This window comes from Trachemys scripta, chromosome 11 (assembly GCF_013100865.1).
Source record: "Trachemys scripta elegans isolate TJP31775 chromosome 11, CAS_Tse_1.0, whole genome shotgun sequence".
NCBI lineage: Eukaryota > Metazoa > Chordata > Testudines > Emydidae > Trachemys > Trachemys scripta.
Window position 1 is genome coordinate 50,619,541 of NC_048308.1, and position 69,933 is coordinate 50,689,473.

The 69,933-nt window shown below is 43.4% G+C and overlaps 1 protein-coding gene and 1 long non-coding RNA gene across 11 annotated transcripts; one reads left to right on the forward strand and one right to left on the reverse strand.

The window, feature by feature from the left end:
* Positions 1–12,588: 12,588 nt before the first annotated feature.
* On the reverse strand, positions 12,589–26,389 carry CAVIN2 (caveolae associated protein 2). Its single transcript, XM_034785328.1, has 2 exons — positions 25,663–26,389; positions 12,589–15,189 (listed from the first exon to the last, which is right to left on the reverse strand). The coding sequence occupies exons 1-2, from the start codon at positions 26,140–26,142 to the stop codon at positions 14,398–14,400; spliced, it is 1,272 nt and encodes a 423-aa protein (XP_034641219.1). The 5' UTR covers positions 26,143–26,389; the 3' UTR covers positions 12,589–14,397.
* A 9,550-nt stretch (positions 26,390–35,939) lies between these two features.
* On the forward strand, positions 35,940–60,579 carry LOC117884704. Of its 10 annotated transcripts, none has more exons than XR_004647634.1 (6): positions 35,940–36,216; positions 39,603–39,651; positions 44,385–44,521; positions 52,614–53,698; positions 53,930–54,016; positions 60,199–60,579. It is a non-coding gene; the product is annotated as an uncharacterized LOC117884704 (long non-coding RNA). The 10 variants fall into 10 exon arrangements; XR_004647635.1 differs by having other exon boundaries at positions 35,940–36,212; positions 39,557–39,635; XR_004647630.1 differs by having other exon boundaries at positions 35,940–36,212.
* Positions 60,580–69,933: the final 9,354 nt, after the last annotated feature.

A 69,933-nucleotide genomic window follows, 5' to 3' on the forward strand; every position in this document is an offset into this window, starting at 1 on the left:
CCAAACTCCAAAAGGCTCATTGCATAGACAGTGCACTTGTATGGGAGTCCGAGAGTTTTACTTTGTGATTTACAGTTTAGAAAGTATTGAGGTAAAACTAACCAAATGTGTTTGGTTAAATGGGAAAGACAATAATCCTTTGAGGGAAACTTCTTCCCATAAGTTGGAGTGTCAGGTAAGAGTTTCTGAGTAAATATGTGCTTTGGACCTGAATAAGGAAGGCAGCAAGTGGCTATGAAAATATTCAACTATCTTTGTATCCATTATCCGTAGGGACCTTCACTCCTCTTGTTAGTTCTCGTTATCAACAATCATCATCACTATAGAATCTGAAATTAGAAAATGTTCCTTTGGAAATTTGCAGATCTACTTTTGAAATATTCTGAACACTTGGGTTTTTTTTAATTATTATTATTATTATTATTATTATTTGGCCATCCTTATTCCTGCTGAGTAGTACCTTACTCCATGGGCAGTTCCATTAATTTCAACTACTCAGTGTGAGTAAGAATAGCAGAAGGGGGGTCCTTAGTAAAATGAATGCACTTACACTTATTTTGGAAAATGTCTTGACATCAGATACCGCTGCATTTTACTCCTTTTATTACTGATGCACAAACTGTTTCTGAGCAATGTCCTCCTGGTTTAAAATGGTAACTGAAAAGGGAAATATGTATGCATATTGGTCCTATTTAATTGTCTTCCATCAGACTACAGTTATCCCAGTTTTAAAATGGGAATAATATTTATTTACTTTGCAGGTAACTAAATAAGTATTTTATTGTAAAAATTAATTAAAGGGCTGTTTCATCACTAAGTTACACTGCTTTAAATCTGGAGTAACAAAATGGTGAATCATACCTAAAGGTTGTACAGAGTTTTCAAGAGGGAAAGAAATGCTATACAACTATGAAATACTGTAATAAATCCTATCTGATAGTTTAGCCATATAATAATAATTATTCCTAGCTCTTATATGGCACTTTTCATTGGTTGATCTCAAAGTGCTTTACAAAGGAGGTAAGTATCATTATCCCCATTTTATAGATAGTGAAACTGAGACACAAAGTGCTTTGCTGGGGCTTACCCAGCACATCAGTGTTAGAGTTGGGAAGAGAACCCAGGTCTCCTGAGTCTAAATCCAGAGCTCCATCCACTAGGACACCCTGCCTTGATCACTGAAATCTCCCTTAAACTGCTCTATTAGGTAGTCCTATGGCTTTCTGAAAGAGTCGCAGCCTATAGAAAAACTGTCAAAGCTACTGAAGACTAAATAATAGTGGCTAACTTGTGGAATACCGCCCAAAATCAGTGCCTGGCTAATCTTTTGGAGAATTAGATCTTTTGTGATAAAGGAGTTAGAGTTTGCTCTAATGGTGCCCTTATGAAACCCAAAAGTAATTTTGGGGTTAGTCAAAATAATCTAGAGGAGGCAGTGAAGCAATGAGAGAGGGGCATTTAAATTAGATAGTCCCCATAGATATATTTGGACTGCCAGATTCCTGGACCCAAAATAAAAAGTCTTGTTTAGGTATGCTTTGCCGTAAGGCAAGATGTGGTAGAAAGGGCCTAGAATACTTTCTACTCAAACTATCTGGCATGTACTCTCAATTTAAATAATGAAACAGATGGTGATGTTCCTCCATGGAAGACTAACTGTAAGCATTTGAAGAAGAAGGGCAAGGAATGCACTATAAATACTTTCATAGTATTAGTGCCTTATTGTAAATGCAAACAGGCAGTCTCTTTGCTGATCTAGAATTCTATATTCTCTCCCTCCTTTGTGTGTACAAGAAGAGCTCTTTTAAAGCGAGTTTACACAGCAAATGTATTCTGGGACAGAGAAACAGAGTATGTGCTCTCATTCTGAGCCTGACCCAAAGCTCACTAAAGTCAGTGGGAGTCTTTCCATTGACTTCAAAGGACTTTGGATCAGGCCTTTCGTTCTAAAGGCAGACTGACTTGAGGTCATTCTTAACTTCTGCTGGAAGGAGTTCTGCCATCACTGGCTGTCTGGCAAAAGGGCTCTGGACCAAATTTTGCTCTCATTTACACAAAATGTCAAGCTGGGTCAACTCCATTAGCTTAAATGGATTTATTCCAGATTTACACCTGTATATCTGAGAGCAGAATCTTGTCTTCCTTCTCTGGCTCCCACTAATTTGAGCCTTGGTGATGAGTGTCATTATTTTGAAAAAGGCAGCTTGAGAGTCTTGCAGGAAAAACTAGCAGTGTTAGTAAATGATGGAGCGCATGACCTCGCTGGCATAACTCAAAGTGCATGGGATGATTCTCTCAGCTGGAATGCCAGTGTTGATACATACAAGAGAAGAAAATGGAAGAAGAGATGAATGGGTGGCTCTGCATGTCAAAAATGCTTACAAAGCCAGTGAAATACAGTGTATAAGAAGCAGAATGGTGATGGTGGTGAAATATGTTTGGTAACAATACAAGGAATGGAAAACAAGCAAGAAACAGCTACCCAGTACTACAAGTGAAACTTTTGTGAGGCATGAAACTACAGTATATGGTGGATTTTCATTAACCAGACAGCTTTTGATCCACTTCTTACCAATAGGAAACATTTAATTAGGCAGCTGAGAACAATAGGGAAGCTTAGTGCAAGTGACCACAAGCACTTTAATCAAAGCTTTTTTTTTCCTGGTTAGCTTTTTGCAGAATCTTGTCCAGCCCACCATCTACGTGGCCAGATCACAGCTACTGGTAAGAGTGTTCAAACCGCTAAAGCTATTGGAAAATGTTGCCAAGAAATGTATTCCATTTTTTGATAAATATTTTATTCAATTTTCCAGTATTTGACCAGCTCTACAGCAAGTTGAATACGTTCTGTGGAGAATAATAGCAAAATGCATTGAATGATTTATAATGAGCTCTAATACTAACAAATAGAAATGCCTCATTTACTCTGGGAATACTGAAGCAGCCTAAGGTCCCTATTTTCCCCATACAAGTAATTACTTGCCAAACTTCCAATACTTTCCTAAATCCAAGGATCCCAGGGCATATGATAGGCCCTTTGCCTCTGCACTGATGCCATCCAGGTCCTTGCATCCTCTCTACAGCATAGCTATCACAGGAGTCATGCTGCCGGGGGCTAGCTCCACTGACAGCTTTGCCAGAAACCTCCTTAGGTGGGCCTTCCAAATGGTGGAGGGGAAGCCACATAATTTCTTGCTGATTCTGTGTGCAGTAACTTACATTGCCGTAGTGCCCCCCCCCGTCCCCTGGGGGTGGGTGGGTTTGGGATTGGAGAAGAACCCAGTGGCGCTTGGGTGATCCCTCCTCAGCCCACTCCTTCTCTGCCCACCCAGTGCAACCCCAAGGAGAACAGACTATGTCCCTAAAGGATGTGGTCTTTCCACTGAAAACTACATTCCATGAGGAAGACCAAGTTGCATAAGGCCCAAATCATCCCTAGTGTTGCTCTAGCAGCTTCACTGGAGTGCCTTCAGGATTAATTTGACCCTTTCTATAGTAGATAGACTTCTCTGATTTGAAATCAGATGTAATTTAGTGCTTTTTGTGTATCTCAAACTTTGTTTTCTAAAATTTCTCAGTTGTTTTGGAGGCTAAAGCCAATTTTCCACAAGGGGCATAAGGCCTATCTGAAACTTTTCTTTCATTTTGTCAGGTTTTCTGTTAGATCTAGCAACACAAGGAGATCACTAGAAAAGTTAAGCAAAGGTAACAGTTTTTGTTTCCCCAATTTCACAAGTATTTACTAAAGGTAAAACAATTCCCTCCCCTTAAAAATCTAGGTCTGATTCTGGTCTGTTACATCGGGCTATATCAAGAGTATCTCCACACAGTTAATGGAATTATATTGGTGTAAAACCAACATGAAATCCTGCAATCTAAACACAGGAAAAATTCTCATTGAGATTAATTTGGAGGACTTGGCCCTGTATTTTCTGTGAAATTTTCACAATGTGAAACTCAATAGTTTTGCCCAAATCTAAGACCTTTGTCACTAAAGTTATAAGAGAACTGATTATACAATGTAGGTAGCCACGTATCCAAATCTATATTCACCTTGGCCTGAAGGGGTGATGTTTTAATGAAGCGAGAGCCGTTAGAGATCTATATTCTTTTGATCTTGATTTTGATAAATGCTTTTGGATTTTGCTGTAGGGGCTACAATCACCTAGCAGAATATCACACTGCCAGTATCCAATTTGGCTTTTTAACCTTGTCAGGAAATGGGGATTGCCTATTGTTTTCTATGTTGGGAAGAACAATGAGGTACTGTGGTGATGTAGGCAGAATAAGAAAAGATATACACACAAAAATGTTTGTTTTACTTGTGTCAGTAGGAGTGGCTGCTAAGCACATTTGAGGAACTTAGTCCTTATAACAATGAGGACACATATGTATCCTTAGAGGTCTACAGTGAAGGTCAGCATATGAGTAAACGTATCTCCTTCCTCTGTCCTCCACCATAATCTCTCTTTGCACTCTCCCATTCCTTTCTGTGGTACAATGAGATCCCTCCCCCATAAGTGCTGAAAGAAAATTTCCTCCGGTTGGATGGGCTTCATGCCGATCATCTTTCTCATTAGTCATGGTTTCAGCATGAATATTCTTTTGGACACTATGCCAGGAGTCTCTAGCTTCCCCATATAAGGAAGGGGCTGGGACTTGACAGCACAGGGCAGGCTGGTAAGGAGCTGGTTTCCTTTCCAAGAGTCCAACCCTAACTTTTCCTCCCAGTGGCTACAGAACTTCCCTCCTCTTGATGAAATGCCACCTACCGAGCCCACCCTTACACAGAAAAAAATGGCCAGCACTGTATGTGTAATAAAGCCTTATTATTAGCCAGCATCCTAGGAGCTGTTTTTAAAATTAGAGAAATGCACTACCCGCCTTCATTTCAGGAGAGAGCTATGTTGAACCAAAGGGCTTAAGGAAAAGCACAGTAAATTCCAGGGATAAACTAGGAAATATTAAAAATGGGGGTGGAGGGGCTGGAGTGGGGGAGGGGGTTTTTCTGATCCCATGTGTTCCAGGAGTGACTTCACAAGTGAATGGAGCTATGCCAGTGTCACAGCAAGAGCAGAATCAGGATTTATTCTGTATAAACCGAAGTGTCCTCTATATACTTCAGTAGGGAAAGGAGCAACTAAAAACAGCAACTGAGAGAAGCCAGAACAAACAGAATGTTTTCCAGCAAATATGTGAGAGCACAACAGCTCCCGAGGGAGGCCAGACATGGGAGGGAAATGGTTTCAGCAGGCATGGATGCTTCATAGTCTCATCCAGCAGATTTCTTAGGGAAGGTGGGTGTCAAAGGTGCTGAGAAAGGAAGAAAATTAAGACTCTCTGGATTTTTGGTTTTACATTTTTATTTACTGTACTTATTTTTATTTGCAATTAAATCCCTTTGGCTCCATTTCAGTGACCTGATGGGACCATGGCACCGCTCAGCAACCCAGTGGCAATTTCCAGCAATTTGGGGCATGACTTCCTTCCCCATGCTTTTTGGGGATCTCTCACTTTCCCATTGGAGTTCTTCTGTACTCAGTGTGTGGAATAAGTTTAAATGTCTCAAATATAGGAAGCCAAATTAGCAGCAGATGAAGTAAACGTTCTTGAAAACTCAGTGGGGTTGCGTGGGTATATAACTGAGGGCAGAGTCCTTTTTCTCCCTCTGTGCTGCACCATCAGTTACCCTGTGTTGAGGCTTTCTTTATTCTGGGTCACGGAAGGATCAGATTAAAATGTTTTGATGCCCTTGGTAAGTGAGAAGTGTGTGTGACTAATATTCCACAATTTAAAAAAGTAGTTTGCAGACCCATTTCCTAAGAATTACCTCTAAAATACAGCTTACCATGCCGGGGTAGGCATAAATAAACAAATACAATTCTTACCGCATACTAGCTTTTTACCTTACAGTTGCTCCCACATCCCTTTTCAGCTGCTTTATTTCCTTTATTCTCAAGTTCCCAGTTCCATCTTTTTATTTTTCTAATCTAGCTCCTACTGTCTCGTCTCTTCTTTTGTGTTCTGTTTTTATTGTCATCTCAATCTATTTTCTAGTCTCTCTCTCTCTCTCTCTCTCTCTCTCTCTCTCTCTGCTCCTTTTAGGTCTCCGTATTGTTTTCCTTCCCTACACCCTGTCTCAATTTTGTGCTCCATTCCCTATTCAGTGACCTCTGTGGTGTTTCCTTCCCAACAATGCCCCCTGTTCTCTCTGCCACAGGCAAACACACACTTCCATATCTCAAGCACACGTCCCCACTCTGACATACACACACACACACACACACACACACACATCCATTCTCTCATAAGGGCTTTTCTTACTATCCTATTTTCTCTCTCACATACTTCTCCCTGTCTCTCCCTCTCTCCCTTCCCCCCCAATCTGTGCTGTCATAAATTTGAGAAGTAATGAGAACACACAAAAACATCTAGCAGATTTATAAGATCTCACAAGTCTCTCCAGTATTGTTTTATGGGGACTTTTGTGACTCTACAGAAAACCCCAAACATTTTTCCAGGAGCTCCCCCTACTTTAAAATGGATGGCACATATATGGGATATATTAAAACTATGACATAGCTCATGATTTTATTTTAGATATTAATCACAACATGAGGATATCCACTAAAACAAAAACTTAGCCTTCCCCCCCCCCTCATGTAGCATGTTTAGCTGTTATTTTAAGGACACGTACAGCAGCATTCATGAATACTCCACACACACATTCTAAACCTCAGGGCAGTCATTCTTTGAAAAAGTATGCTGCAAGGCATGGGAACAGAAAATCCCTTCTTTAAAATTTACATAGGAATAATATGCACAAAGGTCTTAGGTGACCTATCATCTCTTAAGGCTTTCAGTCAGCACGGTAACCTCCTTTCTGACTCACGGCTTTGTATCTCCATCACTCCATCCGAGTGCTGAAGTCACCTTCCTATAAAATTAGTTCAAAATGTTCAAATCTGGATGCCTTAAACTTAGGCTCCCAAATCCAGGTAGTTTGTAGGTACCCAAGTAGAAAGACCCTGATCTTCAGAAATTCACAGCAACCCGAGCTGCCACTGAACTCTATGGAAGCTGCCATTGCTTAGCACCTCTGGAAATCAGGCCATGTCTCTCTAGGTGCCTTCAGATGGATTTAGGAACCTGGATTTAGGCACCCCAATTTGAAATGTTTGGTCTTAGAATGTTTCTTACATTTAAGAAGTGATCTAGAAATAGCAGGGGTATTTATTAGACACCACACCACCTTAACTCTGCCCCTGTGGAGATGGCAATAAGCACTGTGAATAAAGAAGAGTTGTATGTGCTTGCCACAAATCCACTTCATCACCCCAGTCAGACATTTCTACTATGCCTCACTGTGCTAGTAATGATTTGGGGAGTCCTTGATGCTGGCTATCATAGCCCGCATTAGCACCTCAAGAACCATCCCATGAGAGATGTCAAGAGGGACGGACAATATAGGAATACTTTACCCTGTCCTAACAATCCCTTGCATATTCTCAGTGCCCACAACTCCAGATCTGCACTGCTATCCACACTCCCACATACCCTCCTGTCCTCTGTGCTGCACCATTGCTCTGGAGCAGTGGTTCCCAAACTGGGGTTCGCAAATGTTACACGGGGTTCTCGGGAAAACATTCCCTAATGGCGGACAGAGTTGTCCCTAGGGACCCCGGGCAGCACAGGCCAGCAACCCAGAGCCCCTGGACTTCCAAGAGCTAAGCAGATCAAAGCAAGCATCTCTATCACACTGAGGAGATTTAAACTTCAAGCCTCCTTATAAGAAATGGAAAGGGAGGTAAATATTTTTTGCTGTTTTTAAAATTAAATAGGCAGCTAGTATTGTTTTTAAAATTATGATGAAGAACAAGTTTAAGCTTTGTTGTAATGTGCGTTGTTTGCCTGGACTGTTTAAGACCTGAATGCTTGTGTTGGAGGAACTCTTTGAGTTGGCTTCTTCATGCTGTTTCACATCTGATACTCCTTGATGAAACATAGGAGCCTTGTCTTATAACAGGCTTATTCCAAGTGATACAAGCTATGACAGTGAGATCTTGCAAGTGTGTTGCCATTTTCATAATGTAATAAAAATACTGTAATGATTAATAATAGTGTGTAATAAGCATGTCATTAAAAACAAAATTTATATTTCCAATATCACTGCTTTTATAATTTAAACTCAGGTAAAGGAGAAAATCCCTGGAAATATTCATTTTTAAGAGGGAGTTCGCGAGACTTGACATTTTAGTGAAAGGGGTTCACAGGTTGTTAAAGTTTGGGAACCACTACTCTGGAGAGAACTAACGTTTGTTTACACATCGCTGGACCACCAGGGTCATTGAGGGATAAGCTAAGGTGATGTTTTAGGGACAACTTCTTATAAGAATGAAATGGCTTGGACAACTTTGAAGTCCTTACGGGTTCCCCAAAGTACTCTTCTTCACTCTTCTCCATATCTTTGGCATGGTTACGGTCCTGTGATCTCCCTTCCAGGCCTCCATCAAAGGGGGCAGTGTGAAGGTTATGTGGAGGTGTGGTGTGGGAGGTATTATCTTGACCCCCTATTTCCTGTTTTGCAGAGTTCTGAGTTTAGCCTAAAGGGGGGGGGAGTGAAGGGTGTGTGGTGCAGTTGGCATTACATTGACTGTGCCATTCTGGTTTTCTAACCTAGCTATGTATTTAGTTGTGGCTGGGTGTTGCCCGTTTGTGACAGGTCTGAGTTGATGGGTGCTTCCATATTCTGGAAAGGTATGAGGCAGAACTGGGTAATCTTAACTCCATGTTAATGAAGTCTTTTTGGTAATGAATACATTGTAAATGTTGGTGCTAGGATTTTGGCGTGACAAGAAAGCTCTGGTTTACACTTCATTTGAGGTTATGGCAGTTAATGAATTTTGTTTTTCTGTTACCAATCCGCTTTCCTGGTAGGCCCCCAGTCCTACCGCAGGGTGTCTTGAATCCTTCACTCCAGGCAATAGCAGATTACGCTGGAAGAGGAATGTAGCTGGCAGTTAGACTCCCTCAAACACAGTCGTATCACCTGTTTGATACCTCCACTCCACAGAGGTGCTTCAAGGAGTGTACTATTTACAGTAGGTTGTTCCTAAACTAGATCCCCACTTGTGGAAGCACAGAGCACTCTACTCCTGTTGCACTGAGACAGATATACTTTATTTCAGGCTGTATTTTGCCACCGTTACATGTGAGCAGAAATGTGGGAGGATTTAAAGCTACTTACTGACAGCACAGCATGCCTACAAGTTAACAGCCATGAAGTATGATATGTAGTGGTTTTCAGATGGGATCCAATCCAGCTGTCAGAACCCAATTTACAAAGCACGTTGAGAGTCACATGTTTTTTTTTTTGCAGATCAGTATCATTTAAAATTATTAAAACTAAGGCGAACGACTATCTTTTTGTAGGAAAACTGAATGCCATTGGAGCTTAAAGACCCAGAGAATTACAATTAGGGTCAAATATATTGTTTAATGTCTAGCTCAGTCTTGTCACAATCACACAGCAAAAAAGAGTAATGGAGACCTCTTCTTTCTGTATGTTCAGGCAAAACAGAATCAAAAGCTGGTATGCCAGAGCTATAAATCAGCTAATATATTTTAGGAACTATAAAATGACCAAAATTACCCCCCTCCGTCCCCCCCCAAAATCTCCTACAGAGAAATTATGACTCATAGTTTGTTCCCTTTTGTGTTGCTATGGAAAAGGAGGTTAGTGCCAAAGGTCATACAGTAGATGCTAATCCCTGATTTGAAAGAAAGATAAATAGCAAATTCTAGCAGATTCATTTTGTGTTAGAGCAATGCACTTCAGTACGTGGGATGCCCACACAAGAGACACTGAAGGTTAAACTGATGGTTAAATCAAAACATACACAATTAGAAAAGTTAGTTGAGTGAATTTAGTGTATACCTCGAACAGCAGCATGTATGTTTGAGTGGGAGGGGAAAAGGAAAGGGACATGGTTGAAAAAAGGGCAGAGAAAGCAGAAAGAGGCATAAATGTCTTAAGGATTCTACATACATACAGCTAGATTCCGCCTGGGGTTGGTGCTGGCACAGGACTCCAGCAATAGAAACTCCAAAGCAGCAGAAAGAAGCTACAGCCTCTCTTCCACTAGCTTGGGAATGAGAGGGGCCGGACCAGAAGCAGGGTGTAGCCCTGTAGATTCAGCATTTGCAGTCTCCTAAGGAGCTCCAGCTATGAACGTAAGCCAAGACTAACAAAGGTAGGTGGTAGTACAACTGCCTGCCCTTCTTTGAGATTAATCTTCCCACTAGCAAGCAGGGGATTGAGGTGGCACAGAGAAGTGCAATCTTTACACCCCTGAATCTAGCCCATCTTATCTTACTCACCTTTAGGGGGAAAAATAATTAGAAGGGATGGGTTTGCAAACCACAGTTGCCCTCCAGCACTTTCAATGATGAGGTATGGTAAGAAAATTGGCTGTGAAAATGACAGCTTGACATTTCATGTTCATGCTCCATCAGTGGCTTCTGCAGCATGTTTGCTCAGGTTATAGGTTCAAAACAAGATTTTTTTTTCCCCAACTGCAACCTCAATTTATCTGAAAATCGAGCTGTGTTCTCTCCTTTGTATGTAATTACCAACGGTAAAGACCCTGGAATCAGAACTTAGCTGGAAATTTTGCTAATGATGCACCATTCAAAGCAGAATAGAGCTTGCTTTTCTGCAGCTGTGTTGGCTCTGTGCTGCTGACAGCAGTAAAACTTTTTATTCTGTCGATGAACTAAGCGAATAGGATTAGGGAGATACAGAGCCATATCATGTCCTCATATCAATGGGAATTGTATGTATGGCTCTGGGGCATAATGTGACTCAGAGCCCAATCTAAACCCACTGAAGTCAACGGGAGACTTTCCACTGACATTAGTGGCTATTGGACTGGTTCCCTTGTCAGCAGGTATGTTCACTAACCAGGTGTCATTTTTGCACTAGCTTTACTGAGCATACCCAACACTATAACTTGTATGGCCATCAATTAATGTTCGCATTATAGAGGTTACCAGGCCAGATGGAAAACTGTATTTTAATTTCTTCAACGTAAACAGTGTAAAAATACTGTAACTTCTGGCATGTATATCTTCTTTCTTTTTGATCAACAAAGCTTTTGTAGTGCAAGCCATCAATCCAGCTCTCCTTATTTGATAATAAAGGGATAGAGAAGGCCCATATCACCATGTCTTTTCACAGAAGTGTCTTCTTATAGTGTTCAGTGCCAGAGATAACGAATGAAGGTCAAAGGGATGCTCCTTGCCTTTTCACCCAGAAGTGGATAGGAATGTCAGCAGTTTTTATGGCACTGGAAATAGAAGCACTAGCTGCTATAGGCTGCCACTAATGTAAGTATTTCAACCATATGGTCCTTACTGAACTTAATCCTTGCACAAAACTCACGTTAAGAGACCTACATTTTTTAACATGATATCAAGGGTGTCCAGAGAAGTATGTTTAAATATATAAATACCTGTCATCACAAAAAAGAATAATCATGCCCCTGGGTGAAATGTCAGGTTGACAATCGCATATTTTAATATTTTTTTGGGGGGGGAATATCACTGCAGACATTTGCCCATGAAAGTATATTATAGGGACTAATATTCATTTTCAGGAGTCAAGGAAATCAAAGACAGAAAGGGACTTTAAGATAGAGAGAGAAATTCCTTTGTTCCAAGCTGAGTTATGGGATGCAATAAAGCAGATAGCAGACAACAGAATAAACGTATGAATTTTATACAAAGATAATTTTATGTTGCTAGGATTATAGACCTGTTGGTCCTTGTAAATGTATAAATATATAATCTTAGAAAAAAGTTTAATTCTGGCCCTACGACTAATCCCGGTGTATACGATGTTTCTTCAAGTAATTATTTGTACTAATTATCTATTGGGCTGATTTTTTAAAGGTGCTGAACACCTGGAGTTCTTACTGTATGGGGTTTTAAAACTCTTAAAACACCGAGCATGTAATTAAGTCCAGTGTCTGTAAAACATAACAAAAAGTGTCCGTCTGCCATTTTTTTCAGTAGTACTGTTTGAATTAAAGCTTATGAGAAACAAAACAGACATTGTTAGGTTCCCTAGCTAGCATTTCATGACTACAAGAAGTTGACAATTGTTCCATAAAGGTTAAACATGTATGCTTTGGCCTGTCAGTAAAATTAAGTCTACTAAGGCTATGTGGCACTCTAGAAGACACAAATTTATCTGTGTGACTAAACAAAATGTACAGTTCAATACAATTATGTTTGTAGGAGTATTTAAAGTATTAAAAGTCTAGTACAATGCAATAAAAATGCAGATGGAACTATCAAATTTACCAAGCTGTCTGAAAATATTCAGATGCTTTAGCAAGCTGGCAAGGTGATGTTTGAAAAGTTAAATTTGAGAAATGGTGCTTGGATTTCTAAATAAGAACAAGGGAACAAGAAATAAATGTTATTGGGTCAATTGGGACATAAACCAAGTAGTAAATGTTTAGTCTTTAATTTTGTTTTTACCAACCTCTCACATTTCTTTGCCCAAACACTGACATGGTTGTATTAGTTTGATTTTTTTATTTTTATTTACTTCATCACATCTGTAGTTAGTTACAAGTATTGAATAACTGAGTTACATTTTGGTTAATACAAAATAATGTAGCTGCATGGATTATGTCATCATTCTTCTTACAGATGATAGTTCTTGTATGATACTATATAATAAAGAGCTTAACTTTTAACAGTGCCTGTTTAAAATCCGCTATGCTTATAGGCTAATTTCCAGTGCGATTTACTGGTTCAAGAGACTGCTTCCCTCCATGGTGTGATCTCTGGTAAGCATTCTGTAATGTGTATTTTTTTCTTAGAAAACTTTAAATCATTTGTAATTTTAATACAAGGAAGGAAGCAACATGTTAGTGCAATGTTATGTAACAAGAATTCAGTATTCAGGAAACAACAGAAAACAAACAAACAATGCATAAAAATAACATGGATGTAAGGCAACTAAGGGTTTTTTTTTTTTTTTTTTTTCATTTATAAGTAGCTGGAATGAAAATTCAAAGGGAATGAAATTTCTTTAACCCCTCATTTTTAATGCCTTTTCAAAATTTGCAACCTGTAATTTGAGAATATATAGGATTTTTTGTGTGTGAAAGTTGTAACATTAGTGGAGAATCCAACCCCACGGATTGTATAAATTGGCCTCTTTGCTAAACAGTTAAAACCACAACATACTGTTATCCTTTAACATCTTGACCAGAAACATGAAACTTTACCACGTCCTTACATCCCTGTGACTATGTAACTATTCTGTAGGTATAGCATTACATATATGAAAATCTTTATATAGATAAGTTATGCTATTTTCAAAATATTCTTAAGTACAGGTGCAAAGATGGAAAATATACTGCTCTAAGGAATAAACAGAAATTTAATTGTGTTATTTGAGTGTATAGTCTTTATACTGGCAGTAGAGATTTTTTTCCGTTTCTTTTTCACATTCTCCCCTTCTGCTCTTTCATCATATTGCCTCTAAGTTTCTATCATATCATCCCTTGTTTCTATCTCTGTCACTGTTTTTGCCAAGAATTACCTAAGATCTCATGGTAAGTACTGTAGCTAGTTACACATTCATCCTTGTCAGTCATCTATTTCTATAAACTGCTGTAAATTACAAAATCCTGTCTCCCTTTGCCATATAAACACAGTTGTTTCTATTAAGTGACTAACAAAAGACTCTGGGTGAAATCCCGGCCCCACTGACTCAATGGCAAAACTCCCCTGATTTCAGGAGGCAGGATTTCACCCTTTGCATATTCTGCTCTTTTAGTCAGAATGTAAAATGGAGCCATGCCCAAAATAAAATATACATGTATATACAACAATTACTGAATCCATTAGCATATCCAGGACATGGCAAGGTAAGCTAAGCTAGAGTGTTCAGTGACATTAAGTTTATATAAAAAACTACTACACAGCTACAAAATACTGCAATAAGAAGGAAAAAAATATTTCTTGACTACTATCCAAGCACGTCCCTGATCGAACTTAAAAATCCAGTTGACCAGCCTGCCTCCACTGGTCAAGTTCTTTTCCTGATCTCTCCAATTGCAACTGACTGCAGCAACTCTAAATTAATATTACCAGCTGTTTGACCAAGTATAGGAGTGGAGCACCTTGTAGGTTGCCTGCATAGTAGACCTTGTTCACTCTGCATCTCAATACTATGCAATACATTAGCACTGCACAGAAAACAACAAACTTAATCACTGTCACCCGATACATTGTATGTGTAACAGAAATATACACTGCTTCTTTGCTTAACTAAACCTGTTTGCATTTCTGAACACAAAGGAAGGCTCAGATTTATTATGCAGTTTGGTCTATCTGGAGAACAGCTGCTTGAGTTGATTCTTCATCAGATTGTTCTGTTTCCCCACTGGTTGGCTTGTTTCTTTCATCATACAGTCTCTGGCTAGAAACTTCTAGTGCTGTCCCATATTTTTCATCATCTTCAACAATTGAGAGCTCAATGTTGCTGTTGATCGTCACGTCCCCTTCTCTGCTTTCTTTCTCCAGAGAATCAGCTATTGCTTTGTCTTCTTCAATTAGAGAAGTTGGAGGTGTGATATCCGAGAGCCCCTCAGTAAATGAGGTCTCCTCCTCATTCGCTGCCTGCTCACTGCTTGTCGTTTCTGTTGGTTTGTCCTCGTTTTCAGCAGGGGTCTCTCCTTCATGGACTTTCTTCACGTTCAATGGGAGGGGAGACGCTTTGAAAGAGGAGCTTTTTGAGGAGGAGGATTTCTGATGATGTGGAGTGAGCGATTTCTTAATCTTCTCCCGTCGTTCAACTGAGACGATTTTTGTGCTGATCTTGTTCATCTTTTTCTCAATATTTTGGCGAGAAAATGCTTTCTTGAGGCTGTCCACTTTCTTGAGGCTTGATCTTTTTATCTTCTCAGCTCTTGATTCTCCCATTTTTTCCTCTACGCTGTCATCCAGACCATCTTCGTCATGAGGCATTTCATCATCGGAAGACAGCTCCACCGTATGCAAGGTTTCTTCCAGAGTTTTGTTCTCATCCACAGACTCTTCCTTTCCTTCTGTAATACTGGGAATGGGTTCTTTCACAAACACGTTGGCAGGAATCTCATTTTCCTCCTGAAAGAGTTGACAATATTTGAGTTTCATAGTTCACAGGACACAAATTTGATAAACAAAGCATAACCCTGGACAGTGTTACATTGTTTTTTACAATGAGATGAAGGAAGCTGAGCATTTTTTATGTTTTGTTATATTTAGCCAGCAAGAAACCACTCAAAACCCTCTCAACCATTCTGTTGTACAGCTTAAGGCAAATGAGCTGCCAACTGTGAGATTTCAGTTTCAGAGGGCTCAGAATATATAGATATAGAATATGAATCAATCCTATTCTGTCATTTAAATTAGATATTACTAATAAGGGTTTAACCACAAAACTGTAAATCTAACGCTAGAGGAAAAGGCTGGGTTTTGGTTTAGGCATGAGACTGAGCACTGGGAAGTTTGGGTTCAATTCTTGGTTGTCAGACTCACCACATGACCTCAGGCAAGTCATATATAAACCTCTCTGTGCTTCAGTTTCCTTATCTGTAAAATAGGGATATACTGCTGACCTATGACACAGGTACAGCAAGTCTTATTTCCTTAAAATATGATGCGTTTTGAGATCCTCCGATGGAAAGTGCAATATGCCTGGCAAGTAGGATTAATTGTGTTTGAGAGAGAAAAATACATGGTTGCTAAAAGTTGGTAAAGTATGTTTGTAAAGAATGGACCAAATCCACTGGTGTAAATTGGTTAAGCCTCCTTGATTTCAGTAAGTTTTTCTGCCATTGATGATATGGTTCAATGTTTTGAGTTCTGTTTAACTTCGATTGCAGTAGCTTGAACACTGCTGTAACAGTTTGATGGAGCCGGATTTTGCCCACCTTGATTCACATAAGGACGAGACCTTTGGCACGTTGCTCTCACCCTGCCCATGTCACCACCTCCTCTGGACGGAGCAGTGCCCTGCAGGGTTGCACTCTGGGAGGAGAGCAGGAAGCAGCAGACGGGGGAGAGGCTTGGCTTTTAAACGAGGTCCTATGGGCAGCCACAAGTGCTCCAGAGCTAGTTGAGGGGGCATGGGGTTTCCGTGTGGGGGAGTGCGGGCCTCCTGCAGATCCTTCAGGGATCCTTTGAGCTGTGTGCGATCTAACCCCAAACCCTTTCTGGGTGGGTCGGAACCCAGCCTCTCCTTTCCCTTGACAGAATATCATGGGAGAAACTCTGAAGGAACTTTGCACAGGTTTCCCTTATTCCTCTCCTGTCGGTTTTATGGTAGGAGAGGCGATCCATCCCGTGATAATTATAATATGTTGCGTTTCCAATACAGAAGGAATGGTACTGATTTTTTTTTTATTTGGGGGGCGGGGAGAATGTGGGATGGGACATATAAACTAAGCACATCTATGAAACGTCTAAAAAATGAAATTGAAAAATCATGCAAAAATTAAAGGAGACTAATTAATGTTACATGCCATAGAGAATAACAGTAGTTCTTTGCGTTAAGCATTTGAGCTGGACAACAGGTGCCTATTTTTTTTTAATAACCAAGAAAGGTCAGGGAGGGATGTATTCAAGAAGAAGTCTCTAAATAAAGAGCAGGCTGAGCAGGGAAAGAGTGGAACTGGAAATTAAGGGCCGCCTCCTGCAAATAGTTACAGCGCTTGAACCCCTGAGGAATTCAAAGGGGACATCTCCCAGTAGTAAGCACTACATTCGGTGGCATGTTACTGCAGGATTGTGTCCTAAGAAAGAAAAGCAAGCAAACCTAGAATATTCCTTTATTTATTTTCCTACCATTGTAATATCTTCATGTTCTGCATTCATATTACTTAGTTTATCATTTTTAACTTGGCAAAGCTTAGGAGGTACCCCAGTCACCTCGTTCAGAGCTACAGACTGGGGGGAAAAAATTCAAAACATCTTTTAGATATAGAAAGGGCTACGTGCCCGATGTGATGGTCTCAGGTCTGTCCTTATTGGGCAAGAGATTACATTTAAGGGAAAAACCACCATACGCAATTCAAAACTTCTGTTCATTAGTGCGGGGTGTGATCCCTAGAGAAAATGGTCTCTTCGTTTAAGATTTCTGGTGAGGCTGCACAGGAATGACTGGATGAATGCATTGCAAACACCAAACTCTATTTTAAAAAAACAAGTCACACACAAAATGTAAAGTCACATTCCTTTGCTGCTAGTCCACTACGTAGTCTTACTGGAAACAAATTATGTGTACACCTATGAACAGAATTTTAAACAAGCATGTTTCGTGTGTGAGGAATATTCTTTAAGGTTACAAAAGAAAAAGGATGGAAAACACTTTTGTGAGATATTTGTACATTTCACTTTTCTGTTGTTTCTATTGACCTTGAGGACACTCCCAAAATGTTCTGTACTTTTCCCACAGTGGAATCCTAATAAAACGGTCACTCTTGCTACATGTTTACATATAAAGATTTTGTTCTGGTGCTGAGCGCCGTAAATAAGTGGGCACAGCATGTAGTCTTGTGATTTTTAACTTGGTTTACGGTGACCAGAAAGCAACTATTTATCACAGCAGCTTTAACGATCCAAAAAAGCTCTTACTGCAATTCAAATATTTATAATGTTCTCCAATTTCATTACCGAAATATGGACTATATGAGTGGGTACAATTGCTCATTTGACCCCAATACAACTATTTGGAGAATCAAGTATAAGACATCAAGTATAAAAGTTTACTGGCCTAATCTTTCCAAATCTGGACAATTAGAAGTTTTGTGTACAGTGCTGTATGGTCCAATATTCAGGTATAAGAATGTAAATAGAACAGATTACAAGGTTTCAGACAATCACTTGTAAATTACATTGATTAGGATTTATTAAGCTTTGCTTTAAAAGCTGAACTATATAAAATAAAAGGTCCAAATCCTGCCATCCTTACTCAGATAGAACTCCCTTTGACTTTAATGGAATTCTGTCCAAGTAAGGATGAGTGGAATCTTAAAAAATATTTAATATAGCAAAATGGTTTCATGTGAAATTGACCATATACTGAGTCTGATCCAGAGCTGAACCAACATTGTTCAGTTCAAGTCAATTCAGTGACCTTTCTAAACTGTTAAATCAAAGTACTGAAAATTCTAAAAACATTATTATAAACGTTTTATTTTAATATTAAAAAACATGGGGGGGGGAGAACACTGAAACATCCAGTTTTCAGTACAGATAAAAATTCATAACCTCTATAATGCTCCATAATAATCAGCTAATTATTCATTTAAAGTTACAGGGGTGGGATGTACTTGTGGCTGAAGCACAGGAGTGGGAATCAGGAAGTCTGGCTTGTATTCCCATCCCGTCACAGATTTCCTGTGTAAATCAACCTTTGTGCCTCAGTTTTTCCACCTGTAAAATGGAGGTACTTTCCTCTCTGAGAGTGTTGAGATTTGGCTCATTCATGTTTGTAAAGCATAATGGGATCCTTAGATAGAAGGTACAAGAAAAATGCAAATTATTAGAATAGAATAAAATCTCTAGAATGAAATCTGCTTTGCAGCTAAATACTGTTTTAAAAATCATTACTATGAGCATGTTAATAAAAGGGATATCTTTAACTTTGACTGCGGTCTACCCAGAAGTCCTTCTGAGCTCCATTATGTTATATTTGGTTGTGTTAGGTAGGTTGCAGGACTGTAGTTCAGCCAGGATGAGTACGCTTTAAAACTTCAGCATGAAAGTACCATCTATTAATTTTTCCAGATAAAATTTAAGCATCTGATCTCTTGGACTGGATCAAAACCAGGAGAAACATGCTAACCAATTCTGAAATGGGATCAAAATATCTTCCTTCCATCCCCCATCTTTAGAAAGCTAAAACAAGGCTTGCATTTTTCCAGATCAGTCATTACTATACACAACTAATGAGTGGCCTTTCTGTATTTTGTTTCTAATGTCATCAGTTGTGACACAATAATGCAATTTTCCATGGATGTGGAACTGCCACTGAAGTCAACAGGACCTGAGAAGTTTCTGCAAGATCAGGTCCTTGGTCAGCATAGAGCAGTGGTCACCAACCAGTCGATTACTATCAGCTGGTCAATCCTAGAGGATCTCCCAGTTGATCGCGATCTCCGGTGGCAGTGCAGTGTGGCCGCCTAAGGCTACCCCGGCTCCACACTGCTCCTGGAAGCGGCCACTGCAGCCCCGGGGGTGGGCAGGGGTCTCCCTCCACGCATGCTGCTCCTGCCTGCAAGCACCACCCCCGCAGCTCCCATTGGCCAGGAGAGCTGTGGGGGGCTGTGCTTGCAGACAGGGGCAGCGTGCAGAGCCATGTACCCCCTTTCCCCCCACCCCAGGGGCGCATTGGCTCCTTCCGGGAGCGGTGTGTGACCGGGGTAGGCAGGGAGCCTGCTTTAACCTCGTTGTGCCTGCCGCTGATGGGAAACCACCAGAGGTAAGTGCTGCCTAGCAGGAAGCAACACCTCATACCCCCCCTGCACCCCAGCCCTCTTCCAGAGCCAGCATCCCATATCCTCTTCTGCACCCCAGCCTTGACACAACCCGCTAGAGCCCCCTCTCACATTGCAAACCCCTTGGCCCCAGCCCAGAGCCCGCACATCCTCCTGAACCCCAACCCCCTGCCCCAGCCTGGTGAAAGTGAGTGAGGGTGGGGGAGAGTGAGCAAAGGGGGGGAGGGATGGAGTGAGCGGGGCAGGTAGATCCTGAGTTGCCCTTAGATTCCAAAAGTGATCTTGGGCATAAAAAGGTTGGAGACCACTGGCACAGAGGTTTTATGCAGTCGTTTTGGGGGCTCTTGTGTATGGGGATATACACTTCTCCGCTGTAGTAAAAGCCTCACATTCATAACAATGTACTATAAAAATTGAACCTGAGTGAGTATTTATAACAAACAATAGTGAGATTTTTTTTTTTTAAAATCACCCACCCCTGGCGTGGCTAGAATCACCACTGAAGACAAACATCTCTGCACGCACTGTGTTGGGGGAAGATAGGAGCATTTAACTGGCTATATCTAGAGCAGACTATGTAATAAGAGGACATGTCACATGCAGAAGAAAACTTTTCTCAAGCCCCCCTCCCTTGTTATTTTTCAGTGGGTCGTTTAATATTCTAAATGGATGTTTTGCCAAATGGCAGAGCAGATTTCTGTCAAGAGTAAGTTTACTACTGGTCAGAACAGCCTTAACTCCTTCTACTTTTCCTCAGACCACAGCTGCTCTGAGTTTGTAGATGGGTGGGGGCACAGTACCAAGTGGGACATTGGAGGGGCAAGTTCTCTAATAAGTTAATAGTTTTCAGCACATCATCCATAGCTTGCTTACTTTCCCTTTTTCGTTGTTTCTTTACTTTTGAACATGAAGGTGCTTTTTCAGAAGGCTATTTGTTATGCTGGTTGATGCAACAAAATGCAAACACAGTTAATTTCCTGTGGCTTTCTCTTGCTCACTTCATTTCAGGATCAAATATTCACTAACTGCAGTGACTGGAAGGGGCTTGAATACCACTTTACTGACCCCTACCTATAATTTAGCATATTTTTCTGTCCCATCCAATAGTAAATGAGATATTTTATTGAAACACTAGGCCGTATTCCTCTTTATTTTGGATTTTACTATGTCACCCCCCTTCACTCTGTCTTAATGCACGTGTGATAGCATGAAATTTGTTCTGAATCCATGCAGTCCAAAATCGTGTTGGTCATGCGGTTGCAACAAAACAGACAGGAACAATGCCAAAGCTTAACAAGGCTTTAAAAACAGTCACTTCAGTGTTTTAGACTGCTGCACCACTTATGGTAGTTGTAATAATTTTTAAAGCCTTACATGTTTAGATACGACAACATTAAAAATATGGAATCAATTAAAGAAATATGCAAACTAGGGAGAGAAAAAAAACTAAGACTATTTGAATACAAAATATTCAAATTGATAGTTTTCTCGCTGTATTTTCATATTGAGTGTATTCATTGAGGGAAATCTGATGCTAACAAGTCAGAGCCTGTCCTCAGAAAATAAACCCTTAGCTCAATTATGTCTTCCTTACACACCCAATGCTCCTGTTAAAACAGCAACAGGGAGCAAACTCAAATTCAGAACTAAGTCCCTAATCTATGCTTTTATTTTCACATGAAGTTGTTTTTCTAAAACAGGAGACAGAGTCCTTAATGAGACACAAACAGCATGAAAGTTAAACTTGTTTTTAAGTGGCAGACAATAAAACCGAAATGAAACAAAACTGCCCTACATCCAAATTCCTTTTTAAAAACAAATCTGATGTTAATACTGTATCATAGCAGCAGTTGCTTCTTTCGCCCAGAGGTCCCTGACCACTGTCATACACAAATCCACCCATCCTTTTGAGCTTTTTCCTGTGTATAATTCTTTTGCTGGGGGGACAGTCTAGAGGACTAATAGGTCTTTTCCATATTAAACATTATTAAAGAGACCACACAGCTTTTGTGGAGATCTGCAGACAGGTAACAGTTATTAGCAGGCTTATGCAGAAGGAAAGAAAGAGGCAACAGAAAAGCATCATGGCGAACATTTGGGATCCTTGCCAGGGTGTGGTCAGTCTGTTCCCTTGAGCTGAATACAAGTTCGCAAAGAGAACAGCACAGGCTCTGGGGTGGAAAATGCCAGTCCCTCCCATCTTCGCTCCTGGGAGAGAATTCCAACCTCTCCAAACAGCTCTTTCACACCAGCCACTCAAATGTGACAGGCCAGGAGATGTTTGCCTGGGACTTCAGTCCACAAGACACCCAAGTTTCTCTTTAACAGCTGGTTTGTGTTACTGACAAGAAGTATTGCAATCTCTTAGCAATGTTGTTGTAGATACATTGCTCCCAGGACATGAGAGAGACAAGGTAGGTGAGGTAATATCTTTTATTGGACCAACTTCTGTTTTGGAAGCGTCAAGCTTTCAAGCTTCACAGAGCATTTCTTCTGATCTGGGTAACCAGAGTGTCTGAGCTAACCTCAGGCCAGACTGTTAGGCATAAGAGTTTCACGCATGCTGTAGAAGACCACTTAAAATAAAGTGGGCAACTAACGGTGAGCAGGCAGCAGGATGTGTTACAAATTTTTGTAATGAACCATAAAACCAGTGTCTCTGCTTAGTCCATGGTTTTTAGTATCTAGCACAATTCTAGTGTCAATGAATTTCAGTTCGCAAACCTGTCTTTTGAAGGTGTTGTGCAGGTTTCCTTTGAGGATGAGGATTGAGAGGTCAGATATGGAGTGCCCCATATGCTTATCGATCTAACCCTCAATTGCCCACTTCAGTTTAAACTACATGGTCTCCCTGCACCATGTGTGAACGCCTTATGCTTAACCATTTGTCCCAGCTTGTAGTTAGCTTATTCACAATCCCCAGACCTGAAGAAGAGCGGTGCGAAGCTCACAAACTTGTTCCTTCCATCAATAGAAGTTGGTCCAATAAAAGATATTACCTCACCTATCTTCTCTCTCTGTTCTCTTGGCAATACATTTACTGATGTTAAATGTGATTTTTTTTCTTTGCTAAATAAGGGACTTAGACCTGATTCTCCTATTATTTACACCAGCTTTACAGCAGGTTAGCGCCACTGATTTACACTGGGGTCAACTAGGGGTTGGTTCATGTAAGTGAGAGGAGAGTCAGGTCCATTGTACCCTTAGAAGAGAGATTTAGGACACAACACCCTCTGTACAAAAGTATCTCTATGAGTGATGGAACTGCACAGGCTGAATTTCCTTCTGTAGTCACTCACAAAAATGGGCCTACATTGTTTGGTTTGCTTTTGTGACCAATAATGCATTTTGGAACCTGGTATTAAAGAAGGGCCCAGGCCAAAACCTCCATTTTGAAGGTTCCTTAACTTTTCAGAGGATTTGATTTGGCAAATATTTCCTCTTAAGCCACCGCCTTGTCCTCCTTCAAATCCCTCAAGACTAACCTTTACCATGATGCCTAAAAAGCTCTACCAGCTGCCCACAGCAAAGCAAGAAGTGAACTGAGCCAATATCTCACCATTACCCTACCCTTTTGTCTATTTCATCCACCTGTTGTGTCTTTTCATAATCCTAGAACGCACATTCTCTGGAGAAAGAGGTCTGTTTTTTAAAAAAAATTGTATAGCCCCTACCAGAATGATGCCCTGATTCTGACCGAGATCTCTGGATGCTACTGTAATATAAATAATAAGAAACATCTGGATCAAATTAAAACCTTAGCGCCAACCCTACTCCATATTTAAAGGTTTAAAATCTAAATTCTGTATCTCAAACCCATCTTTTGGTATCTGATCCCTATGAGGTTGTACTATTTTAAATTTCAATGAAATATCTTAAATTCTTTTTAGAAACCTAGGTACTGCATCTCTCTTAATATATCTGGCACATGGTCAGCTTTTTAGTTGCTTTTGAGGTGGGAAAGACCGTGGGCTGCAAATGCCCTATACGTGCCATGATCTCTTCCTCCTCTGTCTTTAAAATATTAACTTACAGCATCAAGAGAATAATAAGCAACAAGGTGGGGTCTTTCCTAAGGGAATGGGCTGTAGATTAATTAAGCCTGCCAAATCTTTAAATCTAGTACTAGCCTGATTTAAAAAAAAAAATCTAGCTATATATGAAAGTGGACTATATAATTAACATATTTAACAGGATAAAAGGTAAATTTACACTTCAGCATTTAACTAGCTGAAGTCAAATGGGATTTTCCTGAAACAAAATTTCAATGACACTTTTTAGAAGTAAAAGGCTTGTCCTGTATTTGGTTAAAATTCATGTTGTGTACAATCCACATCATTGCTTAAAAAGGAGAAAATATGCAAACCGTTGGTTCATACCACTGAAAGGCTGACAAACAGAAAGCTGAGTTTTACAACTCTGTTTTTAATAGATTGCTGAATATGCTGGGATCAACCTAAAAATCAAAGGTGGCATTTTGTCGAGGGCAACAAGAACTATTAATATTCTAAGTATTCTACTTCCTTGATCAAAATGGGCAGGTTACTTTTTCCCAGTTATGACCTCAAAGAGTTAAGGATTGCATTATGTGCTCTCTCTGAAAGTTTCCACTAGCTCCTCTTGTGCTGCAATGAAAGCATAACAGCAGCAATGGATTCCTTCCCCTGCCTGTGGAAAAGCAAATATAAACTGGTTGGTGAAATGCAAAGTTTTCTGTGTATGCTTTCTTAAGAACTGTTGCATGCATATAAGTTACAAACTGTACATGCTAAAATACACAGACATATTGGCCATGAATGTGTTCCCACGCTGCGTTGGTGTTAGTAATTCTTAAGTGGAAAATGTGTGTATGCATGACAATGTAGTGCTATTACAGAATGGTAACGAATCTGTGACTTGTGTTATGTATGGCACTGGTGGCATTGAGATGCAAAATGTATCTAGAAAGAGCACCCTACTTTCATGGGTGAGTGAATCAGAGTGTTCTTGCTAGTTAAGCACCAATAGTAGTGATAGAGAATATATACTGCCAGGGAGAAGTGCATGTGTTTTATAAGGGAAGTGAGCATAGATCACCAGAGCACTTGTCTGGCAAGTATTTGTATCCATGTAAAAAGGACATGTGTTCTACACAGATGATGAATTCGAGCATTCTCTGCATGTGGCCCTAGGAAGATTGAGATGAACAGTGTATTTCCACGAGAAAGCCAAGTGTCTCCTGTGAGCCATCATTAGCAGCACTGACCTAGCAAATGCATGTGGTTCCAAGGGAAATTGCATAGGTTACACTCATTTAATTCAGTAGGTTGTTCTCCCGGTGGCAGCACCTGCAGCTCTTACATGTCTGGCAAAGGCATAGTTGGGGTGAAGCCCATGCATTGCACAAGGGTGAGGAAGTGGGGTGTGTCCACGCCTGGCATAGAGCTGACAAGTTTTGTGCAGCTCCGTGTGCCACATTGCTCACCAGGGAGTAAAGGGAACTAATCTCCTCTGCATACTATGAGTAGTGGGAAGAGGCCATACCTTCTCAGCGGCCCAAGGGTAGATGAAGGCTAGGGTGACCAGATGTCCCAATTTTATAGGGCAGTCCTGATTTTTGGGTCTCTCTCTTATATAGGCACCCTGTTCCGATTTTTCACACTTGCTGTCTGGTCACCCTAATGAAGGCACTGGGCTCTCCACGAGCCCTGGCCAGAGTGGCTATAGGAGAAAGAGTGGAGGTGGTGCTGCAAGGGGCCAGGTGGCACTAGAGAGAGGGCACCTCCAACCATCTGCCCCTTGCAATGGGTCTGCTCCCAAGGACAGGGCAAGAGTAGGGTGACCAGATGTCCCAATTTTATAGGGACAGTCCTGGTATTTGGGGCTTTGTCTTATATAGGCACCTATTACCGCTCATCCCCTGTCTTGATTTTTCACACTTGCTGTCTGGTCACCTTAGGCAAGAAGTAGAAGGAGGAAGGCACCATCCTTCCTGGGAGGGAAAGGGGGTGGATGAATAAAGGGGCCAAGTGCCTGGCAGTTCAGGAGAGCAGCGGGTGGGGAGCAGTAGGGTCCAGCCTGCCCCGCAGGCCAGGGGCGGCGGCAGCAGCGGACTGACCTGGAAGATGAGCACTTTGAAGTGGTTGCGGCGCAGCAGCTGCGCGTGGTTGTTCTCCAGCCGCTTGACCTGCGCGCACTGGCGCTCCATGCGCTCCCGCACCTCGCGGGTGTGCGCGCTGACCTTGCGCGACTTCTCCAGCAGCTTGCTGACCGCGTTGCTGGTAGAGGTGTGGTGCTTGCACAGCTTGCTCAGGTCGCCCTGGATGCCCTTCACTGAGCCCTCCAGCTCGATCTGCCGCTGCTCCATCTTGAGCTGCTTCTCCTGCACCGAGTCCAGCATGTTCACCAGCTTGTCCAGCAGGGTGAGCACGGTGATGGCGTTCACCTGCGAGCCGTCCCGGATCGCCTCTCCCGGCGCTGCAGGCAGCGGGCTGGGGCTGCCCGAGGGCTCCGGGCTGGGGCTCTGCTCCAGCTGCTCCTCGGGGCTCGACGGAGCGTGGGCGCCGCTCCGCTCGGCCTGCACCCCATCCTCTCCCATGGCGGGGAGCACAGCAAGGGCCCCTGGTGGCCTCCTCTGCAGCGCTCCTGGCTGGATCCCGCTGGGACCCGCAGGCAGCCGCCGCAGGACACGAGCTGCCCAACGCGCTCCCAGCCCCTCTTAAAGGCTCCCACTCCCCACCCAGTGGGAGGCGAAAGTCCGCCAACTCCGGGCTGCGCTCAACTTCGTGCGACACACACACGCTGCTTAGTCCCCTCCCCAGCGAGGAAACCAATCCCGGAGCCGTGTGTGTGTGCGGGGGGGGTGTGCCTTCGCCGGGAGCAGGATTGGGCCCGCCAGCTTTTCCCCTGCTGCTGCAGGTTTAACTCGACCCCCTCCCCCCTTTAAGGGGAATGTCATATTTCAACCATGACTTCATGCAAGGCGGAGAAAACCTGCCCCGTGGCCCAGTTCCATCGCCAGCCGCTGGCTGCTCTGCGACGGGTGCAACACAAGAGCTTGTGTTTTCCTCTCCCCACCCGCCCTTTTTCCTGGATACCGAGTGATTTTAATGGAAAGTATTGTTTGCCTTTGTTCTGGGCTGGCTGATGGGTTTCAACTTGAACCGAGAAAGGCAGGGGAACAAAGTTTAAGGCACCTTTGGTTATCTTTTTTAAAAGAGAAATATCTCAATGGGTTTATGAAAGCCGCCAACGGATTGGGGGGTAATAAGTAAATAAAATCCAACCACACCCGTTGCCTGAAGCTCCAGGCAATGAAAGGAGCCAGGATCAGGCCCTTTAACAATACGATTGCTGTTGAGTTCTCTGAGTTACAACTGAGATAAACGAAGCTCTGCTGTGTGAAAAATATTTCAAGTGTAACGCAGAGAACTTTGTAATATTCTCATTTCTAGCATTTAAAAAAATACTTTAAAAAACTTTTTGGGTCAGACATTTAAAGATGGCTTCTAATGCTGCATCTGCATTTTTGTGTCCACACCTGCAGAAAAAAGTGGTTGGATTTAACCATGTAGCTATTTGATTGTGCTCCCAAAGCCAGTAGTTAAATGTCCTATCTTTTGTGCCCACAGTTAATTGGAAGGGCAAAATGAGAGGCTGTCTTGAAGGCTTTAAAAAAATATAGGGGCCTTGATCTTGCAACTGAATGCAGGCGAGTAGATCCCTGTGCCCTCCTGCAGCCCCACAGAAGTCAAAAGGCCTCTGCATCAGTTCAAGGGTCCACATATATGGACCGTGGAGCCTTACGTACATACTTAGCTTTATGCATGTTAACTCAGTGGGGCTGCTCTAGCGTGAAAGTGTTTTCAGGAGTTGAGCTTTATGTGAATTTAATGTTTATGAAAGGTGCTGGCTTGACTGCCCTGGAGGTCTTCTGCATACCCTCGGGAGAGCCACAGCCTGGAGAGTCACAGTGCAAACTTCTTCCCACTGTACCTCAAATGTATCTCCAGCCTGACCTGGACAGAATGCCTGTAGGGGTGTCTAAGCTATACTGTGCAGTTGAAACTGACATTGTGCCCTCTCATTAAAGTTAACGGAAATCACTTAGCTAAAATCCTGTAGAGGGCTTTGGAAATATGTACTGTTCTGATGGATATATTTTCAAACATAAGTGATCAAGGTAAAAAAAGTTGAAAGTCACCTATTTTACATACAAATCTGTGATCTTCACAGTAATGTTTAATATCAATTAAATGTCATGATATAATATAGACACAATGTGGATAAAATGCAAACATTTGTTGATTTCACTGGGACATACTATAATTTTCATTATAATGGATTTGGATAGTTTTGGTTTTAACCTTGTATTCATATAGGATTTTGCAATAACCTAGTAAAATACCTTTATAAGAACCAACACACTGATAACAGAAGTATTTGCATTGTTTAAAAGGACTCACACAGACATAATATGATATGGAAAGATTTTCTTACTGTTTTTTCCCTCATTTTAAATGTTTATACTAGTGTCAAAAGGCAAGAAGACATTAAATAAAAACCATTTTAAGTTAACTAAGAGCTAAATTTTGCTTATTTGGAGTTGTGTGAGGATCATAGAAGAATCATAGCAGATTGGGGTTGGAAGAGTCCTCAGGAGATAATCTAGTCCAATCCCCCGCTCAAAGCAGGACCAACACCAATTAAATCATCCCAGCCAGGGCTTTGTCAAGCCGGGCCTTAAAAACCTCTAAGGATGGAGATTCCACCAGCTCCCTAGGTAATACATTCCAGTGCTTCACCACTCTCCTAGTGAAATAGTGTTTCCTAATATCCAACCTAGACCGCCCCCACTGCAACTTGAGACCATTGCTCCTTGTTCTGTCATCTGCCACCACTGAGAACAGCCGAACTCCATCCTCTTTGGAACTCCCCTTCAAGTAGTTTAAGGCTGCTATCAAATCCCCCCTCACTCTTCTCCAGGGGCAGGGAGTTGTATGGGCCCGTGGTGCCTGTGCTCCAGGAATATTCAGGGCATGGGGGCCCAACTCCACCAATATTTGGAGCCTGGTCTCTCCCCTGGCCATGCCTGCTGCCCCTGCGCGTCTCCCCTGGAGCATCTCCTGGCCCCGCCTGCCACCCCCGGGAGATTTAAAAAGGCCTGGGGGCCCCTGCCACCACCACTGGCAGCGCAGCGGGGCTAAAGCAGCTTCTTACCCGCCCTCACTCTGCGTGGGGCATCACTCCCAGAAGTGGCCGGCACGTCCCTGCGGCCCCTGGGGTGTGTGTGTCTCTGCTCGCTGCCTCTGCCCAGAGACTCTGCCATTGGAACTGTGGCCATTGGAAGCTTCAGGCAATGGCAGGCGGAGGCCCCCGGGCCCCCTGCCTAGGAGCCGCGGCCAGAGGGTTGTGCGGGTTGTCTTTGGGAGCCGCCCAAGGTAAGCGCTGCACCCCTCACCCCCCTTCCGCACCCCTACCCCAGCCCAGAGTCCACAGCCAGCACTCAAACTGTAGAACTGATGAATGAAATTGTTTTTAATTGTTCACTTTATTAATGTAACATCATAAGTAAAGTTTTATGAATGAAACAATATTCATTCATAAAACCGGTTACCCCAATAACTGGCTAATTAACAATTAAGATGCTTGTTAAGAGCCATAGCTGTTCATCAGCTGCCTTTGTAAGTTTCACTATCAATCCAATTCCTGCTTAGATCACTAAGGCTAGGTCTACACTACCCGCCTGAATCGGCGGGTAGAAATCGACCTCTCGGGGATCGATTTATGGGACGCGACAATCGATCCCCGAATCGACGCTCTTACTCCACCAGCGGAGGTGGGAGTAAGCGCCGTCGACAGGAAGCCGCAGAGGTCGATTTTGCCGCCGTCCTCGCAGCGGGGTAAGTCGGCTGCGATACGTCGAATTCAGCTACGCTATTCACGTAGCTGAATTTGCGTATCTTAAATCGACTCCCCCCTGTAGTGTAGATGTAGCCTAAGACTTGCACTGTTTCAGCATTGTAACTTCTGTTCACCATTTATTACACTTGCCTACAGTGTAACTTTTGTTCACTGTTTGCCATCCATTATACTTGTCTATATTGTAACTTTTGTTCATTGTTTGCCATATTGTAATTCAAACCCCATTTTAAAATGCTTACTCCATTTTGTAAGGGCTTGCTGCAACCTTCATTTTTGCAAACCCTGCTCCAGCCTGTCCTGATTAAATAGAGTTCAAACACCAACGGCTGAAGATGCAGACAAAAGCCCTAACAAAGTAAAAAGAATCCACCCTAAAAAGAAAAGGTACAATAGAAGGAAGATCAAAGCCCAGTCCAAGGCTGAAAGTCATGTCTGCAATTGACGGGTGATCAATCACCAAACCTGAAGGCAGCGTGACACAGCAAGACCTATAGACTCTGGATTCAAACTAAAGCCTACAAAAGGATGGGTGAGATGGAAAACTTTGGAGGAGGGTAACATTCTGCTGCCAACGTGGAAGGGTATCAGTGCATGCCCAACAGAGACCCAGCTCGTCCTTGTGCCCGGCTTTCCTGGCCAGTTAGCCGCCACAAGCTACGAACCCCAGCTGCAAACTCAAGCAGGACTGGTAACTATGCAGCAGCTGCAGAACATCTGATGGATGTGTGTGTGTGTGAATGTGTGTATAGGTATTAGGTATAATGTGTGTATAAGGATTAAGATATTAGTTATTGGTCATAAATCAAATTATCATAATAAATGTGGCATCTTTTTCTTGTCCCCTTTAATAAGATCCTGCTAGTTTTTATTGGTATAAAAAAACTCCCTTCCAGACAGTGGCAAATTAATGATTTTGCCGCCCCTAGGCCCTGAAATAATTGCTGCCCCACCCGCCCCTGGCCCCGCCCCGACTCCACCCTTTTCTCGCCCCCATTCCAACCCCTTCCCCAAAATCCCGCCCCAACTCCGCCTCCTTCCTGCCCCTATTGGATCCCTTCCCCAAATCCCCATCCCAGCCCCATCTCTTCCCCCAGTGCGCCGTGTTCTCCCTCCTCTCCCCGCCCTCCCTGCCCCGCAAAACATCTGTTTTGTGGCGCAAGCGCTGGGAGGGAGGGGAGAGAAACAGGACGCGGCGGCACGCTTGCGGAGGAGGCGAGCTGGAGCAGGTGAGCTTCTCCGTGGGTGCTCAAATTTGCTGCCCCTGCAAAGTTGCCGCCTTACGCCTAGTCCTTGTCGGCCTAGGCAATAATACGCCGCTGCTCCCAGAGCCTTAGGCAGGGGGGAGGGGACTGGGACCCGTTCTGGGCACCACCAAATTTATACAAACCTGCTGCCCCTGCTCTTCTGCAGACTGAACAAGCCCAGTTCCCTCAGCCTCTCCTCGTAAGTCATGTGCCCCAGCCCCCTAATCATTTTCGTTGCCCTTCGCTGAACTCAAATTTGTCCACATCCTTTCTGTAGTGGGGGTGCCCAAAACTGGATGCAATACTCCAGATGTGGCCTCACCAGTGCTGAATAGAGGGGAATAATCACTTCCCTTGATCTGCTGGCAGTGCTCCTACTAATGCAGTCCAATATGCCGTTAGCCTTCTTGGCAACAAGGGCACACTGCAGACTCATCCAGCTTCCCGTCCACTGTAATCCCCAGGTCTTTTTCTGCAGAACTGCTGCTTAGCCAGTCGGTCCCCAATCTGTAACGGTGCATGGGATTCTTCTATCCGAAGTGCAAGACTCTGCACTTGTCCTTGTGAACAAGGACCTCATCAGATTTCTTTTGGCCCAATCCTCCAATTTGTCTAGGTCACTCTGGACCCTATCCCTACCCTCCAGTGTATCTACCTCTCCCCCCAGCTTAGTGTCATCCATGAACTTGCTGAGAGTGCAATCTATCATTAATAAAGATGTTGAACAAAACCAGCCCCAGGACAGACTCCTGGAGCACTCCGCTTGATACTGGCTGCCAACTAGACATCGAGCCATTGATCACTACCCCTTGAGCCTGACAATCTAGCCAGCTTTTTATCCACTTTATAGTCCATTCATCCAATCCATATTTTTTTTAACTTGCTGACAAGAATACTGTGGGAGACCGTATTAAAAGCTTTGCTAAAGTCAAGATATATCACATCCACTGCTTTCCCCATATCCACAGAGCCAGTTATCTCATCATAGAAGGCAATCAGGTTGGTCAGGCATGACTTGCTCTTGGTGAATCCATGTTGACTGTTCATGATCACCTTCCTCTCCTCCAAGTGCTTTAAAATGGATTCCTTGAGGACCTGCTCCATGATTTTTCCAGGGACTGAGGTGAGGCTGACCGGTCTGTAGTTCCCTGGGTTTTCCTTCTTCCCTTTTTTAAAGATGGGCACTATATTTGCCTTTTTCCAATCATCTGGGACCTCCCCCGAGCACCATGAGTTTTCAAAGATAATGGTCAATGGCTCTGCAATCACATCAGTCAATTCCCTCAGCACCCTCGGATGCATTAGATCTGGACCCATGGACTTGTGCATGTCCAGCTTTTCTAAATAGTCCTTAACCTGTTCTTTCACTATTGAGAGCTGCTCGCCTCCTCCCCATACTGTATTGCCCAGGACAGCAGTGTGGGAGCTGATCTTGTCTGTGAAGACCGAGGCAAAAAAAAGCATTGAGTACTTCAGCTTTTTCCACATCATCTGTCACTAGGTTGTCTCCCCCATTCATGAAGGGTCCCACACTTTCCCTGACCTTTTTCATGTTGATAACATACCTGTAGAAAAACCTTCTTGTTACCCTTCACAACCCTTGCTAGATGCAAGTCCAGTTGTGTTTTGGCCTTCCTAATTACACCTCCGCATGCTCAAGCAATATTTTTATACTCCTCCCTAGTCATCTGACCAAGTTTCCACATCTTGTAAGCTTCCTTTTTGTGTTTAAGCTCACCAAAGATTTCACAGTTAAGCCAAGCTGGTCACCTGTCATATTTGCTATTCTTTCTGCACATCAGGATGGTTTGTTCCTGCGCCCTCAATAAGGCTTCTTTAAAATACAGCCAGCTCTCCTGGACTCCTTTCCCCCTCATATTAGTCTCCCAGGGGATCCTGCCCATCAATTCCCTAAAGGAGTCAAAATCTCTAAATTAAAAGCTAAGGGTGCTGTTTTAAAAAGTGTGTTAGGGCACCCAACTTCTGTTGGAAATAAATGGGAATTAGGCACCTAACTTGAAAATCTTCCCCTAAATTCTCATATTTATTTATGCGACAATATCGAATTCAATTCTGTGTGTTGTAAGGGCTGGATAATTGACAGCGTGCTGCATTCTGTTGTGTTATGTCCGATCTCTGGATGAGTATCTGGTTCTGGGGAGGGTTTCCATATCTGTATTTCTGGCATATATTGGACCCAGTCCTGCTTCTACTGAGGTCTGTGTCAAACCCATGAGCAAGACTTTAGGGCTCAATCCTGTGAAGTGCTGAGTGCTTTCTAGGAGCGCCCTGTGCTGTGCATCCTAAACAGATTTTTAACGAGAGTGTCAGCACCTTACAGGACCTGCCCGGTAGGCAACGTTTAACCATACTTGTTGTTATGTGATAGTTGTATCTCCTTGTGGTGTGTGCCTCTGCCATTCACCTATTCCTGGCCATTTTGTTAGAGGACATGAAAGATTGTAATAAGAGTGATTGAAAATGCAGGCTCCAAAACATATGTGGGCCTCAATCTCATTTACACTAAGGGCTTATATTGCCCTTGAAACCAATGTAAATGGAATACTTTTCATATACTATTCCTGATTATTTCAATCACAGACTTCATAGAGGCCAGCAGCACTAGAGTGTCCAGTGTTCCGGAACCAACCCGGATTGCCATGGTTTTTCATCATGATTGAAGTGATTGGTGAGGTGTAGTGTGCCTGTTGATGAAGTGAAGGTCATATCACGAACTGGAGTTTTGGCTATGGCATGTCTCCATCTAGAAAACTAGAGCATGACTTCCTTTCACATTGCTGGAGGGCCTGTTATATCACAGAATCCTGGCATCCTCTTTCAAGGTTTGCATAAACAGTTCCCATTCAGTTTTGTTCCGTTACCCAAGGTGAAGGGAAAAAACTTAGATACCATGATGATTGTTTCTGTACAATATGAGTAACTTTTATTGAAATATTTATGGGCTACGTGAAGATTATTTCCCAGGTTATGTCTTATTAGAATTTCCAAACCGCATATGGATAGGGGTACTTGGGGCTTGAAAAATGTACTAGATACTCACTAGCCAGAGGAGTAACCTGCTAGGCAGGGCAAACACGAAGTTGGAGCCTCTACCAGCGGGGTCTAGGGGCAACAAACTCCTGAGAAGCGCAGCTCTTCTATCCTAACTTCGGAGAGTGGGCTGGGATTTGTATCAGGCTGCTGTCCCTGAAACCTGTCTGGGGACTGCCATTTGTGTACCAGCCTCAGACTAGTAGGTGTCCCTCCAGCACCTGGAAGAGAGAAGGTGCTGTCTGTTTCCTTCTTTACGTGCCTCCTCCCCTCTATTGAGTGGGAGGATAGTCAGTGCTGTTTCACCCCCTCCTCCAAGAGCCTCCTGGCTGCTAGATGTTGGGGGCTGGGTTCCCACTACTCTATCCCTCCTCAGATGCCTCTTGGCTACTGCCACGGGATCAGCTTTGTACTATTCTGCTCCTCTGCGTGGGCCTCTTTGCTGCTGCTACACAGCTCATTCTTCCTCCTCTTTTCTTTTGGGATCATTCTTCTCCCAGCCAGCTGGGTGAAACTGAAATGCCTAAGGCCTGTGTCATTCTTGTCCACAGAGTGCTGAGTAACTGCAGTGACACTGAATTGAGTCCTGCTTAGTTTCAGAACTCCACTTTGCTCCTTGGCAAAGCTAGGAGCGGCAGCATACGGTTTTTCTGAAGAGTCAGGAACACAACACGACATTAGTTCATGTTGGAAGGTTATTTTCACAAGCTAAAGTGCTAGAAGCTTAATTGTTTTTTTTTTTTTTTAAACAAACCCCTAAACTCTGGGGAAATAGTTGTGTTTAGGAGAAACACTTGTCAGGGAAAGCTTCCCACTCACCACTGGCAACTGGATTTTCCAAGCTCTGCATCTGATCAGGATGTTGATTGATGAATATACTGTCCCTGCATGGTAGACTTTTTGCATGGATCTCCAAGAGAGCAGAAAAATGGGTGAAATCTCATGTCTAGGGCCATACCAAATTCAGGGCCTGAAAAACATGGAGAGGGACAGAACTTGCTCTTCCCCTGCAAGGCCACTCTTGGGGGGCAGGGGCGGAGATCAGACCCACCTCTGGGTACCTTCCCCGGCTGCAAGAAGTTCTGCAACTGGGCAGCAGCCCTGGAGCTTCCTGCAGTGCAGAAGTGAGGATGGCAATCCCGCAAACCCCCCCCCCCCCCCCCCCCAAACCGCTTTGCAACCCCCCCCCCATGACTTCCTTTTGGGTTGGGACTCCCCCCACACATTACAACACCATGAAATTTCAGATGTAGACACATGAAAATGTGAGATTGACTAATTTTCAAATCCTATGGCCGTGAAATTGACCAGAATGGACCGTGAATTTGGTAGGCTCGTACTCATGAACAATGCAGTTCCCTATTGATTACAGAGCTGCAGAGGTTTCGTTTGCATTGTCTGTTCTAGTCTGGAATATAAATACCAGTTTATTGCATGTGTAAAATGACCTAGTGGTTAGAGATGGGCAAAAATGTGAATTTATTTTCACAAGAAGATTTTTTGAAAATTTCCCTTCAGTTTCCTTGAAAAACTTTTTTTCATTGACAAGTTTCTGATCAGTTCTACCATCAATACAGTAGTTTTGTGGTGTCATGCATAAGCAGCCCTTGAATTAGCCTCAAGACCCAGCTGGGTCCAAAGTGCTTAAATTACTTAGAATTGGCCCCGTTAGAGTATTGAGATACACCTATGTGTTGAAGGGGTTAGATCAAGGCACATTTTGCTTCTTGGGGCAGAGACTGTCCCTTGTATGTCTGGGCAGTGCCTAGCAACATCTATTGCAAACAAACAAATAAATAAGTAATTTTGCGACAGAACCCAAATGCAGCATGAACATTTTTCTGTTTCGGTTACTAAGGAGCTGTCATGTCAAATAGAACTAGAAAGCAGTGCTTGTGGTTTTTATTTTAGAAAGTGAATTACTTTGGTTTAAACTTCTTTCTGACTATTTTCATGTGCTCCATTTGAGAAGAGACATCAGGGTGTGTGAACGGAATGTTTTCTCAACAGTTGGAAAATGAAGGTCAAATATTGGACGTGTTTCAAGTTCTGAAACAATACCACCATCAGATTTCAAAGCTGCCTCTGTGTGTGTGTGTGCGTGCGTGTTGGGAAAGCGGGGGAGGGGAGGTCACAAAAACTTTGCCTTGAAAGATTTCCAAACGTTGGGGCCATATCCTTCAGTCCTTGGCGAAAAGCCCATTGAGCTCATGCCATTTCTCCTAATGACCCGAGGTAAGGATGAGGGGAGCCTGATCCTGCAGACACGTAGTCACAGGAGTAGCCCTTACTTGGGTCAAAATCATGGTTTGGCCTACGTACCCACACAGGGCTGGATGGGGGGGTTGCCAACAGTCCCTTATTTTTTCATCTCTGTACAAGATCAGGAGTTGGTGAGTGCTGCAAAAAGCAGCAAGAAATTCCCCTGGCAAAAATTCCCCTGGCAAAGGTAGGTGAGTGCTACTTAATATTATTATTATTAATGATGATGATATCGGAAGGAGGGGTGGGGGTGTTAAGAAAACAGTCCCTTAGTTTTGAAATACAATGTTGGCAACCCTAAAATTGTGGGGGGGGGAGGGTAACCTGCATTGTGGGTCGTAGCATGAGGTGGGTGGGTGAAACAGTCTCTAAAGGAGAGTGGGCAGGTAGGAACAGTGAATGGGTGTAGCCTTGATTCTGTCCCCGCAACATACTGGCCAGTGCATCTGTGCTGGTGTGAGCGGGACGTGATCTGTACCTGGTAAGGGCTGGTGGAGCTGACTTTATCTCCTGGGGCACGGGGGAAAGTGATTTCTTTCTGTGACTCTCTGAGTTACATTTCTGCTCCTCGGTCCAGTAGTTATGCATTGCTACTTACTCGGGGCAGACTATTCTTACAGCCCCAGTGAGTACCCCATTGAAGCCCTTGCGATCATGTCAGTGAGGGCTACTGTTATGTGTAAGGGCAAGCAGGGCAAGACGCTGTGGAAGAACTACAGGATATGGCCCAGTGAGTTTTGGAATCGTGTGAAAGATCCTTCTGTTTCAAGCACATGTAATTGAAATCTGGAGGCCTGCCTCACTGTATATTGGAACTGATTTGGACGTTTGTCCTGATTTGACTGTGACTTGTTTGTAAACACTAGATTTATAATCATTACTGTATGACAGGCAAAGAATGAATGCAGGGCTTGTGATTTGGAGGAACAGAGAATATTTCCACTGCACAGTACGTACTACCCTGTTTCCCTGAAAATAAGACAGTGTCTTATATTAATTTTTGCTCCCAAAGATGCGCTAGGTCTTATTTTCAGGGGATGTCTTATTTTTCAGAAATGAAAAATGCCTTATTATCGGTGGATGCCTTATTATCGGGGAGGTCTTATTATCGGGGGGATGCCTTATATTACAACGAGAGGCAAAACTGTAAGTAGGCCTTATTTTCGGAGGATGTCTTATTTTCGGGGAAACAGGGTATCAGGATATATGGGATGTGAGTCATCTCTTACTATTGGAAACTTGCTTCAACCCATGCAGAATAGGTCAAATTCCTCCTGGGGTGTGTCTCTAGACTCTAGTAACTGCAGTAATAGGGACACATTAAACTGCAAGGAAACAGCTGTATGTTTATTTTACTTCAGTTCTCTTAAAAATATTTGATATTTTTTAAGCCTGTACATCACTTATAAAATAGTTTTCTTGCCTTAAAATGCTGCCTTTGAAGTCCAGGATCTTGCAGATGTTACTACCCAACTAGGTCCAAATCTGCCATCACAGAAAACTCCCATCACCCTCTGTAGGAGTCCTGCATTTGACTTGATGGCAGGATTGGGATCACCTGAGTGATAAAGGACAGTGTAAGCGTGTACGACAGGAAGTATAATGTTGAAAGACAGGCTGAAGAATCAAGATCACTTTGAATTCTATCCATCATACTGTAGTAATTTGGACTATTTTATTAAAAGGCTGTATTTACATATCAGAAAAATGAGAGATTTACTGGGATTGTAGCAAACAGATCCTTAAATCTGTAGCTATAGCAAATACTCATGTATTTCATTCTCTCTAGTGGCTTAAGCTGGCAATTGTTCTTCCCCCACGGCTGCAGGCTAGACTTAGACCATGTACAATACTGAAACTAACTAATGCTTAGTAGGCCTTGCTGAGCAATTTTCAAGTTAAGGTGAAAAAATATGTAATATATAAAAAGACAATGATTTGAGAGATCAGATGAAACCCAGCAATGGCCGTGATGAAAAAAGAAAAGATGAAAGATAAAAATAGATGCTAGTTATTTTAAAAGCTAATGGATTCCGGCTTCAATAGATTATTTATGGCATTTTAGCAAAATCTAATGATCATTGACCGTGTTGTTCAACTGACAAATGAATTAGAAAAGCAGCTTCTGCTGCTTTTTTTTTTAATTTAAACTATCAGTAGATGGCAGGAGATACCACGAAATCCAGTTGGAGATAGAAAGGAAGCCACATAACTTTCTTCCTGCTGAGCCTTCATAATAAAATGTGGCTCACAGGGTACCAAGGCATTCACATTGATGCCTGGGGAAAGTTATTTATGAATATGGATCTGAGTTAAACTCTTTCTCTGTATCTCCTCCAGCATAATCTGGAGAGGTTAAATTAAGTATTAAAATGATAGTCTAATATTGGAGTGAATGTCTGCTCTGTAGAAGGTGCACCTGGAGATATGATTCATCACCCAAGTTGCAAAGATTAATTGGGCATTATAATTGTGTTAATGGATTCTCAGCACCACGTAAGTTTTTATTTCTAGAATAACATCAGGAGCAACAGTAGTATCTGCGTGACTGTGGAGATCAGATATTGTCAAGTTTTCCCATAAGATTGTACCAGCAAGAACTACTCTTTAAACAGCACTCTGTTTTCTAATAATACTTACTGTTCATGGACCTGATCCAACACCCATTGAAGTCAATGAAAATAATCCCATAGACTTTAGATCAGGACCCATAAAATGACATTTTGCAACCCCAATAGAAGACTTTGTGTATAACATTTCATAAAAAGAAGAACAGGAGTACTTGTGGCACCTTAGAGACTAACAAATTTATTAGAGCATAAGCTTTCGTGGACTACAGCCCACTTCTTCGTGGGCTGTAGTCCACGAAAGCTTATGCTCTAATAAATTTGTTAGTCTCTAAGGTGCCACAAGTACTCCTGTTCTTCTTTTTGCGGATACAGACTAACACGGCTGTTACTCTGAAACCTGTCATTATATTTCATCTTTACCAATAAACCAGGGGTCGGCAACGTTTGGCACGCGGCTCGCCAGGGTAAGCACCCTAGCGGGCCGGGCCAGTTTATTTACCTGCTGATGCGGCAGGTTTGGCCGATCGTGGCCCCCATTGGCTGTGGTTCGCTGTCCCGGGCCAATGGGGTCGGTGGGAAGCAGCGCGGGCCGAGGGATGTGCTGGCCGCGGCTTCCCGCCGCCCCCATTGGCCCGGGACGGCGAACCGCGGCCAGTGGGAGCCGCAATCGGCCGAACCTGCCGCATCAGCTGGTAAATAAACTGGCCCGGCCCGCTAGGGTGCTTACCCTGGCGAGCCGTGTGCCGAACGTTGCCGACCCCTGCTCTATTCATAAGATACATGTAAATCATTACCTGCATTCTAGAAATAATAATAAATTTGGAGCCAAAGTAGCTGTTACCATTTTTTCTTCTGTAGAAAACAACGTTAGTAATATCATCACAAAACCCATGAGAATTAGTGACTTAAATATGTCTAACACATTTGAGAGAGCAGTTTCAAGTGCCTGCATTTTCTGCAGGGTTACTGATAATATCCACACTTGCTGTTACTTCTCTGTTTCTCAGATGAAAACTTCCAAGACGCAGAGCTGTGAGAACGTGAGTAATCTGTGTGGTGAGTAAATGTACTTAAGAAAAAACATCTCACCAGGTCTGCCAAACTTGGAAACTTCTGGAAAGTATGCTGAGACTGTAAAATATGCAGACTCAGATGGGAGTGGACATATTTTAAAAGGAGTGACAGAAATGATACAGTTCTGCCTTTGCCTGCTTTCTGTGGCCATTAGAAAAATGCTGTCTAATGTCCAATTACTGACATAATAGATACTGGGTTTTTAAAATAGTGATCATTCTCTGCCCTCCCTTCTCCCAGCTGCAAGATTCCTCCCTGAGTTTCACTTTTGACAGTCTTCTTTCCACATAAATTATTTCTCTGGTCCCCTTAATTATCCTGGCTGTGGAGGAAAGATATACCCATGGCCCATCCATTAGCCCCAGCCTGGAATGCCTCTCTAGAGGTCAGAGTGCAGGGGACCCCCAGAGGGCCGTGGAATATGGGAGACTTGTTTGTTTGTTTGTTTGGGGAGACTTGTCTGGGATTCAACACTAATTATCCACTGTTGCCTTCCAGGCAGCAACTGTTCTAGGTCTCTTTTTTTGTTTACCCCATGTTTCTACTGACATATTCCCAACATTCATTTTGCATTTTTACCTTATAGCCACTTTGTGCTAATGGTTCCCTGCTTATGTCCGCTGTCAGGCCCAGATCCTCTTGCTCTGTCTCATGTAGGGTTTGCTCATTTAAGGTGTCACAGTTCAGGGCAACTGCACCTATATTTCCCCCAGTGGGCCAGCAAGGGTACCAACTCTCAGGCTTCCAGCTCCCTAGCTGCTGCCTTTCTGGGTGGAGACCAGTGTCTCTCCCCCTTCTGAACAGGGTACTTTCAGGCTGCACAGTTCCCTGCCTTCACTGTATTATTCCCAGCTCAGACAGGTTAAGAGCATCTGTTTGCTTTCTCTTAAGAGATGGTTAACAGGGGTAATTGCTCCAGTAATAAGTTACCACGCAGCACTGCAATTCCTATGCAAGCCTACTTTATTCTTAAGGTAAACAGTATTACAGAGAAAACAATAATTGAACCTATACACATGCTATCAGACGTTGCCCCAACGCTAACATGGGCTCTAGCAGGACAGTCCTTCAGTACCCCACCCCAGGGTTTCCTTTGTGGTTGCAAATTCTTCACAGCACTCAGTCTTCTGAGGTTTTAGTAGGCCCAGTCATTCCACAAGGATTGGGGTCCTCCATGGACCGGGGTCCTGTCCATGTGCTGGAGCAGGGAGAAGGCCCTGGGCCAATTTAAAACCAAGCTATTTATCAAAAAATCCTGTCTTTGTCCATTAGTCCCTGGAGAATCCAGTCTGAACTAGTATATGTGAACCTCTTCAGGGCCGTGCTTCAAAGGGTTGATAACGGAGGAAGTACATTAGCATCTCTTCTCCCTACTAGAGAAGGTACATACAATAACATGTAGACAATTGTATTTTTATTCAAAGTACCCCAAAGGTGTTAACCATAATTCAATAAGGTTTAACTTAATTCAGTGAAGTTCATTCAGGAGGTAGACTGACAATTTCCAGCAATCACATAAGGTACAGCATATCCTAGCTTGTTTAATCCCTAACCCTATGGCCATACGCTGACATGTGCTGACTCTCATAAGCCAGCTCTTGCCCATGCTCTTCCCCTTATGTCAGTCTCTGTAGCTGATCCATTTCACCTTCCTTTTCACAAAACCACCTAGTTTTATGGCATACCTTGTTACTTTTTTCTATGCCATGTTAACATTCAGCTAAAGAATAACAACAATGACACTGCTATACTGTTTTTCATCTAAGGTGTTGAACTTGCTGTGAAATTCATTAACTCTTCACAGCGCTTGTGTGTTGTTGTTATACCCAGTTCACAGAGAGAAAAATTGAAGCCTAGAAGAATTCAGTGACTTGTGCAACAGTTAAAATCTTTTGAAACAGGAGGCAGAACTCCCCCCTCACTTACGCAGGAGAGGTGCTTAGCTCCTGGTGCTCTTTCTTTAATCCCTGCCCTGGCAATGGCTGGGTTGGAATTAGACTCCTAGGAACCCTGCCCAGTGATTTCAGACTAGTCAGATGGGGATTCTCTAAGGTTATAAGGGATTTAGGTGCCCAATTCCCAATGGGACCTGGGAGCTGTTGTGATAATTGAGCCTATAGATTTACCCTAATAGTGGGCTCAACTGTGAAAAGTGAGTGAAAGTTCATCAAGTGTCACAATACTCTAGAACAACAAATGTTGATGTGAGAAGATGCAAAAGGGAGACAGACTGAGTTAGTACAAACAAAAAGGCCTGCTGCTATAATTCAAGGACTGTGGTAAGTTCATGCCTGTTAAACAAGAAAAATGTTGGACTGGAAATCAATGAACCAAAATGGATGTGCCAGAAATTAGATGTAACGGATGTGTTATGGGGCGTGGCTCCTCTCCTCCTTTCTTCCTACAGAAACCGCATGGATTCCAGTGGTTGTGTCTTCACCGTACCCTTTTTATTTTAAGTTCCCTGCACCTTCCACAACAATCCCCAGGCAACAATCCATTTACTGCACCAACGGCACTTTTTGGCCCTTTCGCCAGGACCTGAGGAGAACAGAGGTCTCCCTCCCCTGAGGTCTCTGAGTAACGGAGCTCACCTAGCCCTGGTCCCCTCTTCCCCGCCCCTCCCTGCTTGGGTACTTCCTGCCTGCTGCTTTATCAGCCTTGGGCTGATGTGGTACTGGGCTCCTTAAACCATCCATGCAGCCAGCCTGATTGTCTAATTACCCCCATCAGCATTCTCAAGGGGAACGAATTAACCTCTAAGTGATCAGAGTGCAGGCGCACCTGTTCACACCTTGCACTCTGTCATGGGGTCGCAAAATAATGCGGGGATGGGCTATTCCACCCGCCACTCCTTTTTGGGATCCTTAAAAATAAATGACTTTGCGGGGGGGGGGTGTGGAAATTAGCAGAGGCAAAGTGAAGCAGGGCTATTGTTGACTGAAATAAAGGGAAGGAGTGATTTCCGCTGTCATGGCTGTGCCCCCGCACCATTTCCTGGATCCTGGGGTTTACCATAACATCATTGGGCTTTTGTGGTCCTGATCCTGAGAGATGTGCTGAGCAGATTGAGGCAGAGAGAGGGACACAGATGACATTGCCACCTCTACTGGCTTTGACTGAATCCCGAACCCCACCTGGGGTGTGAGACTTTGTCCCCTGCCACCATCCGCACCCACTTGGTGTCCTTTGCCTTCCCCACCTTATTTTTTCTCTTTCCTACCCATCAGCCTTTTTCCTCCTGTCTAATAAGAGTCTGACTTAGCTGGCCAAGACTGTATATTTTGCAACATTTTTGTAAGCTTGTGACCAGACAGAGGCATCTAAAAGCAATGCCCTAAACAGCCCGATGCTGGTATGAGTTTGCCAAGCCTTGGAGTGGCTGATAAAACTGTGCGCTGTATGTGTGGTTGTTCCATCAGTAAGGCTGCCAGTGAAAGTCAACGCCAGAGACAGACGCTGCATTTTCTATCTTTGCTATTCTTTTATTTCCCCTCTTGTGTACGTTTATCTTGTTTTGTCTTCTGGGAAATGGGACTGGACTTTAACAACAGCTCCAGCCCATTGCTGCTAATTTTTCTCTTTTTCCCAAAAGGACTGTTATTACCATTTAAGAGACTGTCAAACAAGGTATTTTTTCCTTCTAAAGACTCTCTACAGAGAAAGAGAACAACAGATGTTGTTAAAATGAAAGCTTTACTTAATACTTTATATTGCAAATGCTTTTACTGTTTTTCCTTCTTTTGCTGAAGCTTAAATACGAGGTTAAAATGTTTAATGACATGTTTTCCATGGCACTAAGCAGGCTGAGGTCGCTGTATACGAAACCCTGAAGGTTGTTTAATGTGGGACAGTGGCAGGGTCATGTTAACCCCTTTGACGCTTTGGGCCCATTTATACCAACAAAATCAATATTAAAGAGTCTAACTCTTTTATGCTAATTTGATTGCATAGTTGTAAGGCTGAGCAGAATGCGGCCCATTGTTTTAAAAAATAACGTCCTTGATCTTCTCTCTTCCATTTCTTAAAGGCTAGGTATGTTGTGCCTAGTGCCTGGGTACAGTGAACCTGCCACAGATCTGAGAAAAGTCCTTGGGCTGTTTAAAAACCTCTAGCCTGATTTATACCCTGTGAAATCTAATTGAAGTCCCATTGTAGCCAGTGTAAGATAAAAACTATAATCTCCTCTGCTGTCTGCCAGCATGGTAAAACCCCTAAGTGGCTCAAGGGAAAGGAAGTCTCAGTCAGGGCCGGCTCCAGCGTTTTTGCCACCCCAAGTGGCAAAAAAAAAAAAAAAAAAAGCCGCGATCGGTGGCACTTCGGCGGCAGCTCTACTGTGCCGCTTCATTCTTCGGCGGCAATTCAGTGGTGGGTCCTTCCCTCCGAGAGGGACTGAGGGACCCGCCGCCGAAGAGCTGAACGTGCCACCCCAAGCATCTGCTTGCTGCGCTGGTGCCTGGAGCCGGCCCTGGTCTCAGTGAGGAATGGGTTGCAAGGCCCACTCACAAGCTTGGAGAATCCATATAGATATGTGAAGATCCCAGGATCATCCATTCAGGGGCTTTCTGCTTCTGTGCCGGCTTGGGAACCCCTGCTGATCCTGCCACTCTCTGCTAATGTGGATCCTTTGGAACCATGGCGGAAGTGCCAGGGGAAACGTAATATAGACCCAGGTTTATACCAGTGATAAATGTGCACCCTTGATCTCTCCCCAGAAACACAAACAGCACTTGCTCCAGATTCCAACATCCGGGAGCAGAAATCCAGTTGGTGATTTCCTTTGACAGCACATTGCACCATTAACTTAAGCCGTCACCTGGCCGCACTGGCTGATATTTGAGGAAGATATTTTGTATGTAGTTATTTTTTTAGTTTTATTTAGTAATTTTGTTGTAATTTTTTACTAAGTGGCATAACAGGTTTTTTAACCAGTGAGAAATTTTGCTTTGGAAAACATTTTTTATATATATATTAAAATCATTAAACATGTTCAATTTATCAGGGTCGTTGCAATACAAGTCAAGGGCTGTTTTCATGTGAAATCAATGTGTGTGAATTATATGGACAGAAATGTGCAGTTACTCATTGATCACATGATGCTCAGGATAATAAATGTTTTATGCCAGAGCATTACTGATAATGTATTGGGCAGGGAGTAACAGGTAAACCGATATTATATGGAAGGAAAGAGGGAGTGTTAAATGGGGAAAAGAAGAGCTGTAGTGACTGTGGGCTTCACCCTATTTTCATTGAAGTTGATGATAAAACTCCTAGGATATGTCTACACTGCATGGAAGCCCATGTTTGAGCCCAGGCTCAGGGCTAACCTCCCTCCTTTGCGTCTACACTGCAGTTTCACAAACCCAGGCTCCCAGGTCCCTGCAGGGCTAGAGGGTCTGAGCTCAAGTCACGGTGGGACTCAGGGACTGAGTCCCATTGCTTTGCAGCGTAGCCATAGCTCCGCTTGACTCAGGTCCCGGGAGTCATCTGGAAGTATCCCACAATTCCATGGGATAACTTCTTTAGTCCTCTCTATTACAACAACCTGCAATCCACTCTATTGAAAACGGAAGCCCCCCAACCCTGGTTGGCAAACAGCAGCAGCTCAGCGTTAACCCATTCTGTTCCGAACACCAAACTGAAAGCACACTATCAGAGAGCCTTCTGGGTTCGCAATGGAGAGCGAAGTGAGCTGCTTCCTGGTAATGTGCAGGGCGGGCAGTAAAGTTTTCCCACAGTGCACCACATCCTAGGCTAGGGCAGGGATGGGGGCTCAATAGACTCTGGGCTATGGTTACTTTGACTTGAATGGCGCACTGCAATGTGGACGTCAGAGCCCTAGATTTGAGCACAGGTCAGAAAATTCTTAATCTAGGGTTAAAATACAATGTAGACACTCAAGCCCAGTGTTTCCTAACACAGGTCAGCTGACTCTGTGCTTACATTGAAGCGTAGACATACTCCTATTGACTTCAATGGTGTAGGTTCAGGGCCACTCTGAAGCCATCTAACTGTAGGACATTCAGTGAAAGTTGAGGCAGGAATGTATATGGGGGACAGGCACAAAGAGCTCCCAATAGAGAAGGGAGAATACCACAATGATGGCTAATGTCCCCTTCAGTGTGAGCCAGAGGAGATCTGTGTATGAGAGTTCTTTCCAAGTGTAGATCTGGAGAAGAGATCTTGCCTACAGAAATGCAGTAATCATGGCTAGAACTGTTTGTTAAAAACTTCAGGTAGAAGAATAAGAAATAGCCTAAAATTATTATTACAATTATTATTTATTTGTAATGTGGTAGCACGTGGAAGCACCAGTCATGGACCAGAACCCCATTGGGGTAGGTGCTGTACAAACACGTCCCTGCTGCGCCCAAGAGATTACATGATGCATGGTTTGTATGCAGCCCCAATTATAAATAATTAGAAAACTTCCTAACAATTCAGGATCTTGGTCAAGAGTTAAGTCAGCCAGTACCTGTTTTGAATTACAAAAAAAAAAAAAAAAAAAAAAAATTGAAGAGACCTATATCAGTTAAAGCCCCTTGCCCTCCTCCCTGTCCTGGTCTGGCCCTTAGACCGGAATATTTGCCGCTGTACTGCCCAGGGGATCACCTAAAGAGCTCAGTGCTGAGAGCTCACACATCACCTACTTGCATGAAGGCTGGCTCTAGCCAGTACTATCCGCCTCATGCTTTCAGAAACACCACAGTTACAAAATAGAAAGGTGTTGAGTTCTTTTTCTTCACACTACATGTCAGAATCTATTTTGGTTTGTCCCAATTTGGAGGAGGCATTAAGTAGGGTAGAGAAAAATAGCTTGAAGTTAATCTGCCAGGCCCAAATGCTGCCTTTGATTTTTACAAATTTGAATTCATTCTGGGCCACGCTCACTGGCACCATCCACTGTTTGCTGCTCAGCTGATACAAAACAGCTGCAAAAATAGGATTAACTGGCTAGTTAAATGGATATACAATAGTGTGGCATTGCCAGAATGGCACAAAGCAGGCAGATTGTGTTGGTGAGTCTGGCCTACTGTTGGTCTCCAGGAATAACTTCCTTTCCCATGATTTGTGAGCCTGAAGTTACTTCTGATCTCTGTGAATTCTGCCTGCCATATGATTGCTTATTAGATGTTGTAACATTGTTATTACAGGTAGAAAGGGCTTTTACATCAACTCAGTGAGGCAAATTCTGGAACACTGCAGAAATGGCCTCCAAATGGGTGCATTTTAAGTTTGTAACCACCACAGTGTGCACAGATTCTCACTTGGAGAGTGCCCTCAGGCAGACTGGTTCTGCTCAAAACAGCAATAAGCCATTTGAGGGGAGGTGTATAATTGCCATTATCAAGACAGGCAAAGCATATGTGTGAAGATCACACCTGTGGCCTCGCTCCAGAAGTTTTCTCTGTGACAAGGGGCTTCTTGTCAGATTTCAAAAAGAGTCGGGCTAGTAAACTGCTGTGTTTCCATTGTGGCTGCAGATTTTCTGGCATGTGCTGAGACACATCACAGCCAGAATTGGGCCCCAAACCTTATTGAAAATGGAGCAAAAAACACAACTTATTCTGAAACAGTGTAAATAATCCAACATTATTAACAGCATTTAAAACATGATGGTACGCAAACAGTGTCTAGATTTGATTGTATTCCTCTATCCCCACCCTTTGAATGTCACCTGCTTTTAAAAAGTGTAAGTATTTGTGGCAAGATCTGTGTATTTCTGTTTGTACAGTGATTAACATAATTGGGACCTGATCCTCACTGTGGGTTCTGGGTGCTACTGCAATGTAAGTATTAAATAATAATAATGATATTCCGTGGGCCCTATCTCCGTTCCCCTTGAAGTCAGAGGGAGTTTTACCCTTATCTCCAGTGAGAGCAGAGTACCCATATTTGGAGAACGGGAGGAACCTGAGCTGGGGGGTTCTTCAGGAAACTGTTGTCCTTGCTGGTTCCATTTGGGTGCATGCACCATTTGGGGTGCAGTGACAGTTTTAGGTGCTGGTAGATTAGATGGCTGTAAATCTCAGCACATCACATGAGATCCAATAAATAAAGCCTCCCCTTGAGTGATAAATATTAATAAATACATTTTTAACAGTTAATATCAGCAGTTAAAAAATCACTCTTGCTTTTTCTTCCTGGAGAGAGCTCAGTGGTAGAGGTGAGGGGAAATCACCAATATGCAGAAGCAGCAGCAGAGATAAACAGATAAACAGCACCAGTAATGTTGAATAAATTTGTCTCTGTAATCTGAAAGAAGAACAGGTATTTGACTTTGTAGAGACAGTTTCACTAGGGGCAATGAAGCACACAGCTGCCTCAGGAACCTGTAGGAGCAATGAGCATGCAAGAAAGAGAGAGAAAAAAACATTGGAGCTGTGTGCAGCAGACCTCCAGCGAGGAGAAGTAGAAGGCAAACAAGACTGAAAGTAGGCCAGGGAGAGGTCTGTTTTCTTACTGCTCCATAATCCGGGGACAAGGGAAACACCAGTATGAAGGGCTGATGCTGCAGCAGGATGGAACAGGCAAAATGCGCTGGAGGTGAGTTAGGGCACATTTAAAAGGTTGATAAGGTCAGTTCATGCTCACTGGTGAAGGCACCAGACTGTAGCACACAAGTCACTAGATGCTGGTCAGGTTAAGTCCCAGCCGCAGGTGTCTGCCACACTGTAGTGTTTGGGCCTGATTCGCCACTCCATTCCGCCAGCTGTAGTGCCCTTAAACTCAAATGAGTTACTCTGGTGTATGAGAGGTGCAGTGGAGTGGAATTAGGCTAGCTGGGTGCTCTAGTGGACTGGCTACTGCACTGCTGAATGTGCAGTACCCTTCGGGAACTTCTGGTGGGCAAAGCTTCTCCAGCTACTGGAGCCTCTAGGACGCTGCTGCTCCACTGCAGACAACAGAGGAAGCAGTCACTCAACAGGAATTCCCAGCCTGTGTGGGGTTAATCCAGGGCAGCCTTGCAACAACCACAGGCTATAGGGCTCCTTGACTGCCCTTGTACTCCCTGCTGCCTCTGCACCTGCTTCTCCTGTTCCAGTGAGAGGTGGGGTGGGTGTCTGTGCTGCAGGTATGTCTGAGAATGGGAAGGTCAGGTGGGAGGATGAAGGCTTTTTAGTGAGGTGCAGAGGGGCTCTGTCTGAGCCTGGCAGGAGGGCTTCCGTGTGGGCAGGTTGGGGTTCAGCTGGAAGAGAGAAGTCCCCTGAGTCTGTGTTAGAGGGGATGGATCTTAGGGGGATCAAGTGGGAGCAGAAGGGTTTTGAGCAGGGACAGCCGAAAGTTCTGTGCCATGGAAACTGAGCTGTTTGTAGGTTCTGAGCTTTGGAGAGAAAAGGGGGCAGTGCTATTTGGCTGGGGGTGGGAGTTTTTGAGCTGAGGGGGTTCAGCATCTAGTGGTGTTGGAAGGACCCATGAGAGATTTGGGTGGGAAGGGGTCTCTGAGGAGGAGGTTGAGTTGGAAAGAGGGAGAGGAGGAACTTGAAGAGATCTGAGCTAGAAGGATTAGATTGACAGGACTTGAGAGTGGGCGAAAGGGGATGTGAGTGTGCATGCAAATAGGATGGATTTAAATGAGGATGTCACTCTGCATGGGGAGGAATAGGAGAGGGAGATTTTTTGGGGGGGGGCAGGGATACTATGTTATATGTAGCCCTACTTACCCCTACATTTGGTCACTAGCTGCCCCTAGGTCAGATTGGATATTTTTCACAGATTTCTTGGTTTTGAACTGGTCCAGGAAAACCACAACAGCGACATGTATCTTACTCTGAATCCTGCACTAGAACAATATGTATCTGATGCAAATCCATGCTGGCTCCTGGAATCCCTCTCCCAGCCATTGGCCAGCCCCAGTTCCTTGCAGGCTTTGATAGACGGCTGGTAAAAAGGAGGTTAGTGCATGTGCATAAATGTTGAGAGGGTTATTAATAATAACAAGGACAAAGCATCAGGTGTGAGCCCGAACACTTGCAAACTCTGGGGGTGCCAACGTGTGCGGCTTTGGTCTATTTTCATGAATAGTCATAATTATTAATAATATTTGACTCCGCTATGGTGCCTTATAGCCAAAGCTTTCATTGAGTTTTACGGTTGTTCATTCATGAAGCCTCCCAACTCCCCCTTGCTGTCAGGACACTCAGTTTAGAGACGAGGCACAGAGAGGCAGCATGAGTTGCACCGAGAAGTCAAGTGTCACCCAGAAGGTGAAATCCTGGCCCCAGTGAAATGGCTGGCAAAACTTCCATTGACTTCACTGGGGCCTGGGTTTTACCCGGAGAGTCTGTGGCGGAGTCAGAAACAGAAGCCAGTGCTCCCCGTCCTGTGTGGTAAGCGCTGGGCCTCCCTCTCAAAGAGTTATTTCAGACCAGAAGTTCACACCAAAGTCATAACAGAACACCTAACCCATGTTAACGGTTAGGCAAAAACCTCTGCTGTAGGGACCGGCTGCAGCAAAAATGGACCCTGTTTAAGTGCTGGATTAAGACAATCTGGGGCCCTAGGCCCACCATGAAAGAGGTTCCCCCCATGGCGCTGCCCCTGCAGCATTGCCACCAACTTGGTGTGGCGGGGGGTTTCCATCCCTGAGAGGCAGGGGCAGTGCCCCTTTCTGTCCTCAGGAAGGGCAGCTGGTTTTCTACTCCCCTCAGGAGCAGCATGGGTCCTTTTTCCCCACCTCAGTACTTAGCCCAGATGCTTGGGTGAGGCCTGCTGCACTCTTCTCTTCCTGCCCTACACACAGTCCTCTGGTATTGTCAGGGACCCCACTATTCCTGGCTGTGATTAACACCCCCATTGAGAGGACTGGGTGCATTCACAACTCAGAGCTATTGCTTCAGGCTCTTTGCAGACTCAGGTAGCTAGGGTCCGAAGTGTCTATAGTGCCTGTGCCATAATGCAGTCGTGGCCTGAGTTGGATGCAGTGGTTGTAAAGCTGTGTCCCTGATTGTATTGGGGGAGGGATAGCTCAGAGATTTGACCATTGGCCTGCTAAACCCAGGGTTGTGAGTTCAATCCCTGAGTGGGCCACTTAAGGATCTGGGGCAAAATCAGTACTTGGTCCTGCTAATGAAGGCAGGGGGCTGGACTCAATGACCTTTCAGGGTCCCTTCCAGTTCTATGAGATAGGTATAGCTCCATATATTATATTATTAATTGGCTGATGATTACAAATCAAGACTGTCAGCACTTTGCCACTTATCTATCAACTAGATTTCCCACTGTTTAAGATTTGGGAAACTGATAATCTAGAAATGTCATAGGACTAAGTTAAACTTTCTACAGCTGGTATATATTCTGATTCACTAAACTAGTCCAATATTCAGGTTGTAAATTGTATTAATACTGTTATGCTGGGGGTTGAGGAATCACATTGAAGCTCTTGGGCACGACAGCTGCCTTCTATTCTGGCTAAATGAGGGAACATTTAAGTGCCCCCTTATTTAGTGATAGCTGAAACAATGGAAATCCACCGTCCAAGGATTAGGCCACGTGCTAGCCTGGGCTGTGCAGTCCAAGGGGTTCCCCGGAGGTCCCATGACAAATGCAGTAGTAGAGGATTGATTGGATTGCAGATGTGTGTTTGGGTGTGTGAGACAAACGGCAGAAATGCCAGAGAATACACAGGGCAAATACACAGAGAGGGCAGGGAGGAAGTCATGACACAGCCAGAAACGCACTTGTAGAGTGATATTAATAAAAGTGGAGAGAGAAAACTTTTGGGAAAAGCAATAGCTGAAAAGAGGCTTGGGACTGTGTGCAAAAAGACTGTCTCCTGTTGTTTGATTTGAACTGTGTTCAGGGATATAGGACTTTGTATATTCTTCGTAGATAAACAGGATTGCATCAAAGAAATACCTGACTCCATCATCAACTCCTCCTCCTAATGGAAACAATCCACAAGATCCCAGATTTGGCCAGCTGCTAAGGTCAAAAAGTAGTAACAATACTATAACAATATTTTAAAAGCTAAAGCTGTAGTGTCACTTCTGAGTGAAAATTGAAAACTTCTGAAGAAAAAAAAGACGGGAGGGTCTGACGGGAACTGTGTGACCTTAAAAGAACATCAAGCTACAATTCTACTCTGGTGAGAATGGTATCCAGTAGAAATTAATATTTAAAGAAGAAATACTTCCTCTTTATAAGCCAGCCTAAATCCTATTGTGCACAGGAGACTTCCTTTTGCTGTGTGCCAAATAGCAATAATTCTGTGAAGAGTTGTAGCCAAATAAAAAATAAGCCACATACATGCCAGGCATTACCAGTGTATTGTCCTCACACATTTGAAGAGCACAACAATAAAACTCATTTTTCATTTAAAAATTACTGAAATTTCCATGAGAGAGAGAGAAAGTATTTTCCTTTGATTAAATAAAAAAGGGTATTTGGGCCTCCCAGATAGAATATTTAGCAGCTTGGACAAAAGCAAGTTCAGAGCACCACTGGGTACAAATTGAGCAACATATGGCTAGTCAGACCTCACTTGCCAATTATTGTATTCATCCAGCAAGTATGCAGAGAACCATACAGGGTAAGCAAACCCATTAAATATTAGTATAATGAAGATATAGGGTGGCAGTAAAAGAAAATGAAAAATCCTAGTAATGGCACTTCATGGGAACCCTAGCTTCTCTTTTGGAATGGAGACCCTGGTCTGGGCTTGATCTGCAGTGAATTCAGTGCAATTGGATGCCTGTGCCCAGAGGAAGCCAATCGGTTTCCGTCTAAGGATGCAGGGGCTCCCTAGAGTTGGGCAAAAGTTTTTCTGACCAGAAAAAAGTCTGTTTGAAATAAAATGAAAATGTTTGCCAACAATTTTCATTTCCTTCAAAACATTCCAATTTTGTTGAGGAAAGCAAAGTTTTCACTTAGCTTTGAATAGAAACATTTGTTTAATTTTGCTATTCAAAACCTAAAACATTTTTGTATTTTGTTTTTTTTAGGTGCTCCTGGAAAGTGTGTGTGTGTAGGAGGGAGAGAAATGGAGAACCATTCTCCCCTACAAAGAGTTCTCTATACCAAAAATGGTTTGGATTTTGAAACGGAAACAAACTTTTTGATTTCAAATTAATTGAAAATTAGAAACTTCGGTGGAAAATGTTGAATGCAACAAAACGTTTAATTTCTTTTGGTGGGGGGGAAGAGGAGAATGTTTTTAAGGACAATACCTTTTTTTCAGACTGGTTCTAACTGGGATTCATATCTGGATGAGCAGGGAAGGTGATCTACCACGACAGACAACTTTTGCAGAATGCTGCCATAGTATCATTTGGGATGCTACTTGATTTTAAGTCTATTTGAACAGACAGAAGTTTTTTTTACTATAATCCAGGAAAATTATTTTGCTAAGTAAACTGTCCTGGTTTCATACATTCCCTATGATTGTCAGTACTAATAAAAAGGCTAAACAAAGGGATTCATCACCAATGCAAATAAAATATTAACTGCAAAGAAGAGAGAGAAAATGTAAGAGATGCATTTTCATTAGGTAATTGGGGAAGACTCTGGCCTCTTTCAGTCTGCATATCCTGCAAAGATCTTACTGTTTATTTCTCTTATATCCTTTATGTTGGATAAGATATAATGGATACTGGATCTGGATAGTGGCTTTCCTTCAGTTTCTGAGGCACCTGTCATGTTGTGTGATGCCACTTTACATTTGTTAAAATAACATTGCAAGACATAACATAATGCAATGCAAAATGAAGCGTTATAAATGTGACATGGCGTGTCTAAAACAATTCTTGCTTTTAGTGGATCAGTTATCCTTTAAAAGCTGGTATTTAGGATTGTCCTTAGATAATTCAATAGCTCCACATCTCTTGTAGGAGCGATGTCAACCTGAGTTACCATTTCTGCTTAACAGAGATGATGGGAGAAGATGGCATGAAAAGGGATGAAAGGAAAACAGATTCTGAATACATATCCTGGAGCACTTTTTCAAGCAAGTGATCAAGGAAAGTTTTTGGGGCCAAGCTCTACAGCCCTGTAAGAAACAGTAACCATCAGAGAACAGCTGGGCTCTGAGGTATAGTTTTTGCTGTACTCCTTCTTGCTTTTTAGTTTTCCTTGACTGTTTAACCCACCATCACTGTGAGTGCGCTGACATCATGGAAGAAAAATGTGTTAAATTGATTCTGCCCTAGAGGGAAGGGAAGTGGATTTAGAACACAAATTGTTGTTGAAATCGGGAGAATGCAGCTTGGAATTTCTGTGAACCCAAAGCATGTGATCATCTTCCTTCCCCTCCTCCCCCCAGATTAAAAACAAACAAACACCAAAACAAACTGGATTGAGGAGAGTTCTTCCTTGGAATCAGGAGCCTAAAAGACCTTGGATTTCACAGGTACATAAGGTTGTCTTTGGTGAGAAGCAGAGTGCTAAATATAAGATTTGACTGACTGAACAGGCATGCTTAGAGAAACGAAAACTTGGAATGAATAAAACCAGATCCCAGCTATAGGGAATTCTTAACCTTTAATATTAGCATCCTTCATACTGCAGTAAAGTACCACCCTATTTTCTTATAGCATCCCGCTAACATTAAATTGTTGTTATGATTTAGTATGACTTTGTTTCCAGGCATGCCCACAATGTGCTTTCCAAACACAAAAGAAGGCATGCCCAAAGAGTTTAAACATTCCCTTGTCTAAGATGGGATTTTTCATTACTGATTGTCTGTTTGCCTGCAACCTATTATTTTAGACTGGAATTTTCAAAGGTGCCTAGAAGCTCAGCACCCAAATCTTTATTGCATCTCAAAATTCCACCCATTGTTTCTTTTTGTATTACTTACTTTCATGCATAAAAGCCCCCAACTGAGATTAGGATTAGGCCCTGTACAATCACGACGTAAGGGACAGTAGCTGCCCTGAAAAGCTTGCATTCTAAGTAGAGTAGGAGAAAGGAAATATTTGCGTTCCCATTTTACAGATGGGAAGCTATGGTACGAAGAGATTAACAATATTTTTCAAAAGCACATAAGGCTCCTAAATCCTATTTTTTTAAGTGACTTGGGCCCAAATCCTCGAAGGGATGGGCATTAGGTGCTTAGTCACTTTTCAAAATGGCGCATAGGTTCCTAAGTCACTTGGGCAAATTTTACCTTAAGTGACTTGCCCAGCATTCTATAACAGGAGTGGCCAAACCATGGCTCACGAGCCACATGCGGCTCTTTTACAGTTAAAGTGCGGGTCTGGGACTGGGTGGGGGCGGGGGGGCAGAGCTTGGGACCTCTACCTTGCAGCAGGGTGATGGGGTAGGAGCTTCTGCCCAGTGGGGAGGGAGGTCTCGGGGCTTCAGCCCCGCTTGGGGCTTCAGCAGGAGCAGGGCTGAAGCCCTGAGCCCTGGCGGACCCCCTCCCATGGGGCTGAAGCACCAAGCCCCAGTAGGTGAGCCCCAGCTCTCAAACTTCTGAAGATTGTCGTATGCTGCTTGGATGGTCAGTGAGTTTGGCCATCCCTGTTATATTGAAAGAATGTGACAGAGCCAGGAACTGAATACACATTTCCTGACTCAGAAGACAGACTAATGCAGTAACCCCAAGATCATCCTCTTTTTTTTTTTTTTTTAAAAGGTCAAACTGTTCTGTTAATGTCAAATGTTACTATCTTTGATTTCTCCAGAAGTTTTAGATTTTAGCAGTAGTAACTCTATGGGTTTCTCTCTCTCTCTTTCTCTTATTTTTTACATTGATTGAAACAGATATATGGTCTTTGATTTATTTTACAACCAGAATGTGATTAGAAGTAGCTGAACATAGGTACCTATGGCAGAACTTAGTTTTTGCCAGTTCTATGCCAAATCTGGAATGACAAGCTCCTAACCCTTAAATAGAAGGAAACGTGGTTGAGGCGTAAGTAGCAATAGGCATAATTTGCAATAGCTGGCCAATAAGGGACACAGCTTGAAATAATACTCTCGAGTATTCTAGTTCCCCTCTGGTCACTGAGTCTCTATACCTAATGCTGTGTTAAACCGACAGTATGAAGTCCATTGAGATTTCATGGGGTGAAGCATAGCGGTGTGATCTTGGGGGTGGGTGGAGGTTAGCAGTATTGCTTTGTGTCCCCTAGCCGTATAAATATGAAGAAGTAGAACAGGATGAGTTTGATTAAGAACTTTTTGTGCTCCTGTACTCAGTGAGGAGTCCTGGTTAGTGCAGCTTCACTGAAGATGTGTTGCCAGGGAGCAAGGGGACCCAGTGAGGGCCAGAGCTGGTATAGAGTGTCCATATCGATGCTCCAGGTCTATCAGGGGTACAACTGATTTGGGGTGGGCCTTGCATCCTTTTGAACCCCAATGGGATAATGTGGCAGGTCTCTGTGAGTGTTTTTTCCCCAGAAGCCTCCTCCTGTGCCTTTTAACATGGGAGGCGAGGATGTGGACCAAAGGTTACTGTATCTGTAGGACTAATGATAATAGTCCGGAGGCACGATCACGTAAACATGGAAGTTGAATTTCAAATGTCAGGTCATGGCAATACACAGGCAATACATAATTCTAGTGGAAATGACCCTTTTTCTTTGTCAAACTAATGCAGTAATTGTTATTTGAACTGATTTGTGTATCTTGCTGCAAATCTGAGCAAACATGAATATCATTCATTTGTTATAATTCGAGGAACTAAAATATCTAACCCTGTGGGCTGGCTTTGTTTTTCTTTTCTTAAAAGCCCAGCAGAATGTTTGCCATGAGAATACTGGGTTATAATATTTATTTAAAAGATATGAAAAGGAAATAAATAAACAACATGTATTAAGAAGATAGGCAAACCAATTTGGGGCCAGATCATCAACTGGTGTAAGCTGACAAAGATCCATTAAGAATATGGCCCTTTGGCTTTCCTAGGTACCTGATGTTCACCCTCATAAAACCATATAGTGAACGCCATTGTTTCTAGCCTTTCCTTTGTTTCCTGAGGGTATGTCTACACCAGTGGTCCCCAAACTGTGGGCTGCAGCCGCCTAGGGGGGTGCAGAAGAACATTCACGGGGGAGCATGTGGCAGGGCCCCGTGGGGGCTGGGGAGGGAGCGCCATCCAGCCCCTCTGTTCCCCCAGCCCAGCTTTGACCTCAGCCCAGCTCTGCCCTCATTCCCTCTCTGCCTCCAGCCCAGCGCCACCTCTAGCCCCAGCTCCTCGCCCATCCCCAGTTCTGTCCTCACCTCTGCCTTCAGCCCAAGCTCCTCTGCTGAGGAATCCTTGCCTGTGCAGTAAAGGGGGTAGGGCGCAGACAGATTCCAATACTGGTAAGGAGGGATGTGACAAGAAAAGTTTGGGCATCACTGGACTACACTAATACTGGGCTCTGGGACCCCTACACTGCAATTTTACAGTCCCGCTGTCTGAGCCCTGCAAGCCTGAGTCAGCTGATATGGGCCAGTCAGGGGTGTTTAAATGCAGTGAGGACATACCCTGAGTTTCTTTTTTCCTACTGAGCACTAATTTCCACTGGAATTCGGAAAGCAGATCACTCTTCCAAAGTCTTCTCTTTTGCTGACAAGTTTCGCAAAGGGAAAGCGAGACACTGCACCCAGCTCCAGTTTTACCTCTGAAGATGCATCCACAAAACGTGCTGAGGAGAATCTTCAGAAGTGCTGGGACTTGAGACAATGTCTGTGCTCTCTTCTTTTGAGCATCCCATCTCACCGGTGCTCTGCGTGTGCTTGCTCCCAGCATGGAAGAAAAAAACGCTGCCACTCTATACCAGACTGTCCCTGCCCAAAATAACACCCCGTTCAGCTTCATATATTGAAAATATTTCCTGCCTTAGATATCTGACAAAAGAGAGAGATGCATATTTCCCAAAGACACGCTCTGGGTTAAAACAAGTGAGATTAGGTACTGAACAGCCCAGTTCTACAATATAATTTTAATATTATCTTATTTACCATTGTAGAGCCATACAATGCTTTTGGTCAATGCTACTGAATAAGCATAGAGTCATCTAGACAGGACACTGCTGACATTTCAAAATGTAAATAATGTTCTGTGAATACACAGGCATTTAGGACTATTAATTTATGGGGTCTGCTATAGGCTGTGTATGTTGAGACCTTATTCAGTTGATAACCTTATATAGAACGAACCCAATTTTTAAGCTAGACCCAGTACATTGGCAGTTACTTGCATGATTTGGCTGCATAATTAAGCCCATTATGTTTTTTAGTGTTTCATTTACTTGTGCTTTTTAGCAGCTCGTGAATTGCTTTGGTGATCACAATGCCAGGCTCCTCCAGCGTGGCTGCTGTTGTAAAGCAGAAGACCTATTGTCCCAGACCTAGGACTGCACGCACCCGAGGAGCTCTTGGCACAGTTCAGAAGGGTGTGCTTGTGCAAAGGTCACTTGAAGTCCTTGGTCCTGGGCTGGTGAGCACTGGATTGGTCCCAGGCACAATGGATAGCAGCCAGGCTGGCTGCCAATAGCTTCCAGCAACTTTGGGTTGCAAAAGAGTCCTGACTATGATTCATGTTCTGGGGGATGGGAAGGGGGTGGCATGGAGACTGTTATGGAGGCCCTGGGGAATCCTTCATTAGCTGAGCATCAGGGGGCAGCCGTGTTAGTCTGTATCCACAAAAACAACGAGGAGTCCGGTGGCACCTTATAAATCTGTTAGTCTTTAAGGTGCCACCGGACTCCTCATCGTTTTTCTTCATTAGCTGGTCACAGCGGTGCAAAACTGCCTCAGCGCCCCGGAGGATCTGGGCTCTTGTGTTGTTTTTATGGAAAACTCTGCTGTACTGACTAGGTTATGACTGAACTGTAGGGAGCTCAGTTTCCAACAGATGTTCAATCTGCAGCACCAACCCATGCTGTTTCTTTTTTAAAGTGGTTGTAGTGTCTGTGGAAGTTGCTGGATTGAAAGCTCTGGGGAGCTTATCTACAGTGTGAGCGCAGCTCTGAAAGCAGTAATGCTCTCTCCCACACATTGGGCTGCCAGTGTGCCTCAATTCAGCAACGACAATTTATGGAGGAGCCGCTAGGTTCATTTAACCTTTGGACTCTCTGCTGTGATGGCCAACAGGAGCATCACGATGAGAGTTTTGCAATGAGGAAACCTGTCCACTATGCACTGGAGTGAGACTGCTGTGTCATTTCACATACGTAGCCAAGCAACCATTCGATAGTAATGACCTTGTTTCTACCATCAAATTCAGCTAGATTTGAAATGGTGACTTAGATGTGTAAGATCCTATATCCCTTAGCCCTCTGAACCAGCCAGTCTCCACTGCCCTGCTGTCTAAGCTTCTCCCTCATTCTGGTTGCACACCTGCATATTGCTGTTTGTGACTAATGTCATAAAAATCTCTCAGACATGGAGTATAAATCAATGGAACATGTGCCTATCCCAGTCTGCACAGCGCCAGATGTAGTGTGGTCCCCGTGTCCCATGGCTTCCACCGTGAATAGCCTGCAGTAAGGTAGAATTTTATATTCTACACTTTGTTGGCCACAGTGTAAGTATAGTGCACAGCATGGCAACTATGGGCACATAGGGTTCTTCTGTAACTTATTTTTTTTTCCTAGCCTTGGGATTTTCTGATAGTGCAGACACATTCTTTGTTAAAGGGACACAGTCACTAGAAAATCACATTTCCCTTTGAAACTTTTGTACCTACTACTGTTCCGAGTCATTGAAAAAAGTTTAAAGAACAAAAGTTTCTCTAGTTTGATTACTTTGCGCATTTGACAGCTCTTTGTCCCAGATCCTCCAAGGCTAGGGATGCAGGATGGGGTGGGAAAAGGGACAGTTGGCCCTGGGTCCCCTGTTTAAGAAGGCAATCAAAATGATGGGGGGGAGGGAGATTTGCATCAAATTTTAGTGGTGTTGCAACTTGGCCTCACTTTCAGTTTTTGCTCCAATCCCCAAAAACCTCAGTGCAGCCCTGCCTAAATCCTATTAATTTCATTGGGAGTAGGTACCTTTGAGAATCTGGGCCTTTGTCTATAGTCAGTTTCAGTTTTTTGCTTCCTCATGCTTGAGGACATTTGCCAGTAACAGCAGCAGCAAATCTACTGCTGAAAAGCTAGCAGGCAGGAGTGCAAACAGTGAGGCACAGAACAAGAGGAATGGGCCTGAGCATGTTTGCTTTATTTCTCTTGGGCAAAAGACGCTTTTTAAACTTCAATAAGAGAGCAGAAAAAACCCTACAAATGATTTTACTGGTCCCTTATTTGATCTTTTAAAAAAAAAGTCAATTAAAAAAATCAAGTTGACAGCATTCTTTTAATAAAAGGAAAAAAAACCCATATGAATGCTGTACCTTACATTCTCCTGATTGTTGCACATGTGTGGTTTCAGCAAGCCCAAATCCTCAGAGTTGTCACAGTAACTTTGTTACACTGTGTATCAATGTTATCTTACAGTGCATTGCGGTGCGGTGATACAGGAGTCTTCTGCACAGTCTCTGTCTGGAGATAAGATAGTAGGTTAAAGCAAACTAGATGATTGTTGTTGTTACTGACTTTTGTACACATGTGCAATGAAAAGCAAAAAAGCTGATTATTGTAAATTATCTAACTGCAGCCACAGGAAATAATACCTGGGAAGAAATACCTGCCTGTTCAGCTGACTAAAACAAATGGCTTCCTCATGATGAAAAATATTGTGCAAGAAGGAGGACTGATATACTCCGAAAAATGTTATCATCCACTCCCGGAGTATGGTCAACTGGCTGTGAAGCTCACAAACAAAGGACTCAGTTTTGGATCCAAACACTTGTCTCCCTATTATTTTTTAAATGCTGATGAACTATTTTCTGTTTTCCCTGTATATCATGTCAGCCTACAGTTTCATGCACTGCAATGAAACATACTTTAGCTTGTGTTACCTTAAATCAGGGGTCGGCAACCTTTCAGAAGTGGTGTGCCGAGTCTTCATTTATTCACTCTAATTTAGGGTTTCGCGTGCCAGTAATACATTTTAACCTTTTTAGAAGGTCTCTTTCTATAAGTCTATAATATATAACTAAACTATTGTTGTATGTAAAGTAAATAAGGGTTTTAAAATGTTTAAGAAGCTTCATTTAAAATTAAATTAAAATGCAGAGTCCCCCGGACCGGTGGCCAGGACCTGGGTAGTGTGAGTGCCACTGAAAATCAGCTCGCATGCCGCCTTCGGCATGTGTGCCATAGGTTGCCTACCCCTGCCTTAAATTATCAGCATGTTTTAAGAGTTGTTTTTTTCAGATTCAACACGTAAATCAGACAGTGAGAATCTATCTGGTTCAGATTCATTGTGGCACATGAAGACCGAGCAAACAAGTAACTGTTCACGCACGACCAGTATTATTGCCACAGTATTTGGCAGATCTGTATTCATGAGGCAAACATGCAGAGATCTCTAAAAACTGCAATGTTCTCCATTTTGAGAAGTGAGTGTGTGGTTATTAATAAAAAATTAGAAAAAAATTAAACATTATGGGCCAAGTTGATCTCAGTGGGTTTGTACTAGGGAAGAATCTGGCCCAGTGGATTGACTTATATTACAATTTAGGAAGTTAAGATCTAGGTTGGAAAAAAAAATTCTTCCATTGAAGAGTTTCAGCAGATATTTTTACATTCTTCTTTAGTTGCTAACAGATCCTATGATGATTCTAACATAAAATTTGAACGGAGGAACATATGAAATGGTAGGTGGCAAGGGGTAAAGGAACTGTTGTATTAATTTTCATGGACTATATAAGCCCAAAAGGTTAAAGGTGTTAACATGACCTGTAACTATCCAACATTAAACACGGTTTGGTACACAGAGACATCAGCCTGCTTAGTAGCATAGCAAATACACTAGGAGATTCATGCCGAAGGATAGAAATTTATTGATTGAAACACACAGAATGAGAAGAATTATAACAAGGCAAAAAACATTGAAACTGAAATTGAGTGGATATGCAAAACAGACTTAATCATTCGATTTCAGTAAGGGTGACTATTGGTTAAAATTCCTTATTCTGTCAAACAGTCCTTTTTGACATGGAAGAAAAGATTAGTTCTGTTATTTAATTTTGAGTTGGGAATGATAGGCACATTTCTGTTTTTGACAAAACAGACAGACACAGAGGGAGAGAAGAGAGAGGCTAGTAAAATGGGGTAAATATGGCTTTTGTGGATAATTTCAGAAAACAGAGCAGCTGGTCAGTCATGGCTGGTAGGTTGGCGATGACAGTTGCTACTATGGATCCAGCGACCGAGCCCTGGTTAGGGACATCATCTGGTTGGTCTGGTCCCCCTCCTTCACTGGTCCTTCTCAGGCTGAGCAGAGCTGGACGGGCTGCTTCATCTTGTGCTGGTGCGGTTAATTTCAGGATCAGGTGAAATGCTGAGCGAGAGAGAGAGAGAGATGGGGTGTGGGGAACAGAAATGGACATGCGATGGAGGGGGAAAACAAAGCAGGATCTCACATGAATCAGGCTGAGGTCCTCACTGGCAGCCATGGTGGTCAGGTGTCACGATGAAAAATTCCTTAGCAATGGGTGTAGTAGTGGTGGAAGTAGTCCTGCCTTTCTTTTTATTCCCCTAACCCTCTTTGTAAGAGCTCCCTATATGGGGTGATGTGAGGCATATTACATCCTCTTATTATTTTGCCCACCAATTAGGCCTAATTTCTAAAGCAACTGTCACTTGTGCCCAAAACATGAATGGAGCCCAAGTACTCAGAGGAGAGAACCCCACTGGTGAGTGTTTGGGTTGTTTGTGTGAATGAGTCAGTTCCTCACTGTCACTGCTGTCTTTTCTGGAATGAATACTAAATCAATGCATAAGAGAGAGAGTTTTTATATGTTTCCTCTTCACATTAAAACATCAGATGGTTTCATCTCTCATTTGCTTTGTCCTGGGGATAAAAAGCACTTGGAGGCAGCAAAATGGTAAATCCTATTAAGTCTTAAACTGCCGCCTTTGTGAGTCCATCAGCAGAGACCTTGGTATGAGGTCATATAGCTATGGGCTGCAATGGCTGTGGTTACCCATGTTCTTGGCTGTTGTGACAAGGCCTATGATTTTTTGTATATGGTGGTGTGTTTCCGAAGGAAACAATGGCAAGAGGATGCAATGCATGTGCTGTTATTATTTAATATTATGATCAGCATGGTTTATCAATGAAAGACTACCAATATGCTTGGCGCTTTGCAAGACACAGAAAGCTTTGCCTTGAAGAATTCACAGACTAAGTAGCTGAAGGCTACAAGATGTACTGGAAGGTTCTGTCTTGGAGAGTGTAGTACCCAACACTTGTTGTGTAACAATGGGTTATAATATGTATTGGGTGGAAGAGGATATTTTTACTGACCTGGGTTAATGTTTTTGAGCCTCAGGAAAGATAATTCAGGGCTCCTAGGTTCTTGGCTATATGAATATCTCAGGTGTCCACTAAAAATTACCTTTATTGTTCTAATCTCTGCTCTTTAATGCAAACAAAGCTGCTCCAGTTCTCCATTCATTTGCTATGTAGGCAAGATAAGGACAAAGTGAAGAGGTTCTTTCACCATCTGTCGATTTTTGATACAAGAGGGTCAAAAACACTTCAGTGCTGCTGTTTTCCTTTCGGTGGGTTTTGAGGCCATTTAGAATGTAGCAGGTTCTCTTTCTTTGTTGTTTGCCTCCCTTATTAAAATAATAATGCATGCTGATTAAACAATACAATACTGCTCACTTTTAATGTGTACAGAGACATTCACAATGAGTTTATTTCAAACCATGCTGCAGAGCTAATTGATACAGTTATGCAGATACTCTAAGAGAGCGAAAAGAGCAATTAAAAGGTATAGGCGAAGGTTGAAAGATGTGTTTGTGTCTGGGATCTGATATGAGGTGGAGAGTTTATTAAGCTGGGAAAAGCAAGAAGACCATTCCAGGGGGCAAGCTCTACAGAAGAGAAGGCTCTGTGACCAGCAATAGCCAGATTACATGGTGCTAGATGAACACAAGTAGTAGGGATAGAATTAGAAAGAACCCGATGCTTAGTCTCATTACTATTGCTTTATACCAGCCTGAAGGAATCCCTGAGTGGCATAGAGCCTCTGGGTCATGGAGGGAATGTGAACTGGGAGAAAGAAGGCATATTTATGACTGCTGGAATGGTCTTTTGGAGCCGTAAGCAGATGAGCATACAAGGTCCTGAGGTTGTACTAACTAATGGTAGGGTCCTGCTCAGTCTTTGGCTGCCCCAGGATCAGGTGGTGTAAAGCTACCTTTGCCCTTCCCCTCTCCGGAGCTGCCCCAAGTGCAATTTGAGCATAGCCCAGAACTGGGGCCAAGAACTAAAATGTAACCTGGAGCAAACTCCTCCTCATCATCAATCTCCTTTTTTTTCCAGTGTCAAAGTTGGTTAGGGCCAAGGGAACAAGCAGGAGGGCAGTATTAAGCTGTATCTTGAAACAACTGGGAGGCCAGGGGACTTCTTTGAGAATGTGTGAGAGATGGTTCTAGTTCTTTCTATGCGAGAGAAGGTGCAGTATCACTCTGCATGGGTGGCATCTGAGAAGGATGCTGCACTTGTTAAGGAGCGATGAGATGAAAGGATGCATGGTGGATACATGATATTGTGTCAGTTCCTGGGCTAACTGCACCACTCACCCATCCTGGTCTCTCTGAGTGTACCTGCCCCTCTCCCCCCAGGCCTTGAGCCATCACCTCACTCAGGCGGAATATCACAATTCTTCCCTATTTAGCTAGATCAATGGAAGGTCTTGTCACCCCAAAAACCTCATATTGCCAGCTAGCAAGGGGGTGCAGAGGGGTTACAGGGGTCTCTTGGATCAGCCACATACATTCTAGTTCACCAAAGAATGTCACATGAAGTCTCAAATGAAAATCACTATCACACTGGTCATCAATATCATTGTGAAATGTATGTACAGATAGTGTGTAAGGAGTTATGTATGTATACTGCAGATATGTTCTTAAAGTCTGTATCAAGGTACTGGTCACCAGAAAAGGTGAAAAAACAGATTCTCTGATAGACGAGATGTTTATCCATCCCGTTGTTTACATATAAATTGAGTACTGACTCATTCACAATGGGCTTCCTATCACCAGTCTGAACTGAACGCAAAGGAAGGATTGTTAAGAAACTAACAAGAAGAAAAAACAGTGGAGGAGAAAACCTTGTCTTGAGGTGCACTGCAAAGGTTTGCTTGACTGTATTTGGGTGGCAGAGAAGACACCTGGGCATCCTTCACTCAGGAAGTAAAAGCATTTGGCTTCATGAGAGGAATGTTAGTTAACATTAATCTCTAGAAATCCTGTTATGATTTGGTTTTATGTTATTTTCAATATTGTTACTCGAATCTCTATTCCTTAATAATAATAAAGGTATTCTTGTTTTCACTATGAATATATCTAAGTGCGAGGGTGTTAAGCAAAGTGATGGCCCTGAATTGAATATTACAAGCTGGTGTGTACTGTTCCTTTGGGAATAGAAGGCCTGGTAATTCTGCCTGTGTTCAGTGGATAAGGGGGGGTGCATGGATCAGCGTTCACATTGCACTCCCAGTCAGTCCCCAGCCCAAGCCAGGGACACTAATGATCCCAACTAGTGGACCAAATTCAGTGATGAATCCTCAGTATTCTTAGCTTATTCCATAGCAGTTCCACAACTGTCTCTGCTGTATGTAGGCAATGCTGTAATGCAGAGACTAGTGACAGGGACATGTGTGGACATGGGGTAGACGAAAGAAAAAGGCGTTTCAGTGTCAGGGATGACCCCAAAGTTATGTAGTGCTATAACCTTCAGTGATTTTATTGCAAGTCTCGTGGTGTTTGGTGTTTTGTTTGTTTTAAATGAGAATCTCAGCTTTTATAATATTGGGGGTATGGCGGGGGCGATGACTCACCGGTGCAGTGCCTCCTGCTGGTCATCCAGGGAATTAGCTCCTTCCAGCTCGGAGTGCCCTCTGCAGGCCGGCGTCTCGCCTGGTGCTGGCCCCGTATCCCTCCGAGATCCTGGTGCTCTTTGCCTAGGGGTTCTGCCCACCGCAGTACCCCTCTCCCCTGGATCTCCCGCCCCAGGGGAACCCCTATCCCCACTTTGCCTCAGTGGCTACTGCCAGTCTCCATTTAGCCCCCACTCACTGGGGCAGATGGCAGTCTGTAAACCACTCATCATCGGCAAAGGGGGTTGGACCAGCTGTTTCTGCCTATATCTGGGCTGCCTCTCTGCAGTGCTAGTATCCTTTTGTGGAGCCTTAACTCGGCCTGCAGCTTTGCTAGGAAGCTCCCTTTCCCAGCTCTGCTCCACCCTAGGTATCCTGCTCAGCTGCCCATGGAACCAGGTCCTTCCCTCTCTAGAGAGCTAGAGAGAGTGTTTGTCCTTCAATCTCTGGCCCTCAGCCCTCTTATAGGGCCAGCTGTGGCCTGATTGGGGCGTGGCCCCACCTGTGGCTGCTTCCCCCAATCAGCCTACCATTCCTCCGCCACAGCCCTCTGCAGGACTGCTTTAACCCCCTCAGGGCAGGAGCAGGATGACCACCCCACTACGGGGGGAATAAAAGGAAGTGTCTCGCCTTCATGGTTTTAGAGAAAAGCTTGGAGATAAGAAACAAGTACATCCTAAAGCCTCATAAAAAGGCAAATAAAAAGACCCCAAAACGAATTATTTTAAACGAATCTCGATTTTTGTTGGACCTGGCTTGTGATTTTGAACTGCTTAGGATTGGTAATACTGGTTGTGGGCCTGGAGGCAAACTAGCATGGATGGCGAAGGGAGGGGGAAGAGGCGGAGCTGTGCTCGAGGATGCTGCTTGCAGAGGAGAAGGTGGCAAGGACAACTTAGGTTTCTAATGTCCTGTGTCCTCCTGCAAGAACAATGTATGTAAATTTCCCAAAAATCCTTTAATGTTTTGTCAGCAGTTCGAAGCCTTGCTCTAAAAATGGCCTTTTTAAAATAAAGTGCTACACGCTGCTAAGTAACGACTCCAAACACTTGAATCCTGTGAGTAAATATTTGGGGCGAATAGTGTAACATATTTTGTGGTGATTTTCTATGATGTCTCTTAGCTGACAGCTATCCAGGCTCCCATCCTACAAGCTGCTCTTTGTACAGGAGGCCTCCCTGTACCTACAGAAAGACCCACTGGCTTAATTGGGACCCTGCGTGGGGTTTTGTTCATGTTGAGCTGCCTATAGGAAAAGGGCTATTATTTGTAGCCATGGCTGCTTTTATTTCTGCTGCTACACTTGTCTTTCCTCCACTGGGGCTTGACTGCGATTTCATTTTCCCACACTGTTTTTCCTGGTTCTTTCTAGAGCAAACGAACCGAACTCAGATGAAAGTGATATTACAGCATTCTGGGGCAAATTAGTTCAAGTTCTTTTTAAATTTTCTTTTACATTTATTTTTAACCAGACTGGCGGCTCCAAAGGCATCAAAAGCAATATAGTTTGCATGTACAGTGCAACTGTATTTGGAACTGTTTGCCCTTATTAACTGACATAGTCAGAGATTTCCCTAAAAGACATTACTATTCCTGTCGGAGTAGCATAACAAGGTACCAGAGAGAATTAGGACCTGGAGGAGGGTAGTTTATGTAGTTTTTTAAAAAAACCAAACAGCCTCCCCGCCCCAAACTGTTTGCAATTCCTTTAAGGTCTTTTCCATTTACTTCCGAAAGGGTTTTTGCAAAAGTAGAACCAGTCAGGGACTGGCTTCTCGTGCTGCTGCTGTCAGCTAACAAACTGTAGCAAAATGTTTCAGCCTTTAGGAAAATGGGAACATTTTCCTCCCCATCCCTGAGATTAAAAAAAAAAAAAAAAAAAAAAAAGAACAAACTGCTGACCAAGACTGCAATGCAAGGACTCAAATTACAGTCTTCGGGAGCACAGGGTCTGGTAGGCTGGAGGATTAGTCTGCTTATCTATTTTTCTGGCTTTCTGTTAGAGTTTAGTTAGAATTTCCTACATCTACATCAGCAAGAAGAAATGTCTGTTCCAGGGATTCGAAAAGGTCAGCAACAGGCCAAAGTTATTTAAACATACATTTTTGAGTCTTTTTAATATGTTGAAAACCTGCAGACCGGAATCAACTTCTGAAAATAGTTCCCTGGCTTAGAAAAACATACCAGGGGTGCCATCTTTTAACTAAGATTCCATCAGCATTTTTTTTCAAAAGGTCGGCGGAATGTATGCACTTAATTTTGTGTAGGCTGTTCAGTTCTTCACGTAAAATCCTCATCTGATGCTGGTCCCTTTGAAGTCAATGACAGAGCTCCCTCTGACGTTTGCAGTGCAGGATCAGCCTGAGCAACTGTGGCATCGAGACACGGCCCGGGGATTTTCATGCTTTCCTTGGTTATTCCTCTCTCTGCAAAGTAACAGAGTGATTGAGGCAATTGGCTGCCACGCATGCTTTACTTTTCACATCGCACATTGCCCTTCACTTCATTTGGAGGCTAGAATAGGTATGAGAGTTGATAGTGGGATTTGAACAGATATATCTGTCTTGCTTGTTTCTCATTTCTAAGAGCAAAGGCGAGGTCACGCAAACGGTTTGTCTAGTCTGCCAGCCACTGTCTCCAGTCTATATACATTGCTTCAGAAGAATATGTAACCCCTACCTCTCCTCAATAATGCACATAATTTGGCAACATTATACCATAGGGGGAAATTTCTTCCTGATCCCAGCTGGTGATCAACTCATGCCCTGAAGCATGAGAACTGATCGCCCTTGCAATTTTTGTATCTTAGCTAGTGTAACAGCATTCTAGCATTTGCCCACCAGAAAGAATCTGATAGTTGACTGTGCTTTGAAATGTTATTCCTCTGCAGGCAGAAAGAGCCCCTCAGATTAATAGTCTGTCTGAACGCTAAAAAGAAAGATAATTTAAGACATCACATTAAAATGCCATTGCACATCTGAAAAATCCATTAAAACTTTTATAGAGCTTTTTATATTTGTTTTCCCTGTTTTACATTTTGTTCTCTGTGCAGGGGCTCCTGTTGTATAATTCTCCTTTGTAATAAACAGTTTAGTCTTAGTTAGAACTACACTAAAAGGGTTTATTTGCTTTTCAGAGGCAACACACAGCTTTTCCCCTAGAATAGTAGAGAACTTTTCCTCATGTAACAATCATTTCCTTGATGCTACAGCTGTTGTCTTCTGTACAATTGGAGAACTGCTTGCTTGCTCACCCAGGAGGAATTAATCCCTGTCCTATAACCTCTTTGTGCCAATCTACTGTGGGAGCTGCCACTGGTTCCCTGACTGGACCCTTTCCAAGGGCGTGGGTGCAGGCTGAATTTGTCTAGAGTCACCATCCAGCCACTGAATTGTGTGCTAATAGCAGTCACCAATGGGCCACATGAATGGCTGAATTGTGTGATACCTTTCTAGGGTAAACTGAAGAGCCCACAGGGAACCAAGGGGAGCTATTAGCCAAAATGTCCACCAGCCAGAGATGGGGAGGGCTCTGAGTTACTACAGTGAATGCTTTCCTGGGCGTCTGGCTGGTGGGTCTTGCCCCCATGCTCAGGGCGTAACTGATCCCTGGGAAGGTCAGATTGGCAGAGGTTTTTCACCTGTCTCTGCAGCATGGGGCCGAAGTCACTGAATTAGTGTAAATGGTGGATTCTCTGTAATCTGAAGTCTTTGTCTTTAAATCAGTGGTTCTCAAACTTTTTTTTTCGTGGACCACTTGAAAATTGCTGTGGGTCTCGGCCGACCACTTCCCGATCATTCCAAATGTTGTTTGTACCATTAGCTAACTATTGTAAAGCGCTTTGGATAAAAGCACTATATAAAAAACCCCTATAATAATTAAAGTTTTTTTTGTTCTACAAATAAAAGCACACAACTCATATTTTAATACCCTTTCTAATGTGATGGATGTGTCCTCTCTCCTCCACTGCAGCAGCCCCCGAGTTGGGGCTGGGAAGGGTGGGGGGAGCTCTTCCTCTCTCCCCTGCCACGGCAGCCCCCCGAGCTGGGGCTGGGAAGAAAGGGAGTCGCGCCCTCTCACCCCCACCGCAGCAGCACCTGAACTGGGGCTGGGAAGGAGGGCCATCTCTTTCTCTGGCCTCCGCAGCCCTGCACGTCCCAAATTCCCCCCAGCCCCTCCTCTCACCCCACTGCCTCCTCTCACCTACCCGCATTTCCCCCAAGGTCACCACCTCATCTTACATGTGCATCTTCTCCAGGGTCCAGGCACCTACTTAGTGGAGCCAAGTCTGCGCAGCTCCACTAATTAGGTGGGTGGTCCTTCATTCTCTCGTGTGTGGCTGCTCGGGCGCGCACCTTAGAGGGAACTATCTGTGGACCACCTGGCTGGAG

Excerpts from the sequence above, each read along its gene's own strand:
- CAVIN2 (XM_034785328.1), bottom strand. The coding sequence starts at position 26,142 with ATGGGAGAGGATGGGGTGCAGGCCGAGCGGAGCGGCGCCCACGCTCCG. Across the intron at positions 15,190-25,662 it reads TCAAAGTGCTCATCTTCCAG|GAGGAAAATGAGATTCCTGC; the intron begins GTCAGTCCGCTG and ends CAACTCTTTCAG.